Source organism: Lactuca virosa, chromosome 6 (assembly GCF_052849685.1).
Source record: "Lactuca virosa cultivar CGN04683 chromosome 6, Lactuca_virosa_CGN04683_v6, whole genome shotgun sequence".
NCBI lineage: Eukaryota > Viridiplantae > Streptophyta > Magnoliopsida > Asterales > Asteraceae > Lactuca > Lactuca virosa.
The window spans coordinates 88,481,811-88,553,899 of record NC_136431.1 but is presented as its reverse complement, the minus strand read 5'-3'; positions in this window follow the sequence as shown (position 1 = coordinate 88,553,899).

Below are 72,089 nucleotides of genomic sequence, written 5' to 3'. Positions count from 1 at the left end.
GATGGCCGTTCCACCACGACAAGGCCGAGTCCGCAAATGTACATGCTGCACATTTGACTTTGAATTCGCCCGGGCATGCACAGATCTCGAATATGGACTCGGTTTTCTCAAACCATCTTGTCAAAGTAACGACCCCACCATCGCCATGATAGGTCATGGGCTTGCAGTTCATGAATTATTTGTAGGAGCACACTCTTCGGTGCCCTTGGCTTTCGCCCATATTGGAGCTGTTAGTCCTGTTCCCGCTTCCATTGCTAGCTGATTTGGGCCATGAAGGCAGCCACAACGACTGTTACAGCATCCTGAAACACGGCTTAGTCCATCTGTGGAGGTGGCGGTGGTGGAGTTGTTGAGGTGTGGACAACACATCTGTTAATTCTTCGAGGTGGCATCTTTCTGCCATAAAGTTTAAAAGTGCAATGACGATAAGTCTTTGATAAGAGTTATGAGTCGGGCATTACCGTAATGGAATGCCTCGATTATATATCTCGTTGTTATTGTAATTTTCAAGCAATTCATAAATGGAATTTACTATCATAAGTAGACAATTGCATAACAAATAGCAACACCCAATGCAATAAAATGCATGTCCATTTCATTAATAATATAGTACTAGTACATAGTTTTGTGAAAATTGACCTTTAAGAAGGTCTACAGGAAAGAGTAGCACCAACACTTACTCGTAAATCTAATCAAAACATGAGTAGTATAAGCCCTACTCGCGGTGGGTGGTCTCCTGTGGGCCATGGGATGAAGTCATGGAGGTCTGCATCTCCGCTATCCGGCGCTCAGCCGCGATCAACCTCTCCTCGAGAGCCGAGTGTCTCTCCTAGTACTCCCTCGTTTCTGATCGAGCAGTGGTGAGGTCCTCCTAGAGGCGGCCAATGATACTACATGTACTGGGGTAGTCTCTCTCCAGTCGTCGAGCTTGTGCGTTAGTGACTTCCGCAACAGCCCCCACCTCCATGATCCGATTCACCGACGTTCTGGTCTGATCCCCGAGATGCGCAATTCGTTGAATCATGACAGAGAAGGCCCTGTCTGCCGGAGCTCCATGACTGAGGTTATGGAAACCTTGTTCCATGCCGTATTGGGAATGCTGGTGTTGCTGCCTGCTCCACCTCTCCAGGTCCTCCGCCCAACGGGGCGTGGGTCCCTGGTAACCCAGACAATGTGCGGGAACCTGGGCGACATAGGGAGGATTTATGACCTCGGACTTTGCGTCCGAGTCCTCCTCTACCTCTTCCTCGTCTTCTTTTTCCTCCTCCTCTGGATCCTCTTTGGGGTCTTTCTCCATTATCTCCTCAAGATCCTTTTCGGGATTCTCCTCGATCCAACCGCCATTTCCCTGGTTAGGGAAATAGAGGTCTCCGTGCATATGAAATCCTGCCATGACGTCTATGCGAGAATAGAGATATGAGAAATACATGAAAGGCTTAAGTGTATGATTCTGTAATATTTTAAAAATACTCGTATAGTATTTTAAATCTTTATGTTTGATTCTAGAGTTTCATGGTATATAGGGTTGGTAAGTTTTAGATTTGTTGCCTACCACGACCATTCCTAAACACATGTTAGTCATATCTCGTATAAATATAGTCGATCAGGCCATATTTATCCCAAATATGATTACATAACTGTCTAGGCTTAATCGTAGTGTTCAACTTATCATAATACTTTTATATCGTTCTTGTTATGACACAACCCTAGTATGTATGCATGTACGTATACTTTTATATAAATACTATTATATTTTAAAAGTATACTCCTTGTCAAAGTGTTTTAGCCCCATTGTATTTATAGTTGTATATCTTACATGGTTTGATATACTTAGTTCACTATAAACAATGCTCTGATACCAATCCGTCCCACCCCCAAACCAGAACGGCAGAAACGTCCTTGGGTGGATGACTTCATGTACAATATCATAACAAATGAATAATATGATCAAAGCCATACAACCATTGTATTGATAACTAAGAAGTTTACATTGTACACAAAACATTGTTTACTTGATGTTAAATACATATATCAAAAGTAAATAACGTGACACGGCGACGTCCCATTCCTCAAAATCCTTTGAGGTTACATGTTTACTGATTCACTGGGAATACAAGCGGTTTTGAAAAAGTGTCAACAATTAAGTTGGTGAGTTCATAAGAGTTTTGTATGCGAAAAATCGGTAATTCTTCCTTGTATGAATGATAGAGTGTGCTTTCAGAAAATCCAATATTTTCTTTAAAATGAGCTGTGAGTCTTGAACCCAAAGATCAAAAATGTAAGTAGTGTTGTACTGCAAAATAGTATATTGAAGTTTTATATTTATATAAAACTACTTGAATGTATTTTAACCCCATAAACCAAATGTATTGTTAACACCCCATGTGAGTTATCATAACCATGCTAGCGACTAGTGGCCTGCTACGACGTTCTTCAGGCGTCGGAATGTTAGACATTTGTCACCCTAGACCTTGCGGTCTAACTGTAGCTAACAACTTGGGTGTGGGGTTATCAGTCCCGAATAGATCTATACACAAGTGTCACGCTCTCTTACCGAGATTCTGGTTATAATTCAGGACTTTAGTGTGTACTCTGGTAGGTACAGTGAAACTAGTGTCTCACAAAATTGTATTAACAGGTTTATGTCTAGTGTAATGAAACCCTTACTGAAAGTATTATCCTTCCATAGGGCCATATAGTGTAAGTATATTGATACCCTTATATAATCATATGATTCGCCCAAAAATGATAGTGTAGTGTTTATGATTCCCAAACTATACCAATTATAGTTTATTATGAATGCTTTGTTAAATTCATTTAAACATTTATATAAATACGTAATATTTATCTTATCTAGATGTTTTTAAAATATTATATCATAAAAAAACTTATATCTAACACAAGTATGAGGAATTGGTATGAAAAAGTCAATTTCTAGTTTTTGCCCATTTTTAACGATATTTTCCGGTAAATAGGAAAATATAAACTTGATAAAACTTGTTTCTAACCAATTTTGGGATGTTAACTCAAAATAGTTTAATATGTTTTAAAGCCATATAATTTTAGTTAAAACTCACAAAATGGTGTCATAAACTTGTTATGTCCATCTTTGTTTTTTTTAAAAAAAGTCCAAATCTACATAAAAAGATAGATTCTTGAGTTTTCTTTTTTTGTAAAACTAATTCTTTGATATTTTGTCTAGTCTCAAAATGTATGATCAAAACAATATATTTTGGGTTCTATCCCACAAAAATGGTATAATAACTAGGTTATAAGCATTTTTTGCTAGAAAAGCCATATTTTGTCCAAATAAAATCTTATCTTTTCTTGTTTATTTTTTTAAAGTAATATATTAGTTTTTAAAAATAATTTATTTGTACAAAGATACAACAAGAGATGAAGTTGGAGCCATTTTTGAAGACAAAACGGCAATTTTCGAGTTCATACATGTGTTGGGAAGAAAGATGACACTTTCTGAAAAGGTGTCATGAATGCTACACATATGTTGAAAATGTGCTGAACAGAAAGATGACATATTCTAAAAAGTGTCATGAAAGCTGCAGTCTTTCCTTTAAAGAAGCCTCAAATCTTTTGCAAGCAATGAGTGTTTACTCAAGTGGGAGCTTCTTCAACAACATTACAAGAATATTTTTGGTCCCCTTTAAATGTGCCTTTAGGAATGGACTTGGCATTTTTGTGTTAGCTCACAAAAATGTCATTAGTTGGTTATGTTTATGCACATATCTTTTATGCATGTTTGTGTTGTTTATTTTATGCTTTATTTTGTGTGGTTGATAAAATTATTTTTTCACATGCTAAAATAATTTTGGAAAAAATAAACATCATATGGAGTTTGGGTTTTCAAAATTAGACATAAGATGTAAGAAGTAATTCTTTTAAAATAAAACCCGGTTTTATAAAATCGTTAATAACGACAAATTTTGAAATACTCCATTATAAGTTTTAAAATTGTGATTTTGTTACTTATACAAACTCCATATATATATATATATATATATATATATATATATATATATATATATATATATATATATATATATATGTAATAAAATGAAGTTTTATTAAAGATATATAAGGTTCAAATGCATTCAATCTTAATACTGGTTATAAAAATTGAATTGCGTCAAATTATATAAAACTAGATTTTATATAGAACTTTTAAAAGTGATTTTCTTTTGAAAATTGATACCATTGTTTATTATATGCATGTAATAACCATGATATCATATGTTTTTAAACTAGAATTATAAAACACATAAACACCCTTTTTACAAACCTCAAATCTATGTAATCCTTTTGAAGAACACTCACACGTCTCTTGTGTGCATTAGTGGGATAAAGGATACCTAACCGCTTAGTGTTATCTTTTGATGGTCGGGGTGTATTCGTGGTTTCTATAACCAAGTTATATGCCTGTTAAAGATTTAGTGTTGCGTCTTGAAGATTTAGTGTTGCGTCATTGGGCCTGTTTTGTTAAGTCCATTTTGCATAAGCGAGTTGGGCCCGTCCACTCGTATTTACTGCTAGGGTTATAGTAGATAAGGTGCATGCATGCTACGTATTTTAGATAACTCTCATAATTATCTTTGTAACCCTATTTTACACCTCTACAAAAACAATTCTTCATCGAGTTCTTCTAAGGCGCGACTGTTAATCATTCAGCACCAGTTTGATCATATCGTGTTCTTGTTTACCTGTTTTAATCTATTCGATCTTTAAGGATTTATTCCTATCAATTGGTATCAGAGCAGGAGACTGTGTATTTAATACGCATCTCTTCTGTTTGAAGAAATTATTAGGGTTTCCGCAAATATTGGATCTGTTAAGAGCCGTCACTGATCTATTGACGTAACTCTGTGATCTCGATATTAACCTAATAAGTGTTTACAGTCTGATTAATTGAAGGTATTAAAAGATTAATCAACATGCAGAACAACGATTCAAACATCAACTCCTTGAATATTTCAAGCAGCATCGGATCAACAACCAGAATCCGGATTCTTTTTCCTCAAGAATATGAAGTCTGGGCAATGCACTTTGAAGATTATGTTTTAGGTTCAGAAGATAATGGTTATCTGATTTGGGAAGCAATCACTCTAGGTCCGTTTGTTCACACAGAAACCAAAAGAACAATCAAAACCCAGAAAGAATACAACCAACTGCATCTTGACATGAAGGACGTGCCTCAAGACGAAAAAGAAAAACTCTTAAGCAACATTAAAGCAACAAGGATCATCATATTCGCTTTGCAAGCATATACTTTTCGTCTTGTAAGTTCATGTGACACAGTGAAGGCTATATGGGATAGGCTGAGAGAGCTCTATGTCACAGACGCAGATCTAGAAGAATCGACTCAAACGCTCTTGTTATCCGAGTTTGGCGAGTTCGTTCAAAAGCTTGAAGAAACTCTGGGTGCCACTTTCAATCGATATAATCATATTCTCAGTAAGATGACGAAGCACGAGATTGGACGTGAGGTGATTGAGCAAAAGGTCACGTTCATGAACGGATTACAATCAGAGTGGAAGGAAGTGGTGTCAACTGTTAAAGCACACGAACAATTCAAGAACTATACTCTTGCGAGGCTTGTAGGAATTCTGAAGGCGCGAGAGAGTGAAGTAATGAAAGAAGCAAAGGTGGTGTCTGGGATGGGGTCTTTAGCCTTAGTTGCGAAAGGCAAGACCATTGCTGATGACGGATCTGATTCAGATGATTCTTAGTACAAGCTCTCAAATGAATATTTTGCTTTAATGGTGTCTAACCCTAAGCGATTTGCTAGGAAGAAGTTTCCCTCAAGCAAAAATAGGAACTGGCAGGGAAGCTATAGCTCACAGAAAGTGAAAGAGGAGACCAAAAGTGGTTCTCAGAAAGAGGAAGAGAAGAAGGAGAAAAGGGACTCCAAAACCCTTCTTCACAAAGCAACCAATGGAGAGACCAAAGCCTTGTCACTCTCAATCCACGAAGTCTACGACTAATAACATCAAAGGCAAGGGAACGCTTTTTTCGGAGCCAAAAGCTCCAACTAAGAAAACAAATGTTAACCCTAAGGAAGCTGAAAAGAAGCCCGTCAAGAATCAAGCTAATAACAAGAATAAAACGTTTGATTCTAAAGAAACTAACTCAAAAGATAACAAAATCAAAGTTTTCACCATCAAACGAAATGATGAAACCACTCTTATAAAACGAACATATATGGTTGATCTTGATATTACTTTTCCTAGTTCTGTGAAAGGCTCACAAGGACCCAAGAAACTTTGGGTTCCTAAATCTGCTTAAATTTTGTAGGTTATTCGTGACGAACAGTTCGACATTGAATGGTACATCGACAGTGGCTGTTCACGTCACATGACAGGAAGAAAGGAGGAACTACGAGAGTTCAGGGCTCTCAAGGATGGCGGCAACGTAAAATACGGGAATAATTCTTTTGGCAGAATAAAAGGCTACGGCATGATAACGAATGGGTAATTTTCTATTCATAAAGTGGCTTATGTTGAAGGCTTGCAGAACAACCTAATCAGTGTCTCGCAGTTGGTTGTAGGAACCGGATTGAAAGTGTCATTTGACGACGAAGGATCAGAATCATTGAAAAGAAATCCAAGACTGTTCTTCTGAAATCACAACGAAAGGGTGAAATGTATCCACTGAATCTAAATCCGATACGAGGAAAGCCTGCCATTTGCCTGCTTACAAAAGCTCACTTAGACGAAACCTGGTTATGGCATAGGCGTCTTTCGCACTTAAACTTCAAAGACATCAACAAGCTCGTTCTTGGTGATCATGTGCGAGGACTTCCTCTATTGAAATTCGACAAGGATCATTTGTGTGTAGCCTATGAGATGGGAAATAAAATTAGAAAAAGTCATCCAACTATTGTGAACACGAAAGTCATCGAACCTTTGGAACTTCTACACATCGACCTTTGCGGGCCTTCTGCTATTGAAAGCGTTGGTGGTAGTAAGTATATTCTAGTAATTGTAGATGATTTTTCACGTTTCACTTGGGTGTTCTTCTTAAGCAGAAATCTGAAGTAACGCCAAATCTCAAGGACTTTATCAAGCAAATCGAACTTCAACTGCGAAAGCTGGTTCGCAACGTTCGCAGCGACAACGGGCTAGAATTCAAAAACCAAGCGTTTGAAGAATTTATTGCTGAAAAGGGAGTCACACACAACTGCTCTGGTCCCTACACTCCACAACAGAATGGCGTAGTTGAAAGACGAAACCGTTCCTTATGTGAAGTTGCACGAACCATGCTAACGTTCGCATATCTGCCACTCTACTTCTGGGCTGATGCGATTGCTACCGCTTGCTTTACCCGAAATCGATCCATCCTAAATAAGCGATTCTCAACAACTCCTTATGAAATCATAAATAATCACAAACCTAATGTTAAGTTTTTCCATGTTTTTAGTTCCAGGTGTTTCATCTTCAACTCCAAAGAAAAACGGAACAAGTTCGATGTGAAAGCTGATGAAGGTATATTCTTGGGATATTCACTAACATCCAAGGCATATAGGGTTCTCAAAAAACGCTCAACGAAGATAGAAGAAACCTACTATGTTACGTTTGACGACAATTATCTAAAGTGAATTAAGTCGAACGAAAGCCAGATCATGGAAATCTTTCCTAAACCTTGTCCAGCCGTTATTCCTATGTCCAACCTTTATGAAGAATTCATGTTACTCTTTGATGAACCTGAGAAAGCTATCACATCTGAAGCTAAGGCAATGGATAATAAAGTCGACGAACTTAAGAAGATTATCGACGCTGTTGCGAAAGACATGCCACAACAGCCATCCACTGCGAATGACCCTCGAGACACGCGCACATATTTCCAGGGGGAGAATTCTGGGTCTAACCCACAATTCTAGGGGGAGGATGCTTCACCTCTAACCACGAATGCTTCTCTACAGGGGGAGGGTTTTGCATCACCCATTTCTACTGATTCTCCTTCTGATGGAAATTGTTCCCCACCAACTATGACCCACGAACCTCCATTCGCAGGTGATGATTCAATTCCTGAGGTCAATGAGTTCGCATCATTCGAGGGGGAGAATAAAGACGCGAATGATGACTCGGACGCTAAATCTGTTCAATATGAATTTGATGAAGTAAATGCTGAGCTAAATCCATCCTTAGATCCAAATTATCCTCCTATGATCAAATTGACAAGAGATCACCCAAAAGCTCAAGTTATTGGTGAATCCTCTGCAGGTGTCCTTACCCGTTCTCAACTGAAATCGAAGCAAACTGCATTATTCTCCAAGGTAGAATTTTGTATGTTTAACTCATTCATATCCAAGATTGAACCCAAACCATCAACGCTGCTCTTGATCACTCTGATTGGGTGCAAGCGATGCAGGATGAACTCAATGAGTTTGAACGAAACAAAGTTTGGAGACTGATTCCAACTCCCCCAGATGCATCGGTTGTTGGTTTAAAATGTGTGTTTCGGAATAAAATGGATAAAGAAGGGAATGTGATCAGGAACAAAGCTAGACTTGTGGTCAAAGGTTATTGCCAGCAAGAAGTAATTCACTACGAAGAGACCTTGGCACCCGTTGCAAGGTTGGAATCCGTTTGCATCTTCTTGGCATATGCAGCACACCAAAATTTTGAAGTTTTTCAAGTGGATGTGAAGTGTGCATTCTTAAATGGCGAACTGGAAGAGACCGTTTATGCAGAACAACCACCTGGATTTGTAAATGAAAAATATCCCAACCACTGTTATATTCTTGATAAAGTAGTTTACGGTCTAAAGCAAGCTCCAAGAGCCTGGTATGAAACACTAACTCTTTTTCTTTAAATGTCCAAATTCAAGCAAGGTTTGGTTGACCCAACCTTCTTTCGCAAGAAAGAGGGTGACCACTTGATGATCGTACAAATTTATGTTGATGAAATCATCTTCGGATCTACTAATCCTAGCCTAACAGCTGAGTTCCGAAAGCTGATGGAACCTAAATTTGAGATGAGCTCAATGGGTCCAATTAACTTTTTTCTTGGCTTAAACATTCGACAGGGACTGGAAGGAATTTTCATAAATCAGGAAGCTTACACGAAGAACCTACTTGCTAAGTTTGGAATGTTGGGAGACTCAAAGGAGAAAGTTCCAATGGCATTCGGAACAAAACTGACTCCTTCGTTGGATAAACCAGCTGCTGATATGACCCTTTATCGTCAGATGATAGGTTCACTCATGTATCTAACAACTAGTAGACCAGATATTGTGTTTTCAGTTTGTTTTTTGTTCTAGGTTCCAAGCCAACTCACGCGAACCTCATATGGTGGCGGTCAAGAATATATTCTGGTATCTAAAACGAACGTCATCTCTTGGAATATGGTATCCTGCGAACTCAGGTTTTTTCGTACAAACATTTTCAGATGCTGACTTAGATGGTTGCGTTTTGGATAGAAAAATCACAACTGGTGGATGCCAATTTCTTGATGGCAAGCTAGTGAGTTGGCAATCAAAGAAACAAACATGCGTTTCGTTGTCAACAGTTGAGGCTGAATACATAGTTGCAGCTTCGTGCACATCTCAAGTCATTTGGATTCAAAACCAACTTCGTGATTATGGCTTAAGTATGAAAAGAATTCCTCTCTATTGTGACTCCGAAAGCGCCATTTATATTTGTCACAACCCAGTGTAACACTCGAAGACGAAACACATAGCACTGAGGTATCACTTTATCAAGGATCATGTGGAAGATGGCAATGTCGAGATTCATTTCGTAAGATCCGCTGATCAATTGGCTGACATATTTACCAAGGCCCTACCTGAAGCATCATTTAATAGAATCCTTCAAGGGCTAGGAATGATGGAAGCTGATTCAGTACCAAATCCACTTTCGCACTCTTAAAATCTTCACTGCGAATCGGTGCGAATGTTCGCAGGCTTTCGCAGTCAACTGTTCATTCACAATCTATTTTATGGATGCGAATCAATGCGAACGTTCGTAGTAGTTCGCAGAGCACTGTTCATTCGTGGTTTGGTATTTCATATATCCTTTTGTACATTTTGTATATCTTTGCTTATCTTTATTTTCAATTTGTATATTTTATTTTTTTAATTTTATTTCATTTTCAGAAAATCTCCAAAAACCAAAAATAATTTATTTGTTTTATTTTATTGTTTTTCAGAAAAATCAAAATCTCAAAAATATTTTTAATTTGTGTCTATTTTTATTTCTTTTCTTATTACAAAATATTAAAAATTCCAAAAACTATAGATTCACACCAAGATCATAGACGAAGATGTTCGCTACATTCATCAACTCGTGTGATGGGGCAGGTATAAATCTCCTTACTTATATATTAGCTCGTTTCTGCAATCTGTTAGGGTTTCCTCAGTCTAAAAACATGGTCAACCCGGAAACCATCTCCAACGCTGCTATCCTGGAAATGTTTTATCAAATGGGGTACAAGGAAACTCTCACTGCTGTTTCCAAGTTCAAGAAACCCAATGTTCCACCTACATGGAGCGCCCTATTCACTATCTTGTTCAAAGCATTTTCAGAAAGGGTCACTGGCAATGACTGTGCGAGCAAGCTCTTCATGGGTATGATGTATGGCCTGTATACTGGTCAAAATGTTGACTATGGTTCTATCCTCTGGGCTCAACGTATCTAGAGCACTCACTCTGTTACTCGTCACAGTGAGATCTCCTATGCGAGATCTGGACCATCGTCGTCAACAGGGCAATTAAGCATCTCAAAATTGTAGTGATGTCTGATGCACTGATGGCTTCCATTGCAACACTCCATACAACTGGTATCATTATGGCTGATAGGTCAAAGTTTTCTTTCATCGGCTTGATTCCGGAGGTTATGTTTCGTGATGTTCCTCCCTCCAGTAAAATTCTAGAGGGTTATCACGATCTTACTCCTTGAGGACATCGTCCATTGGCTGATGAATTTCAAGCAATTTTGGCCGAGGCAGATAAAGCCAAGAAAGGGGTCAGAGGATCAAAGAAAGCTACCAAGAAAGACACTGCGAAGGAAGGACCTTCTGAGGCTGCGAAACCTCCCTCTAAGAAGTGAAAGGCTCCTGCTGCTTCTACTACTGCACCAAAGCGAAGGAAGCAAGCCGATAGAAGGCAAAAGTCTCCCACTCCTACTCCATCTCAGAGTGAAGGAGAAAATTCTGTTTCGGAAACTGATTCGGAGATTCGCATTGAGGAGGATCCCCCTGTTCATAATGCAGAAGATGAGCCCATTCGCACTGAAGAACAAGAATCTGTTCGCAACGAGGAGGTAGAACAAGTTCACAAAGAACCACCTGTTCGCACTGAGGCTTCATCTCCGAATCATGAGGTAACTCCACCACTTAATGATTATGTTCCTTCTCCACCTCCCTCACCAAAAACAACTACTTCTATCCCAATCACCATCGCACCTCTACCACCACCAGTATCATCTCAACCATCCACAACTATTCCAGTCTCAATTCCTATTTTCACAGAATCCACCATTTCGCCCCACACCTCTGTTGCACCTGCAGGTTCAGTCAACGTATCTGATACGGGGGCTAACCCTTCAGTTTTTTCAAGCCATGTTACACCACCCATCTCTCCCATTCGCACCGATGACTCGGCAATGCTTTTCGGAGATGATGAAGATGATGATTTGGACGGATTCGCTTATAGTCCTTTTCAAATAAGGATTAACAGTGAATATGAAGTCTCTACTACGAAAGGGGAACTCAAATCTCTTCATGAGAAGATTGACCAGCTGCTTCTCGCATCCAAAGTCTCCACTTCTGAGGCTTACTCCAAAGCCGTTGTTGAGTCAATCCTTGAGCGTGTTACGAAGGAACATACTGCTAATGTCTCTACTTTGTCCAAGGTTGTTTCTGAATCTACGGATGTCTGCAAGACAACGACCGAAAAAGTCGATAAACTAATTGCTGATACAATAGAATTCATGGAGGATTACAAGAACACCTACAATGCCAACACAGTGATTGCGAACAAGGCTATTCAGAATGTTGGTGCCCTATTCCAAACGGAAAAGGCGAACTTTGTTGAAATTCGCAAGGGGCTTCTGTCTGATCATGAAGCATTCCAGTCTTCTATCGCTGCGAAAATCACAAAGCTTCAGGAGGATCTGGCGACAGAAAATAAGATCATGGATGCTCTCGCCATCAAGGATGAAAAGTGTAAAGTGTTGGAAACTAAGCTTCACTACGCTGAAAAGCAGGTCGATGATTTGCAAGCAGAGAAGGCAGTCACGTTCAGTTGTATCTCCGACGTTACTGGACTGCTCTCTGATATCATTGAGACTCGTGATCCCATGATATCCATAACAGTAAAGAAGCATTTGTCTGAAATTCTAAGACCAGTGTTTTCTATGTTACACCGTTTGGAGGGTGTTTCGAAACCGATGTCTTTTCCGAAACAAGGGGGAGAAGGCAGCTCCAAAGTTCAAACGAATGAACCCCCCATGGCTCCAATCAAACCTCCTGTCATCAAGCAAGAACCAAAGAGAAAAGAAAAGCTATTCAGTGAAGAACCCATTATTGATGATAGTGATGACGAAGAGCCTGATGAAGCTGAGCTCAAAAGGCAAAAGGCTCACGAGACAGAGATAGACGAACATGCTCGCATCGTCAAAGAGGCAGAAGAGAAAGAAAGAGCAGAAAAGGAAGCTCATGCCACTCTTAAAAGCAAAATGTTATTATTTCCTAAGTGGACCCTGAAGCGAATTCAAAACCATGCCATGGATATGCCAAGCCAGTATTGGTTGGATCCAACTGCTTCCTTTGAGATCCAAAATACACAGGATTCGCAATTGGACCTACCAATCACACCAAATATACCTTTCACAGACAGCACTGCGGATCAAATGTTATTTGCCTTCTACTTGAAGCACATGAAGCCCCAGTACGAGACTTGGAGTACGAGCAAGATTATTGCTGTGAAGGTCACTGGGACGATCGAGACCGAAAGCTTCCCTAATGCAAAGTTTAAGGTTGCGAGAGGATCAACATCTCAAGCCTACGAATTCGCTCTCCCAGACCTGCCTTGCTTGAAACCCCATGACTGGATGGTGATATATAATATTCTTTTGAGAAACAAGGAGAAGTACGAACCCGTGGTGTCCCATCTTCAACTTTTGATCAAGTCATATATTCAAGAAGTTGGAATGATGGATGTGGAGATTGCCACTGTTTTGAGGCAAAAACCAAGTGTTGTTCCAATGGAAGCTCCAAAAGACTTCGAGAAGCTCAAGCCAGGAAAAATTTACAAGGAAGGATGGTTTGTGGTGTACACGTCTAGAGATCGTCTAGGAGCAAATCGACGCAAGTTATACTTTCATCTTGAAGACAAACACCTGTTTACTACTTGTCAGGAGTTTATTTTGGAGCTGGTTGCGGAGTTTAGGGGCAACAACAAGGATGACGTGAATTGTTTCACGGATGTGATCATGTGGTATATTCATGTTCGCAAGATGCTGTTGAGCTTCATTCCCAAGGTGTACGAAGTGCAGAAGCGAATCAAGAACTAAATGTCTATGGTCTCAATTGACGATTACATAAGTTTTTTCAAATTGGACGATTTGATCGGAAATCTTTTATGATAAAGGATACCTAAGCAAGAGAGTTTTGAGGCATAGATGGGATCAAACATGTCTAATTAAATTTGTTATTAGCGATCCCATAAATCTAGGAATTATATAGTGAGATAGAATTGATAATCGATATCTACCGGGTTGAATTCAAATGGATGGGATAAAGGATACCTAACCATTTATTTGTTTTGCAACTTGGATCCTAGACTTTGATAATTTATGTTTTTGGAAACTAAAAGGGTATTAATTATTTAAGATTAAATATTCAAAATACTAAATGAAGTTTGCTAAAATTTTGTAGTTAAATAATCTATTCTCATTATCATGAATTGCCATTTTATTTAATGACTTAATGAAACAATAACATTCAATAGATACAACTTCAATGAATGGGTTCATGTCTTAAGAGACAATCTCGTAAGAGATATGAAATTGTATACACTTAAAGGTCTTAGTCCTAAACTATTTGCTTTGAGCAATGAACATGGAGATGATACCTAGTAAAGGCATTACTGTGATGCTTAAGATGCTTCTAACATCAAGCTAGGAATAGTTATTCATGACTTGTAGGAAGTCTTGGATAATTTAAACATATACCTGATGATATAACAGGTCAATCAATATTCCAATAAATACAGTGATATTTTATTTAAAGCTAGTTTAAACATTGGAATAATGCAAGGCTAAAAGAATCACCTTGTGTGATCCAGGAGGGCCATGTTTTATGGACTGAACACCTTTAAGCCCAAGAAATCTACTAAAGCCCACATAGATGGATCATGTTTCTTTTGTGAAGAAACTAGACACTGGAAGAGGATTTACTCCTCTTATCTGGAAAGAAATTATGGAAGAGACTAGTACTTCTTGTATCTACTAGATAGAACTCATACTTTTCATATAATACTTAGGTACTTGGTACTTAAATGTTAATCTAATATTTGTAAATGGCTTGCATATATTTACTGAAGAGTAACCAAGCAGAGAATAATCAAGTTGGAACTACACTCTCGGAGTTTAGTTTATTATTTATGCTTAGAACATAAATTACTTGTAATGTAAAACAATATTTGTTTTGGAACAAAGTATGTTTTAATTTAGCATGTCTAAGTTTATATCTCAGTTATTTTATTTAAATGTTTGATAATGTACTTAATCGTTTTTCATAATGATATTATTCATATTTTGAAATGATTAACTTCTATTTATGAGACCAAATCTCTTAATAGAGTTGTGAAGTAAATATCAACATTTCATAAACAAAATTAAGTTCTATATGAAAACACTTTTGACTTAAATTTGTTTTAAATCAAACTCATATTTGACATTGTTATCTTTATCATATAAATGGCATTCATATATTCCAACATAAACAAAGGGATCTTTGAAGGCAAATAATGTTGTTTATTTGACATATGTGAACGTTATTTATATGTAAATGATTCCTAATGATATTTTCACTAAAGTATAGAGAAAATAATTAAGGAACTATACACTTTGGTGTATGACTTCCTTTCTAATAAATGTATGAGATTAAGCACAAGATACCAAATAAACTTTATTAACAACTATAGTAGTTTCAATTATATTTTACAAGGTAAAGCATAATTGTGAAATCTTTGTTGAAGATTTCAAAAGTTGAGATGCAAACCGATAAGAACCATCTAAGGCCTTAATGATAATAAAAGATGAATTAAATCTTACTTGGTATGATTTAATTTATAATCGGTAGAAATTTCCTCCTTTAATATTTTTGGGATAATACTTCAATCACTATTAATTGTATCTTGAATACAAATACCAACTAATAAGTAGATTAAACACCTTATAAGATTTAGTATGGAAAGGCTCCATCCTCATCTTACTTAATGTTTTCCGGATTTGAAGCCGATGTTGGACTAAAGCTTCTAAACCCAAAATCTATTAAACACATATTTGTATAATACTCTAAATGTGGGTTAGATTATTATATGCAAACCCGCCAAGAATAAGTCCTCTTATTTTTGTGAAAACTCGCTTCTAATGACAAAACGAGTGGGAAGTACATGGAACTTGAAACAACTCAAGAACCATAACCTTATATACTAATAGTTGGCACCAGTTTTAACAAGGATTGTTAAGATTGAATAATAGCTATTCACAAACACAAATTGTCCGCATTAGTGGTAGAAATCATCTATGACTTGAGAAATGTGGAATCTCTCATTAATGAGCTTTTATTGATGGTTTCTGGAAAATCCATCAAATACCAAGATGCTATGTCAGATCTCGAATCTGATAAATGGTCTAGAGTCATGAACATGAGATGTAATCCATGTATGAGAATCAAGTATGAGCTTGATTAAAATTTATCCCTATATGAAGGCTAGAAGGAGTAAATGATTCTTCTAGAAAGAATAAATTACATGGATCACCATACACATTTAAAGCAAGACTTGTTATCAAAGTTTTTTTTTCATATTCATTTCATTGACTATGATTCTCATCATACTCATGACATTGACTGTGATCAAACCTTTTTCACAAGTAGCTTTGATTAGATCAACAAGGATACTATTTGCTATAAATTCATATTCTTAATATGAGATATAGTAAATAGATTTCAAGAAAGACCGCTTTTCCTTAATAGACATCTATTAGAAGATATCTATATAGATTAGCCTGAAGGTTTTCTTAATCCGTGTTACCCTAACAAAATGTGTAGAGCTTGAGATCCACTTGTGGATATAAAGCAAACATCTCAATGTTGCAATCATCATTTTATGTAAAACCATAAGGTATGTTTTTATATCAAAATGAATAGAACATGTGTGTTTACTAAGAACTAGTGGTAACATAGTGAAATTCCTAATCATGTATGAGTGAGACATACTTAATGATTTGAAATCACATTCTGACTAAGAAAGGTAATTTACACCTTGACTTGAAAAGTGTTTCTAAAAGGAAAGATTTAGGAAGGAGAATATACATTATTGGAATGTAAAATCTGTAACGGATAGATAAAATGAATGTTAAAGGTTTCATGTCCTTATACATATATTGGCAATATCTTGAAAGGGATCAAGACAAAGGATTATATTGGAGAATTTTTGGCGTTGTCATATGGCACCATTTTTAGCTAGCCTCAAAAGTACATAGCTCATAGGACTTTATTATTTCCTAAGTATGATTGGTCACACTTCAACTATAAGACTTTATTATTCTAGAAATGGGTTTTTGATTTGGATTTAGTATTTGGATATTGGAATATTATAACAACAACTATTCGATAATGTTATGTTATATTGGGATATAGTCATCACATTAATACTTGTTGTGTTCTATATTAACATGTTTAATCCATGAGTAATATTATTATTCTAAAAGTTCATAGTAGGTTATAATTGTGGAAGCAATTATGAAGTAAGACTAATATGAATTGGATTGGTTGAATATCACTAGATGAAAGTAGGCAAGTGGTTATAACCAATTTTCATAGATACTTGTCAGAGAACTAGTATTGCACTGACCCACATCAAGATCATCTCATGGATCGCTATCCTGAATGATACTTGATTAAAAGTGTAACAACCCGTTATTTCAAGTCTATGTAAATCAAACTTGTTCAAATAAAAGTCTAAACTACAACCGTGTACAAGTAGATTAACATCAAAACAATAATACAATAAGAACTCTAAATACCAAGAATACATACTTTGTAAATCATACTTATTTATAAGTTATGAACACTTATATTGAAAACTATACAAATATAACTCAATATACAACTCAACATAATTCAAGGGATTAAAGTTTAAATCACAAAATGACACACCACAATCGTTTACGGTCTAAAAACATCTAGAAAACAAGGTTAACGGTCCAAAGACATCTAGAACATGAGGTTCACGGTCCAAAGTATTAAACAAAAGGGTGTTCACGGTTGGGACCAAACCGTGAACCCTCTTAAGAAATCAAACCGTGAACCCTTTTAAGAAATAAGATCAAACTGTAAACACCAATTAGGAGTAAATCACAAACCATGAACACCATTTTGGAATGAAAGCAAATCGTAAACACTTCATATTTGGGAGTATAGGACCGCAAACTCTTCAAATATCTTCATAATCTTACCCAAAGTTAGCTTCCCAATGTGATTATAACCATAAACATCACATTCACCGCCTCATGAGTTTACTTCATATTTAAGATACAATGAATTCATTTGACACAAACAGTAAACTCATTTCACTCATATGCTCTCAAAACACATATCAAAGTTCTTCGTATCTGCGAGCAGTTACCCAGTTAACCTTCAAACTCTCAAACTTTCATATGAACCTTCAAATCAATACCCAGGAATTTCTACACTATTAGTAAGTAATCTATACGAACTAATATTATTTATCTTGTTAAATTCTTAGTTATCTAATTTATACATGAAATTATGTGTATAAATATTATTAGGATACGTTTATAATCGCGTGTTCTAAGCAAAGGATCGTCACAACCACATCGTAACCAACTAGGAACTCACACACGAGGTGAGTTCAAACCCCTACGTTTTCATGATTTTTAATTGTTTTAGGGGGGGGGGGGAATACAAGTAAAACATAAGAAATCTTATGTTTAGAAATATAAATTGTTTATTTATTTTCTTACTGTAATATACCGTTAAACGTTAAATTTACTAAATTTGCAAAATATTGTTACTATTGAATTTACAAACAATTGATCAAAAACATGTTGAGACACAACGATTTTCACACCAACACGGAAAAACAAACTTATAAACTATAATAGGTATAGTTTATGGAACAAAGGAACTATTTTACAAAGTACATGGTTATAACACGGAACAAACTTATAAACTATAATAGTTATAGTTTATGGAACAAAGGATCTATATTACAAAGTACATGTTAACATATAAACAAAAAGGGTTTTCAGCTATTACTCGTAAAAACGTTGAAGCAATTTGTGAAACGTCTTCATGTACTTATCTAAGTACGGGTAAAACTCCTGATTTATAACCAGAGTCTCTTGTAAGGAGAGCGAGATATTTGTGTATATATCTATTTGGGACTGACAATCCCACATCCCGACTGTTAGCTACAGTCAGGTCGGCAGGCCTGGGATGACAAATGTTTTTAACGTTCCGACGCCTGAAAAACGTCGTAATCAGGCCGAATGGGTCAGTATGGTTATAAGAACTCACAAAGAGAAAACAACGACATACTTACGAATAATATATTATCAATTAATCTTAATTGATTATTAACCTTACATTCGGATTTCAGAGCAAATATACTTTCAAGGGTTTTATTTAAATATAATACTATATTACATTATTTTGCTAGTACATAAGTTCTAGATTTACATGCAGTTACATGAAAAGCAAAACTTTATACTATTTACCGATATGGTATAAACAGAAGTTCAGAATAACATATATCAAGTATTCTTATTACTAAAGTCTATGATCACTTAATGTATAAGTTAGGATTCTATATAATGAAGATCCGATTGGCAGTGGAATGTGTGATTTCCGCCTTACTTCCCGTTCCTTGTTTGGTTGTGGGCTTAGGGCGGAATCACCCTATCGACTGCCCGTTCGATTTTGTTTATGTATAACTTGTATACATTAAGTAATCATAGGAGGTAACAGTACGGGTCATACTAATTACAAGAATCAGAACCTCGAATCACAAGTTATAAACATAAGAAACTTATACTTTTTCATCTCAAGGTACTAAGATTATGATTTATTTACTAAGAAAATATTGGATTTTCTGGCAGAGTACTTCAACGTTTTCAATAACAAAGAACATATATTTTCCAACAAAATACTTATGAACTCACTAACTTTAATGTTGACACTTTTTCAGACCACTTGTATTCTCAGGAAAGCTAGTAGACAGGTACCCTCTCAGGCGTTGCAAAGACGGCACATAGTAGTACTACGTCTTATCTTTGACTTTAGTATTAATGTAAATCAGACAAGGTTTTGAACACAATGTAAATTATATATTATCAATACAATGGTTGTTGTTGCTTTGATTACTATTATACAATTTTTGTGATACTATAGATGACGTCCTCCGCCCCCGAACGTTTCCGTCGTTCCGGATTGGGGGTGCAACAGATTGGTTTTAAAGCATTGTTTATAGTGAACTAAGTATACCAACCTATAAAAGATATACAACTATAAATACAATGGGGCCGAAGTGCTCTGACTAAAAGTATACTTTTAAAATATAACAATATTTTTATAAAAGTTTACATACTTACATGCTTACATACTAGAACAAGTATCACAAGAAGAACAAAACAGAAATATTTAGATGCTGAACACTACAGTCAAACCTAAACAGTTATGTAATCATATATGGGATAAATATAGCTTGATCAACAATATTTATTTGACATACGACCAACATGTGTTTGGGAGTGATAGTGGTGTTGCAACCAGTCTAAAACTTACCAAATCTACATATAAAGGAATACAATAACCAAACACAAAGTTTAAAATACAATAGGACTATTTTATGATACTATACAATAACTACAAGTCCAGAAACTTATCAACATTATATACCAAGAAGCTCTAGAATAAAACATATAATTAAAATACTATAGGAGTATTTTAAGTACAATAACTAACTCATGTGAAAAATAAAAGACCTTTACTGGTAGGTCTATAATTACTGAGTGTATACGTTAAGGTTATATATAATTGAGATTTTATAGACTTAGAATTTGTGATTTTCACTCTACTTCCCGTTACTTGTTTGGTTGTGGTCTTAGAGTAGGATCACTTATTCGAAGGTCTATTTGATCTTGGTTATATAAAATCTGTATACACTATGTGATTATAGAAGGACCCGGTAAGGATCATCCTCGTAAAAAAAGTTTATTTATTTTTAATAAGAATGTTTTATTAATCTCGTAGATTCTTTAGACACTCCCATTCTCGCACGAACAACATAGGTAGATGTAACCACTCCACTACAATAGTCAACATAGGAGTTGAGAAAAAACCAAAAGAGTGTTCATGAGGAGAATCCCGAGAAAGGACCGAACGAAGTGAAAAGCACTAGAGAGATCATTAGCGAACCTTACCATATCAGGAACAAACTAGAAAGCACTTTATACGTCACACTAGTAATTTATAAACTAATATAACTTACTGAGTTAGTGATTACACTTCTCGCACTATGTGTTAAGTTTACTGTACCTATCATCACATCTAGTAACAGTAAAATCAAGAGAGATACTCCCTTCCAAAACCTATGAAACCCAATTAACTTAAGATTTCAATATATATACTTTATTTTTTCAAACGTAACATTTGTACAAACCATGAATGCATCATAGGGATGTTGGTCGAAACATTAAGAATCATACAACAAAACGAGAAATTATATATATATATATATATATATATATATATATATATATATATATATATATATATATATATATATATATATATATATAGATAAAGTACAACTAGCAACGACCATAAGTACTTACGATTTCATTTCACATCATATAACAGAATCATGTCTTCACATGGAATTAACCGGCCAACCGACGAAACCCCGATTCTACATATAGATTCTGCTACATTCCAAGCAGCCGTAACAGCTGCCGTGATAGCTGTCATGGCGCAATCCAACGCTAAAAACACAAACGAAAATGGAAACAATGTCGACAACTCAAACCGTAGTAACAACCAAGGAAACCAACGAGTGTCGATCATTAATAGCACCCTAGACCACAAATCTAATAGCAAGAAACGAAAGTTCTGGAACAAAAAGGAGTGCAAATTATCTCAAAGACTTGCCAAGAGACAACAACTTGTGGCAGCCCCTGCAGCCACAATATCTGCCGCTCCGATACAAGCTAGACGATATGATGGAACACTACAGAAGTGTAACAAGTGTGACTTCCATCACAAAGGAGTCTTCCGGGAGTTGCATTGCAAGAACTGCAACAAGAATGGGCACTCTACTCGTTTTTGTATAACTCTAGCCCAACACATCACTTCAACCACCGATGCTACAAGTCAAGTATGCCATGCATGTGGTGAAACGGTACATTTCAAGAGAGATTGTCCAACAGAGAGGAATGATGGAGGAGAGGGAGGAGTTTAACGACAAAACATAAGGAGCAACGAGGAACCTACTAGTATTTTTGGTACATTTTCAATTAACAATATTTAAATATCTAATTTTCACAAAAGTTTTTGACAATTAAAAATCAAAATCAAAAGTTAACACATCATGCATATAAAAACTAAGAATCCTTACAGGTGAACTATGATGGCTTAGTGTAACATTAGAGTCATATATAATCAAGATTCTGCAGGCTTAGAGTGAGTGATTCCGCCTCATTTCCTGTTTCTTGTTTGATTGTGGATTTAGGGCAGAGTTACTCACTCGAATGTCTTCACTATTTAATTGTATACAATTTGTATACACTAAATTATTATAGAGGAACTTTGTAGGGATCATATTACGAGATTTCATCATTTAGTATCGAAGCATTCTTACTGTCTATATTCACTGAATGCGGTGCAAATTTTCGCAGTAGTAATAACAAGAATAAAACAGAGAACAATAAAGACATAAACCTAGAATGTACTATCGCTCTAAACAAACACTTCTTCCTAATCGACTTAACACCCGTTACGATAAGAAGTTCCGACGTGGCCATTAGGAATGGATTGTCTTGGTCCTCACCATACCAACTCCATGTGATACGGAAAGACTCTTCGTTCTAACCTACCGTATAACTAAATCTTTTTCAACATATAACGATAAATCCGACACAAACCTCTGTATCGTCTCTCACTTCAAAACTCAGAAGTACCCATACGAGGAGTACCACGCTGTGACATCCCCTAATTTCTCGGCCAGAAAAGACCGATTTAATTTATGCTTTTTAAAATAAAATCAGAGAAATCTTTTTAAAAGATGTTGCGGAATTGGTCCCCAAAACAAAACATGATAAAAGTTTGTCAAAACCTTTCTTTAAGAAATATATAAATTCCTTTTATATCAAAACCTCGGGATGTCATGTTCCGATACAAATCAAAAGCATAAACAAGACATTATAAGCCTTACAACAGTTATTTATAACTACTGGCCTATAATCCAAAATCACTCATCATCATCATCCGACTATGCTCGGGGTCCACTACCTGTAATATAAAAAGCTGAGGTGGTCAGGCTTGGGAGCCTGGTGAGCATATAGGGTTTTCAACCCACAATAATAATAAACTTATTAAGTTCATCAATCAACAATAACCCTGATTACCCGTTCCTGTTATCCTCACTTTACGTCCCTAAACACTTATCACAAGGTACCTAGCCTAAAGAATATCATCGGTATGGACACTACTGCTAAGGGGTTTCCTCAACCATACATGTCCTAAAGGCAACCATGAGGGGGGTGGAGTACAGCGAATGAACGCTCAAGTTCATTAACACCTACACGTTGCGGGCCTGCTAGCGTTTCCACTGGACTGTCTAGAAAAGTCTGTGGTCGTCATCCAAACTCCGCTAGACGACTGAATCACAATCACATCGAGGCCTCTCATCACTTTATTTCATCACTCACCAACTATCTACCCATGTTTTACCCAACATATTTGTAGATAAAAATACATATACAGTTTAAAACTTGTATAAAACATAAACTCAACAGTCACCTCAAATAAACAATTAATATATTTACACATAGCACGTATTTTAAGGTAAATACTTCATATCTATGTGTAAGGTGAAAGTAACTACACACTCACCTGATTTAATGAAAATCAGACATCAATTCGTTTCCTAAAACGATCGTTTCAAATAAAACTGGGAGTTTTATTCAGAAACCGGGCTCTACGAAGGGTCGGCCTTCGAAACCGAAAAGATAAATTTTTCGGGTCTTTGGTGTCACACCCCCGAACCTGGACGGCGGAAACGTCCGGGGGCGGATGACTTCGTGTACAGTATCATAACAATTGAATATGAATGAAACATAGCAACCAAACATCATACATTGGAAATACACACTTACGTAGTTGACATATTGAATCTTGTTCATCAGTTACACAAAAGTAAGAAAGTGAAATTTCTTGAAGTCGCACCACTTGATCTTATAGTCGAACTTATTACCTGCTACTGGAATTCCTGAGAATACAAGTCGTTTTGAAAAGCGTCAACTAAAAAGTTGGTGAGTTCATCAGCAGTTTTGAATAAAAATGGTTTTTGTACTTGTTTAGAATCGTTTTCATAGTGCTTTCAAAAATCCAATTTTTTCTAAAAAGAAATGGTTTGAAATATTTGTGTCCGATCTTATATTAATGCATGTGTGTTAATGTTTGCGAAAATAGAAAGAGAATGATTTCCAGACAACCCGATGTTGTCTGCAATAGATAATGCTGAAATCTCAACCCCGGTGGTTGAGTACCGATGCTTATAGGTTGTCGTTTTATCAAAAAGAAGGTTCCCCGTTTCATCCCAAAAGAAAATAGAATGGTTTCCTGTTTTATCCCAAAAAGAAAATAGAATGGTTTCCTGTTTTATCCCAAAAAGAAAATAGAATGGTTTCCCGTAAATCTTATAACGTTAATTCCTCTAAGTGAGTCGTTATAACTATACATAATAATGACAATTTCGTCTGTCTTTGCGTCTTTGGGACGCCGCCGGAATAGAATAAGGTTTTTGTCACCCTAGACTGGCCTAGTCTAACTGTAGCGAACAGCTCAGGTGTGGGGTGTCACCCCCGTATAGATCTATACACAAACTCCCGCTTTCCCTTCAAGAAACTCTGGTTATAACTGCAGGCTATGATTGTACACTCAAAGGTGCCAACCGACAGGTCTCACTAGATCCTTAATCGAAAATTTACACGGAAAAGAAAGAATAACGCATATAAAACTCATTCCCAGGCCCAATAAACATGTAAGTGGACCACTAAGGCCCACTATACGTATTTATTATTTGCAGGCACAAAGGAATGTGAATGTTTACCCTGAGCCCAATATACAAGTAAAAGGACACTAAGGCCCATTAAACATGTATACTATTTCCAGGCCCAGTAAGGATAAGAAAATCGTTTTTAACCCGTTTGTTATTGTTCTGTTTATTTTAGCTTGATTATTTACAAAACTGATATAAAAAGCCCACTTTTTTTTTGTAAAAATGACGTTCTTGGCCCAATAAGCCACAAAGTTTTCAATTAAGGCCCAATTATAGTAAAAATAACACTTTAGTCCCCATTTTGTTCAAAACTTGTGTTTATGACTAGTTTGTGGTAAAAATAACATTTTATACCCATTTTTGTCACAAATATCATTTTTGGCTTGATTTTTGTGAAATACACATTTTTATGGTTTTTGGCTTTTCTGACTTAGTTGTTGGAAAATTTGTAGAAAAATCATCGTAAGTCGAAATTTGGATCCGTAAATTCTGGAAGTTTGGAAATTTTGTCTACTTTGTTTGCAATTTCTGTCATAATTTTTATTGGCCTCTAACAAGTGTGAAATTACTCACCTTCACAGGTTGGTCCGAAATTATTTCAAATCTGATAGGCAGTTTTGTAAAATTCGCCAAAAATAGTAGAAAAATCGTATGAAAACGTGAGAGTAGTCATTTTAAAGGTAATAACCTGAATGTTTTCATGTAAAACAGTTTTGAAAAATATTACCATTAAGGAGGTCAAAACAGTTCAATATTGGACTAAAACTTTTCTGTCAAGGGCTGATTTTTGAGTTTAAGTTATCTAAGTTTGTTCACAACACTTGTTTTTGCTATTTTAAGTGGATAAATCCCAGATCTACAAGTTTACAAGTATTATATGTGAGGACACATACTTTTCTCAAGGTTTATATGAAGATCCAAGTCATAAACTTCATTTTCAAGTAAAGATCTAAAAGTTAAACACATAAACATGCATATATACATAGATCTAACACAAAAGCACTTGTATTCTCCCCCAAAAACATTATAAAACCGAAAACAAGGGGGTATGAACTCACCTTGGGGGTTTTTGAGATGTAGAAGAAGAAGATGATGAAACTTTGAACCTAGCTTGGGTTTTTGGTGAGATCTTGAGATGGATGTGGTTCTAAGGTCTAAAATCACGAAAATGAAGTTGTAAGAGGAAGGATCTTAGCATAGACTTGAAATATAACTTCTAGAGATGAATATGGACTTACCAAGTTATGATACTTGAGGAAAATCTTGAGGATGGCACCACCACCCACGAATTTTTGAGAGAAATGAAGGAGGAGAGTTTTCTTGAAGCTAAGTGATGGAATAAATGAAGTTGTGAGGTGTATGGAGAGGGGTAGGCCGAGAGTATAAGAGAGATGAGGGGAGAGGCTTGACCTTGCTAGATTTTGATGGGATATATGCCTTGATACATGGAGGTTAAAGGCTTAGAGGTATGCTAGACAAAAATGAGGTGGCTTTGCTTATTATCCAATCCTTTTCCCCTTTTTTTTTGAGAATGGGCTAACCTAGTTTGGAGAGGCATTTGGCCCAAGGTTGGCCTAAAAGATCAAATCCGATTTTTGGTATGGCCCACAAGATCAAAAGGGAGAATTATCGGCCCAATAAGCCCAATATAGATGTTTTGGGTCAACAAGGGATTTGGATTAACAATTTTTGGGCTTGGGCCCAAAAATGATTGGATTAGGCTTATTTGATCGAGTTTTGGGCTTATACAAGGAGATTATATTGTTTAGGAATTTACATCTTAACCTAATTTTGCCAGTTGTGACATCATCCCCCCGTTAGAGGGAATTTCGTCCCGAAATTCATTCTAAAGCAGCATTTTAAGCATCAAGGAAAAGGTGTAGGTATCTTGGTTTTGGTTAGTTGGGTGTTGGTCATCTCAGCCCAACACACAGGTATTCTGCCTTTGCATCCTATATGGGGAAGTGAATGGATGGTCATGGTTAATGAGGATCACGTATTTGACGCCCCAAAAGTAGTGTCTCTAAACCTTAGGGCGAATACGTTTGTTACCAGAGTTAAAGTTTTGTGCGGTATGGTTGGCCTCATACTTCTTAAGTTGCCATGGGAGTTTCTTACTAAGAGATTTTGAACTAGTGGGAGGTTGATCTTTGCTTGTTTCTATGAGTAGGTCGAGTAAATCTTCGATTCGGGATAAGGGATATCGATCCTTGAGGATGGTATCATTAGATTCTTAGTAGTCAGTGGTCCTATGGACACTTAGCCTTTCCTATTTATGAGTTGGATAGGCGTTCTCTAAGGTTCAAGTCTTGGTTTGGTAATTCTTATACTTACTGGGTCGTTCCATCGACCGATTACCTTCGGTGTTTATGTTGGTGCTAAGTAGTCTGGTGGTCTGGCTACGAGAATGGCTCCATGAGTTGAGTCGATTTTCGAACTCAACTTGGCATGTAGGTGATGTTTCCAAAAGGGCTTTGGAAACATCTTAGGGGGTTTATAAATCTCTAGGTTACCCTTGGTGTTCTTTTCTCCTTGTTTCCTTATCCCTATTAAGGGCTAGGAAAGAGTGTGGTATTACTTTCACGGGTACCTAAGGGTCTAGATCCCTGAGATAATTCGAGTATTGTCATTACAAGTTGTAGGGGTCTCGTTAATCGATTGGTTAAGGTGAAGAGTCTCATTGGTACATGAATTTCGTATGGTGAGGATCAAGTCAGCCCATGTCAATTGACATCGTTGGGCTCCTTATTGTAATAGGTGTTGGATTGATCTGAAAGGGATAATTGTTTGAAATGATAGTGTGTTCTATGTACGCATTTGTAATGTCACCCATTTCGTTCTTAGTATTACTATTGTGGTTGTTTCGTTCTGAATTTTTGGGTGTCCGAGCAATACGAGTGCCTTGATATAAACGATGTGATTTCGTAGTCTGATTTCTATTAGACCTCTCTATGATGGTTTGATGTAGCCTAGTCGTACGTAATTCAAGATTGAAAAGTTTGTAAACTGAGTGGTTATGCCCTAAATCCACAGTCAACCAAGGAATAAGAATTAAGGCGGTTCCACCCACTCTAAGTTTGTAGAATCTTAATTACACACGGTCTTACGTTTACACTAAGTTATCATAACTTTCGCAAGGATCTCTAGTTTTCCTACGAAGGATATGATAAGTTCGGATGAGGGAGTACTTTATGATTGTGATTTTTAATTGGCAAAAATTTTGTGAAAATGCGATGCTTAATTTTTGTTGTTTTGAAACGTACCGGTAATCCCAGTAGGGTCCTTGTTGCTTCATCATGTCCTGTTGTTAAACTCCTCCTGGTCCTTCGTCATTCTTCTCTGTTGGACAATTCCTCTTGAAGTGTCCCGTATCACCGCATGCATGGCATACTAGACTTACTTCTGGGTTGAGGGTTGGAGTGACGCATAGGGTCGGGGCCCTACAGATGCGGGAGATGTGCCCTTTCCTGTTGCACCTATTGCAATGCAATTCCCGGCAGACTCCACGATGATGGTAGCGACACTTGCTGCAGAGTGGGAGGTATCCATGATACGGTTTTCTCGGTGCTGGGGTAGGGGGATAGTGGGATTAGGGGCTGCTACAACTTGTTGCCTTTTGGTAGGCCCTTGAGTCGATCCGCTTCCTTTCTTGTTCCCCCGCTTTCGCTTCATGACCTTAGGTTTGGAGTTTGGGGTGTTTGGGTAAGTTGTCCCTCGTTGGTTTCCTTGGTTGATACTATGGTTAGAGTTATCGACACCATTTCCATTTCCATTTGGATTGTTGGCGTTGAGTTGCGCCATGACGGCTGTCACGACAACTGTTACAACGGCTTGGAAGGTTGCAGGGTCCATCTGCAAAACTGGTGTTTCGCCGGCTAGCTGGTTGTTTCCGTGGGAAGACATGATTCTGTTGCATGATGAGGAACAGGTTCCTGAGTAACTATCGTTATTTCTAGTCGTATCTCATCTATGATTATAGATATGAACTTATGCGTGTACGCATATAAATCACATGTTTTGTTGTACGATTCTCGTTGTTTCGACCTACATCCCTATGATGTAGTAATGGTAGTATGTAGAAATAGGTATTGTACAAATGTTAAGTTACCCTAATAGATTATAGATATCAGATCCTTAAGCTGGCTCAGGTTACATGAGTTCTCGTAGGGCGTACCTCTCTCGATTTACTACTACTAGTTATGACGAATTACATGGTGGACCTAGGACTTAGTGTGATGACTCTCATGTGTCTAAATAGCATAAAGGTGTCCAACCATTTCGCTCATCTCACGAGTGGCCTCTTCCGCTCTCTGATCTGCTAAGGCTGCCCTAGCCTCAACTTCCATGAGCTATTGCCTTAGGGTGGTCACCTCCTCTTCAAAAGGGGCGGAGATGATTGGTAAGGTCTTCCTGTTCTGCGTGTTGGTTCGGTATTGCTTCCAAGGGGGTAAGGCTCGCTAAGGATCTCTCTGGCGCCTTCATCCGTGTCTGACTCCTCATCAGAATCCTTTCCCTCGGGGTTCCGCTCTTGGTATTCTTCAGGACCCAATTTTGGGTTCTCCCTTTGCACTTCCTCTGGTTCTCCCTCGATCCATTCGTTGGCTATTACCATAGGGTAACATGGGTCTTCGGGGTGAAGCTCGGTCGTGTTGTCTTCATGAGAGTGGAGGTATGAGGTACGTGTAGAAGATTTAAGTGTGGAGGTCATATGGTATTCTAAAATGCTACTATAGTATTACATGTTTGATCCTAGGGCTTCCTGATGTACGAAATCGATATGTTTTTAGACTCGTTGTTATTGTTTAGTATCATAAAATAATCCTATAGTATTTTAAACCTTAGGTTTGGTTCTAATGCTCCTTTACATGTAAGGTCGGTAAGTTTTAGACTCGTTGCAACGCTACCCTCACTCCCAAGTACATGTTGGTCGTATCTCGAATAAATACAGTTGATCAGGCTCTATTTATTCCAGATATGATTACATAACTGCTCAGGTTTGACTGTAGTGTTCAACATCTAAATACTTTTGTTTTGTTCTTATTATGATACGGTTCTAGCAAGTATGTATACTTTTAGAAGATACTTATATTCTTAAGGTATACTTTTAGTCAGAGTGTTTTTAGTCCCATTGTATTTATAGTTGTATATCTTGTATGGTTAGATATACTAGTTCACTATAAACAATGCTCTGATACCAACCTGTCACACCCCCGAACCTGGACGGCGGAAACGTCCGGGGGCGGATGACTTCGTGTACAGTATCATAACAATTGAATATGAATGAAACATAGCAACCAAACATCATACATTGGAAATACACACTTACATAGTTTACATATTGAATCTTGTTCATCAGTTACACAAAAGTAAGAAAGTGAAATTTCTTGAAGTCGCACCACTTGATCTTATAGTCGAACTTATTACCTGCTACTGGAATTCCTGAGAATACAAGTCGTTTTGAAAAGCGTCAACTAAAAAGTTGGTGAGTTCATAAGTAGTTTTGAATAAAAATGGTTTTTGTACTTGTTTAGAATCGTTTTCATAGTGCTTTCAAAAATCCAATTTTTTCTAAAAAGAAATGGTTTGAAATATTTGTGTCTGATCTTATATTAATGCATGTGTGTTAATGTTTGCGAAAATAGAAAGAGAATGATTTCCAGACAACCCGATGTTGTCTGCAATAGATAATGCTGAAATCTCAACCCCGGTGGTTGAGTACCGATGCTTATAGGTTGTCGTTTTATCAAAAAGAAGGTTCTCCGTTTCATCCCAAAAGAAAATAGAATGGTTTCCTGTTTTATCCCAAAAAGAAAATAGAATGGTTTCCTGTTTTATCCCAAAAAGAAAATGGAATGGTTTCCCGTAAATCTTATAACGTTAATTCCTCTAAGTGAGTCGCTATAACCATACATAATAATGACAATTTCGTCTGTCTTTGCGTCTTTGGGACGCCGCCAGAATAGAATAAGGTTTTTGTCACCCTAGACTGGCCTAGTCTAACTGTAGCGAACAACTCAGGTGTGGGGTGTCACCCCCGTATAGATCTATACACAAACTCCCACTTTCCCTTCAGGAAACTCTGGTTATAACTACAGGCTACGATTGTACACTCAAAGGTGCCAACCGACATGTCTCACTAGATCCTTAATCGAAAATTTACACGGAAAAAAAAGAATAACACATATAAAACTCATTCCCAGGCCCAATAAACATGTAAGTGGACCACTAAGGCCCACTATACGTATCTATTATTTCCAGGCACAAAGGAATGTGAATGTCTACCCTGAGCCCAATATACATGTAAAAGGACACTAAGGCCCACTAAACATGTATACTATTTCCAGGCCCAGTAAGGATAAGAAAATCGTTTTTAACCCGTTTGTTATTGTTCTGTTTATTTTAGCTTGATTATTTACAAAATTGATATAAAAAGCCCACTTTTTTTGTAAAAATGACGTTCTTGGCCCAATAAGCCACAAAGTTTTCAATTAAGGCCCAATTATAGTAAAAATAACACTTTAGTCCCCATTTTGTTCAAAACTTGTGTTTATGACTAGTTTGTGGTAAAAATAACATTTTATACCCATTTTTGTCAAAAATATCATTTTTGGCTTGATTTTTGTGAAATACACATTTTTATGGTTTTTGGCTTTTCTGACTTAGTTGTTGGAAAATTTGTAGAAAAATCATCGTAAGTCGAAATTTGGATCCGTAAATTCTGGAAGTTTGGAAATTTTGTCTACTTTGTTCGCAATTTTTCTCATATTTTTTATTGGCCTCTAACAAGTGTGAAATTGCTCACCTTCACAGGTAGGTCCGAAATTATTTCAAATCTGATAGGCAGTTTTGTAAAATTCGCCAACAATAGTAGAAAAATCGTATGAAAACGTGAGAGTAGTCATTTTAAAGGTAATAACCTGAATTTTTTCATGTAAAACAGTTTTGAAAAATATTACCATTAAGGAGGTCAAAACAGTTCAATATTGGACTAAAACTTTTCTGTCAAGGGCTGATTTTTGAGTTTAAGTTATCTAAGTTTGTTCACAACACTTGTTTTTGCTATTTTAAGTGGATAAATCCCAGATCTACAAGTTTACAAGTATTATATGTGAGGACACATACTTTTCTCAAGGTTTATATGAAGATCCAAGTCATAAACTTCATTTTCAAGTAAAGATCTAAAAGTTAAACACATAAACATGCATATATACATAGATCTAACACAACAGCACTTGTATTCTCCCCCAAAAACATTATAAAACCGAAAACAAGGGGGTATGAACTCACCTTGGGGGTTTTTGAGATGTAGAAGAAGAAGATGATGAAACTTTGAACCTAGCTTGGGTTTTTGGTGAGATCTTGAGATGGATGTGGTTCTAAGGTCCAAAATCACGAAAATGAAGTTGTAAGAGGAAGGATCTTAGCATAGACTTGAAATATAACTTCTAGAGATGAATATGGACTTACCAAGTTATGATACTTGAGGAAAATCTTGAGGATGGCACCACCACCCACGAATTTTTGAGAGAAATGAAGGAGGAGAGTTTTCTTGAAGCTAAGTGATGGAATAAATGAAGTTGTGAGGTGTATGGAGAGGGGTAGGCCGAGAGTATAAGAGAGATGAGGGGAGAGGCTTGACCTTGCTAGATTTTGATGGGATATATGCCTTGATACATGGAGGTTAAAGGCTTAGAGGTATGCTAGACAAAAATGAGGTGGCTTTGCTTATTATCCAATCCTTTTCCTTTTTTTTTTTTGTTTTTTGATAATGGGCTAACCTAGTTTGGAGAGGCATTTGGCCCAAGGTTGGCCCAAAAGATCAAATCCGATTTTTGGTATGGCCCAAAAGAGTTTTCGGCCCACAAGATCAAAAGGGAGAATTATCGGCCCAATAGGCCCAATATAGATGTTTTGGGTCAACAAGGGATTTGGATTAACAATTTTTGGGCTCGGGCCCAAAAATGATTGGATTAGGCTTATTTGATCGAGTTTTGGGCTTATACAAGGAGATTATATTGTTTAGGATTTTACATCTTAACCTAATTTTTCCAGTTGTGACATTCGGGCACTTCGGGACGTGTTTCGGGTGCTATAATCGATACCGGGGCTGCGGGGGATGTCGAGATAGTAAAAATATTGAAAAAGGGGTGAAAAGGGTAAAATCTCCAAAACTACCCGGGCAATCTCGCATGCCTTCTATTTATAGGGAGGTCCGAAGGTCAGCCGAGAGAAGGGAGTCAGCACCGAGGACACGCGGCAGCAGGAGGCGAAGGCGCGCATGTGGCTCGCACATGGGTTGCGCATGCGAGGGCCTCGCTGGAAGGCTCTGATTAGACCACTTCGGACGGCTCTCCGGTTCGGACATGCTCCTGATGACAGACCGAGATCGGACACGGGGCAGCCTCCTATTGGACCGAACCTCGGACTCAAGAAGAACATGACACGCCTCAACAGGTGCCTTCGGTGACTCAGCAGATTTCGGACACGTGGCGTGCTACGAGCGAAGGTGACGTGGCATTTCCGGGTGAAGCTCATCCATGTGAAATTTCTCGAATTTTGTGCCAAAATCTTCTAAAATTCATAACTTTCGCATACGAGCTCCGTTTTTAACGTTCTTTATATGCACATGTAGGTAAAATTATGCTCTACAACGTTTGTTTAGACTTCGTCGGCTAATTTTGAATTTAATTGTTATATTATTATTTTTAACAGATCGGGACAGGAAATCCGTTAAAAATTCATAAATTCTTCATCCGATGTCCTTTTTCATCAGACTTTTTAACGTTGTGCTACTATTTACGAGAACTTCGATTCTTGTTTAGGTCGTGTCGGCTAAAAATCACTCGATCTAAAATTCGAGTTTTTAGCTGTCTACTGCTAAGCTGAAACTTCGAAAAATCATAACTTCCTCATACGAAGTCAGATTTGGGCATTCTTTTTATACATACTCTCGGTTTAACGAACACTACGAGTTTCGTTTAGATCACTAAGGCTAAAAAGTAGTTTATCAAAAACTCACTTTTTACGACATTCGGCACCGTGCCGGTTTGTCGCGAAACTTCGACAGCTCATAACTTCTTCGTTATAACTCAGATTTCGGCATTCTTTATATATCCGTAATCCTTGTCACGACCACTACAACTTTCTTAATAAATATCGGCTTTATCTAATATTTATTTTCGACGCTCATTTTTATTCTTAATTAATTAAATCCTAATAATTAAGCATAAAACACATAAAACACATAATATTCACATAATTCCTTTTCATTTCTCCAAAATGAGTCACAGAGGTTAACCTAGACTATCATGTCAATATTAATGCCTAGCCTAGAAACATGGGCATTAGAATTCTCTCCCCCTTAGAATGATTCCGTCCCCGGAATCACACATCAGCAAACAAATACGGGTAGCGACTCATCATGTCACTCTCCGTTTCCCAGGTGAGATTTGGCCGATTTGTATGTTTCCAACGTACAAGCACTAAATCGACCATCTTGCGTCACAACTTTTTAGTCTTACGGTCAACGATTGCCTCAGGTTCTTCCATTAACCTCTTGTTCTCATTCAACCTTAATTTAGAAATGGGAATTATGTCGGGCACACCTCCCGTGAACTTTCTCAAATAACACATATGAAAGGTATTATGAATACCCTCCAGTTCTTCCGGTAATTCTAGCTTGTAAGCTTGATTCCCGATCCTCTAAAGAACTTTAAATGGTCCAATAAACCTTGGACTCAACTTTCCCCTTTTATCAAATCTTATAAGTCTCTTCCACGGCGAGACTTTAAGTAAAACCGAATCTCCAACTTCGAATGATATCGGTTGTCTTTTCTTGTCAGCATAGCTCTTTTGACGATCTTGAGCAGCTAACATCCTTTCCTAATCACTTTTAACTTTTAAGCAGTCGGATGGACTATTTCAAGTCCCATAAACTGCTTTTCCCCAGCTTCCAGCCAACGTGACGACATTCGACACTTTTCCCCATACAAAGCGTGATAAGGTGCCATCTTGATGCTTGAGTGGAAACTATTATTATTAGGAAAATCCTAGTAAAGGTAAACGTTCATCCCAGTTACCTTGGAATTCCAGGGTACATGCTCTCAGAATATACTCCAATGTTTGAATTATTCTTTCACTCTGGCCATCGGTTTGAGGATGGTAAGTTGTATTCAAACACAACTTGGTACCCAATTCCTCTTATAGACTCCTCCAAAACCTTAAGGTAAAACGGCTATCACGATCATATACAATCGCTAACAGAACACCGTGAAGCCTCACAATTTCCTTCACATAAGAATTCGCAAGTTTATCCATAGACCATTTCTCGTTGGCTGCTATGAAAGGCGCACTCTTAGTGAAGCAATCAACAACCATCCAAATCATGTCGTGACCGTTCCTTGTTCTGGGTAGTTTAGTCACAAAATCCATGGTAATGTCCTCCCATTTACCCATGGGTACAGGTAAAGGTTCTAAACTCCCATACGGTTTCTGATGTTGTGCCTTACCCCTAGCACAAGTTACACACTCGGCCACATACTTAACAACATCGAGCTTCATCGTCGGCCACCAGTAATAGGGTTTTAGATCCCTATACATTTTTGTACTGCCGGGATGAATTGAGTACATGGTTTTGTGAGCTTCTTCCATCAGAAGACCTCTTTACTCCTCTCGTCTTAGGTACCCAAATCCTATCTTTGAATACCTTCAATCCTTGACCGTTTGTATCAAACACCAACATTTTTTCCAAACATTCCTCCTCTCGGTAATTTTTCTCTAAAGCTTCCTCCTGAGCTTTCTTTATACTTTCCACAACTATCGAGATGACTTTAATTCTCATCGCTCTTGGCCTTTTCTTTTTAAGATTTACCTTCCGACTGAGAGCATCAACAACAACATTTACTTTACCAGGGTGGTAAAGTATCTCACAGTCGTAATCCTTAAGTAATTTTAGCCAGCGCCGTTGCCTCATATTCAATTCCTTCTGATTAAAGAGATATTGAAGACTCTTATAATCAGTGAAAAGTTTGCACTTAGTACCGTAAAGATAGTGCCTCCATATCTTTAAGGCAAATACTACCGCTGCCAACTCCAGATCATGAGTGGGGTAGTTCTTTTCATGCTCCTTCAATTGCCTCGATACATTCGCTATCACTTTATCCCTTTGGGTCAGAACACAAACTAACCCAACTCCAGAGGCATCACTATAAACTGTGAAGTCATCAACTCCTTCAGTTAACGAAAGAATCGGTGCTTCACACGACGTTTTCTTTAACTTCTCAAAACTTCCTTATGCTTCTTATTCCAAGTATAAACAGCTCCTTTGTGGGTCAAAGCTGTCAATGGAGTCGCGATCGAAGAAAAGTCTTGGATAAATCGGCGATAATATCCGGCTAATCCTAAAAAGCTTCGAATCTCCGTAGGACTTTCAATCGTAACCTTCAAGTTACAAAATAAATCCTTATTGAGGACTCATTCTTCTTCTTAGAATAAGTACTTTCCTTCATTTATTGTAACAGACCGATGGGTCATGTTCTAATGATCTCTCATTGTATAATGCACTACTTAGACTCAGATCTCCTAGGGACAAATTTCGAAACAAACTATACCTACCTTCATGTTCTAATGTGATACAATCACAGCTTAACATGTATCAATTCTAACTACCAACTTCTTTAACAATGAGTGCGATACTTCTATTGATCGCTTTGATCATCTTTCACTTCAATTTTCTGGCTTAAGTCAAATGCTACATCGAATTTGGTTCTCTGAACCACGTGACATACTCATCTTAGTCGGACTCGATTCGATGTGACCTCTAAGGTCGGAATAACAATCATCTTCTTAGTCATTACCGAAACAATGGTAACGACAGACTAGAATAAGACGGAATCAATTACTAGCTCCTTGGTAACCTTGTGACTTTCCTTGATCCAAGTACGAGTCCTGTGCTTCCGGTAGTATAGGCCTCTACTACCATTCACACCTACTCATACTCGTCCCAAGTATTTGTCACAGTTCTCCAAATCACCATACAAGAATTTCACATAGTCATTCAATTCATCAGATGATAAAACCAGGGTTTATATTATTTCCTTGAAACGATTACACAAAGGTTCAAGATTACCCTATACTATGCCTCTAATAGGCTAAACCACTTGTTACTATACACATTACTACTTCATAACTTGATCTTCGGGTATCAAGTCTTTACTTCTACTTCCTAGCGTTATTATTTGCTTCGTCAAGGATATTCTGAAATTCCCTTGGTGTTGGCGGTGCACTTGGCCCTGTTACTTCATTTTTCTTCGGACAGTCCTTAGAAATATGGCCTTCTTCCTTACATACGTAACACACCGTCTTGGGAATTGTACACTCATTGACGTAGTGCCCAATTTCTCTACACCTAAAGCACTTCACCTTCCTGTCACAATTCCCAGAGTGTTTATTTTTGCACTCCCCGCACCATTTTCCTTTACCTCCTCTTTTTCCAGACTTTGAGAATATGTTGCTCTTGTTGGGCCTTGAAGACCCCTCAAATTTCCTCTTCTTGCCAACTTCAACCTTGTTGGCGGTCCTGTCATTGATCATTTCTTCAATAGACTTAGCAACCCTGATAGTTGCCTCAAGAACAGATGCCTCACGTACTGGAACAGTAAGTTCATCATTACTTTGTTGAAGTAAACGTTTTGTTTCTTCCATCTGTTCATCCAACATCGTACGCACCATTGCCTGCACCCCAGACATCGTGATTGGCTCAGGCTGCGGAGTGTCGTTTCCGAATTCACTTTGCGTACTCACCATTTCGATCTATACACCAATCGTAGGTGAATTTAGATCTTTATTTTCGATAGACGTTACATCTTCGTTATTACTCCGAAACGTTTATATGTTAGTTCTAATATCGTAATCATACGTTTAGAATCCTACACACATAAGGTTTCCAGATCCGGTCGGCAACAGACCATAGATCCGAACAAATAATGGCATATATGGTAAACATATAGCATTTAGCACATAAAAGCATTTTAGGCATCTTTCCTAAAATAAACTAGTGCTCGTGTCTAAATTATGGTAGACACTCATCTCACAATCATCACTTAGCATTCTAAGTTTAAGTCTAGAAATCCTACAATTTCTTAGTTCGCTTAAACTAATGCTCTGATAGCAACTGTGACATCCCCCAATTTCTCGGCCAGAAAAGACCGATTTAATTTATGTTTTTTAAAATAAAATCAGAGAAATCTTTTTAACAGATGTTGCGGAATTGGTCCCCAAAACAAAACATGATAAAAGTTTGTCAAAACCTTTCTTTAAGAAATATATAAATTCCTTTTATATCAAAACCTCGGGATGTCATGTTCCGATATAGATCAAAAGCATAAACAAGACATTATAAGCCTTACAACACTTATTTATAACTACTGGCCTATAATCCAAAATCACTCATCATCATCATCCGACTATGCTCGGGGTCCACTACCTGTAATATAAAAAGCTGAGTGGGTCAGGCTTGGGAACCTGGTGAGCATATAGGGTTTTCAACCCACAATAATAATAAACTTATTAAGTTCATCAATCAACAATAACCCTGATTACCCGTTCCCGTTATCCTCACTTTACGTCCCTAAACACTTATCACAAGGGACCTAGCCTAAAGAATATCATCGGGATGGACATTACTGCTAAGGGATTTCCTCAGGGATACATGTCCTAAAGGCAACCATGAGGAGGGTGGAGTACAGCGAATGAACGCTCAAGTTCATTAACACCTACAGGTTGCGGGCCTGCTAGCGTTTCCACTGGACTGTCTAGAAAAGTCCGTGGTCGTCATCCAAACTCCGCTAGACGACTGAATCACAATCACATCGAGGCCTCTCATCACTTTATTTCATCACTCACCAACTATCTACCCATGTTTTACCCAACATATTTGTAGGTAAAAATACATATACAGTTTAAAACTTGTATAAAACATCAACTCAACAGTCACCCCAAATAAACAATTAATATATTTACACATAGCACGTATTTTAAGGTAAATACTTCATATCTATGTGTAAGGTGAAAGTAACTACACACTCACCTTATTTAATGAAAATCGAACATCAATTCGTTTCCTAAAACGATCGTTTCAAATAAAACTGGGAGTTTTATTCAGAAATCGGGCTCTGCGAAGGGTCGGCCTTCGAAACCGAAAAGATAAATTTCCCGGGTCTTCGGGCACTTCGGGACGTGTTTCGGGTGCTATAATAGATACCGGGGCTTCGGGGGATGTCAAGATAGTAAAAATATTGAAAAAGGGGTGAAAAGGGTAAAATCTCCAAAACTACCCGGACAATCTCACATGCCTTCTATTTATAGGGAGGTCCGAAGGTCGGCCGAGAGAAGGGAGTCAGCACCGAGGACACGCGGCAGTAGGAGGCAAAGGCGCGTAGGTGGCTCGCACGTGGGCTGCACATGCGAGGGCCTCGCTGGAAGGCTCTGATTGGACCACTTCGGACGGCTCTCCGGTTCGGACACGCTCCTGATGACACACCGAGATCGGACATGGGGCAGCCTCCTATTGGACCGAACCTCGGACTCGAGAAGAACATGACACGCCTTGCCAGGTGGCTTCGGTGACTCAGCAGATTTCGGACACGTGGCGCGCTACGAGCGAAGGTGACGTGGCCTTTCCAGGTGAAGCTCATCCATGCGAAATTTCTTGAATTTTGTGCCAAAATCTTCTAAAATTCATAACTTTTGCATACGAGCTCCGTTTTTAACGTTCTTTATATGCACGCGTAGGTTAAATTATGCTCTACAACTTTCGTTTAGACTTCGTCAGCTAATTTTGATTTAATTTTTATATTATTATTTTTAACAGACCGGGACAGGAAATCCGTTAAAAATTCATAACTTCTTCATCCGACGTCCGTTTTCGTCAGACTTTTTACCGTTGTGCTACTATTTACGAGAACTTAGATTCTTGTTTAGGTCGCGTCGGCTAAAAATCACTCGATCTAAAATTCAAGTTTTTAGTTGTCTACTGCTAAGCTGAAACTTCGAAAAATCATAACTTCCTCATACGAAGTCAGATTTGGGTGTTCTTTTTATACATACTCTCGGTTTAACGAACACTACGAGTTTCGTTTAGATCGGTAAGGCTAAAAAGTAGTTTATCAAAAACTCACTTTTTACGACATTCGGCACCGTGCCGGTTTGTCGCGAAACTTCGACAGCTCATAACTTCTTCGTTATAACTCGGATTTCGGCATTCTTTATATATCCGTAATCCTTGTCACGACCAGTACAACTTTCTTAATAAATATCGGCTTTATCTAATATTTATTTTCGACGCTTAATTTTATTCTTAATTAATTAAATCCTAATAATTAAGCATAAAACACATAAAACACATAATATTCACATAATTCCTTTTCATTTCTCCAAAATGAGTCACAAAGGTTAACCTAGACTATCATGTCAATATTAATGCCTAGCCTAGAAACACGGGCATTACACACGCCTTCCTAACTCACTCCGTAGACAAAAAACTTGAAGCGAACAATATCGAGAATGTTCCAAAAGTCCGCAACCATCCTGAATTATCCTCAATAGATCTCCCAGGAATATCACTCATACATCAAGTCAAGTTTGAGAATAGAGACTAAGGACCCATGCGGCTAACCTATCATTGCTAAGTGTATATGCGAGGGTGGTATATAATAAAGATTCAATAGACTTAGGATGTGTGATTCCGCCCTACCTCATGTTCCTTGTCTGGTTGTGGACTTGGGGCAGAGTCACTCATCCGACCGTCTTTTCAATCTTAATTATATACGACCTGTATACACGAAGTGATGATAGATAAGCCAAGTAGGAATCTTACCATGAACTTTTGGGCAAAGTTGTCCAAGGCTACGAGTGGGCATGCTATTATTCAAGTAAACGTAGACGAGTAAACCAAACCCACACTTTCTCCCATCTTAAGTAGAGCTTACCATTCCAACACAGACAGTCAGATTAAACAAAACAAAATCGCATACTATTAGTAAGGTCCGTTGGAACGCCAAGCGAAGACCAGAATTCACTTAGGAACGGGAAGATCAAATGAAACAAAAGTATCCACATCTTTTCCCTAGTTCATGAGTACCACTTTAAAAACAATTTTGGGACGAAATTCCCTCTACCGGGGGGATAATGTAACAACCCGTTATTTTAAGTCTATGTAAATCAAACTTGTTCAAATAAAAGTCTAAACTACAACCGTGTACAATTAAATTAACATCATAACAATAATACAATAAGAACTCTAAATACCAAGAATACATACTTTGTAAATCATACTTATTTATAAGTTATGAACACTTATATTGAAGACTATACAAATATAACTGAATATACAAGTCAACATAATTCAAGGGATTATAGTTTAAATCACAAAATGACACACCACAATGGTTTACGGTCCAAAAACATCTAGAAAACAAGGTTCACGGTCCAAAGACATCTAGAACATGAGGTTCATAGTCCACAATAATAAACAAAATGGTGTTCACGGTTGGGACCAAACCGTGAACCCTTTTAAGGAATAAAATCAAACCGTAAACACCAATTAGGAGTAAAGAACAAACCGTGAACACCATTTTGGAATGAAAGCAAACCGTAAACACTTCATATTTGGGAGTATATGACCGTAAACTCTTCAAATATCTTCATAATCTTATCCAAAGTTAGCTTCCCAATGTGATTATAACCGTAAACATCACATTCACCGCCTCATGAGTTTACTTCATATTTAAGATACAAATGAATTCATTTGACACAAAACAGTAAACTCATTTCACTCATATGCTCTCAAAACACATATCAAAGTTCTTCGTCTCTGCAAGCAGTTACCCAGTTAACCTTCAAACTCTCAAACTTTCATATGAACCTTCAAATCAATACCCATGAATTTCTACACTATTAGTAAGTAATCTATACGAACTAATATTATTTATCTTGTTAAATTCTTAGTTATCTAATTTATACATGAAATTATGTGTATAAATATTATTAGGATACGTTTATAATCGCGTGTTCTAAGCAAAGGATCGTCACAACCACATCGTAACCAACCAGGAACTCACACACGAGGTGAGTTCATACCCCTACGTTTTCATGAATTTTAATTGTTTTAAGGGGGGGGGGATTCAAGTAAAACACAAGAAATCTTATGTTTAAAATATAAATTGTTTATTTATTTTCTTAACGTAATATACCGTTAAACTTGAAATTTACTAAATTTTCAAAATATTGTTACTATTGAATTTACAAACGATTTATCAAAAACCTGTTGAGACACAACGATTTTCACACCAACACGGAAAAACAAACTTATAAACTATAATAGGTATAGTTTATGGGACAAAGGAACTATTTTACAAAGTACATGGTGATAACGGAAAACAAACTTATAAACTATAATAGGTATAGTTTATGGAACAAAGGATCTATATTACAAAGTACATGTTAACATATAAACAAAAAGGGTTTTCAGCTATTACTCGTAAAAACGTTGCAGCAATTTGTGAAAGGTCTCATGTACTTATCTAAGTACGGGTAAAAGTCATGATTTATAACCAGAGTCACTTGTAGGGAGAGCGAGATATTTGTGTATAGATCTATTTGGGATTGACAATCCCACATCCCGATTGTTCGCTACAGTCAGGTCGGTAGGCCTGGGATGACAAATGTATTTAAACTTTTTCAAAAACAAAACACATATCAAAGTTCTAAGATTATGATTTATTTACTAAGAAAATATTGGATTTTCTGGCAGAATACTTAAACGTTTTCAATAACAAAGAACATATCTTTTCCAACAAAATACTTATGAACTCACCAACTTTTATTGTAACACCCTTAATTCAGAAGATCTATAAAGGAAAGGAAAACCTCAAAATAAGGAAGTGACTCGTCGATTAGGTGGAGTGACTCGACGAGTAGGAGCGCGACTTGGATCGCGGGATAAGTGACCTACCCGACAAGTCAGAGGACTGACTCGGCGAGTTGGTCAGGTTTTGGGAAAACCCTAAAATCGGGCCTTGTACCCTATTTAAGGAACATTATAACCCTTCATCAGCCCCCTTGATGCTCTCTCAAAGACCAGAACGAAACCCTAGTGCATCTTGTGAGTGTTGAGCCACTTTTGTGTGAATTGTGTACACTTGAAGAGGAAGAGAGAGAAGAAGGAAGTTGGAGGTTCAAAAAGGAGGAAGTAGATCCAGAAGATACACTTCATTGGCTGCATTTCTTGGTAATCAAGTATTCATCTTGACTTTTGGTTTGTTTGATCTCTTTATAGCCCCTTTTATGAAGTTTTTGGACCAAGATCGATCACTTGTGGGATTTAGACGTCCCCAAGCAAGATCCCTTCAGATCTGAGAGTATTTAAAGTAGTTAGGGCATAAAGGTGGAAGCTTTATGCCATTAGAACTCCCCATGCAAAGTTTAAGAGGTTGTGATGGCCTTTTGAGCAAAAAGGGCCATGCATAGATGTAAAGGTAGTGACTATGTGGGTTATTCTGACCCTAAGAGGTTAGATCTGGCTCCTCGATGCCTTGTGCTTGTCTGAAATCATCTGAATAGATTGGGACATGGAGGGACTCGGCGAGTCACTTGTGTGATTCGGCATGTCAGGCCATTTTCTTGCCCTAAAACCCTTCTGTTAAAGGGTATGAGTTGAGTTGGTAAGGGACTCAGCTAGTATGGGTCCATAGTGGACATGAAAATCATCGTACTCGACGAGTTCAAGGAGGAACTCGGCGAGTCTAAGGAAATCTCCTTAATTTATGAAGGTGGACTCGGCGGGTTCAAAGAGGAACTCGGCGAGTTAGATGAAGGAGGGTCCCGATATGTTAAAGGTGCATTCGGCGAGTTCACGGAGAACTCGACGAGTAGGGTCGAAGTCCAGAGTTTTGTGTGGATTGTGGGAGTCGACAAGTTGGTGGGTCAACTCGGCGAGTTGGGTCACCTCGGAGCGTTGACTTTGACCATTGACTTTGACCAGGGTTGACTTTTGAGGGTATTATGGGGTGTTGTTATCCGCACCCGATTTATATAGTCAAAAACCATTTTGTAAAGTCAAAACCACCTATAAATTAATTAAAATTTTAAAACCCAAATTGAAAGGACATCTCCCCTTCCAACCTTGTCCCTATTGGTCACGTGCTTTTCTTTGTAATGCTCCCATTTTCCCTAATTAATTTAAAATTTTAGAATGCCCGGTAAATTGAAAGGACATCTCCCCCACCATCCCGTTATTACATGTTATGTTATATCTCGCTATTGTGGTAACGTATCGTAACGAGGATGAATTCGAACGTTGCAAAATTAAACCGTTTAAAAACGATATAATTTCAAAATTCAACCGTTTAAAAACGGTAACTTTAATAAAAAAAAACTTAGTAATTACATTTTCGTTACATATATTATATATACTTCATTCTTTTTACTACACATATATTTCTCTATATCTATTTACTAAATCACTCAAAACACAAACACAAAAATCAACCAACTATAGATCAAAACCCGAATACTCCTCCTCCAAACACAAACACATCCACTCCAATAGGTTTTGCGGCACCCACTACAATTCCTTACATCGCCTTTTATACGACAAACAACCACACAACCCCCACTCACGCAAGAAACGGTTATTGAGACGCAAGCCGGGTAGTCGGAAAGCATAGGGAAAAAAGGGAGATCAAAAAAGAAAGGGAAAGAGGTCGTGGTCGGGGCGGAAGAAACGGAAGCAAATACTTGGACGAAGAATAGTTTGTCGGTGTTTTTTTTTAATTATTAGGACTATCGTGTGTTTTTTGTTCAATGTTTTTTTATTTATTATTTATTTATTTTTTTTTTGCTTTGTAATGTTTTTTTTTAGTTTGTATGGTATTTTTAATTTACTAGTTAATGAAATTATGTTTTATTAATTTATATGTTTTTGACATAAATAAAAAAAATAAAACAAATTAGAAATATATGAAGTAAATAAAAAAACATAAAACAAATTAGAATAATATAGATTAAAAACATAAAAAAAAACAACAATAAAAATAGAAAATAGTATGTGTTATCCCATGTTATTTGGTGTTGCTAAAGACAAAGAAATTTTGGTTCTTATCTAAGTTAGTAAACGAATATGAAATTTTTCTATCAAAAATTTAAAATACTTAAAAGTGTTTTTTAGAAGTTTCGAATCATAATAATAATATAAACAGTTCAAATCGTGTAATTTTAAAAGTCTTGAAAATATCATGCAAATAATAAGACCATGACATAAATACATAGCAAAATACTCTTTCAAAAAAAATACATAGCAAAATATTAATAATAAAAAATATTACCACCATGATAAAAAAAATCATACAAATAGTATCACCATGACAGAAAATACCATACAATTTTTTTTAAGATTATGACATAAAAAATAGAGAGGAAAATACATGTAATAATTATTAAAACTAAAATTGCAATTATAAACATTGATATAAAAGTTATTTAATCTAAATCAAAAATAAAATAAAAAAATATTTAATTGTGTCAAAATGAATAGAAAAGTTAACGTTAGGATGGATGACTATTGCATTTTTTATATTTTTTTATTTGATTTGATTGCTGGTGGTTTTGACCATTGTAAATGGTTTTCAACCATGGTGTCTTTAGAATTCCCCGGTATTGTGGTCTAAATGTTATTTTGGGTATTGATTGTTCGGGAGTCCGAAGGATCAGCAGTTCAGAAGTTGTCAGTTAGCAGTCAGAAGTGTTCATCTACTCTTCAGCAGTGCGAGGTGAGTCTCCTCACTGTGTGCATGGGTCTACGGCCACAATGCCAGCCCATTATGTTTACGTTTATGTTTATTTATAGAAGGAAGACCTGGGGGTTAGCCCTAGGCAATTATTGTTATATGTTCCAGGTTACGACCTGATGCCGGGCGAGGCCCGAGGAATGTTAGGATGCTAGAGGTCTTTGTGATTCATGCATGTGTCAGTACGATAGGTTCCAGACCGAGGGTACGATGTCGGGGTAAGCCCGAAGTATGATAGATAATAGTATGTCTCCGGACCGGGGGTCCGATGCCGGGGTAATCCCGAGGAAGATTCTTATGTTGTATGTTAGATTATACTTGTTGTCTACATGATACTTGTATGTGCCTGGTAGGGAGGTGAGTGTAGGTGAGGTCCTGTATCTCATCACTAGCTGACTATGGATGGGGTTCCATATCTCGATGGTAGCAGAGTAGGGGCGAGGCCCCTGATAGGAAGGATGTGAGTGTGGGCGGGGGCCCGTATCTCACCACTAGTAGAAGTATGGACGGGGTTCCACTACTTCAGTAGCAGACCAGGGGCGGGACCCAAGTTAGGCGAGGCCTTAGATCAGGGTACAATTAGAGTATGTTTATGTATGTTCTAGCATGTTATTTGATTGTATGTATGTGTGTAGCGGGTGAGGCCCGGACTTAGGCGGGGCCTAAGGGAGACAGATCTGCATACCGAGCGGGGCTCGATGCCAGGTGGGACCTGATGCCAGGTCGGGCCTGATGCCGGGCGGGGCCTGATGTCGGGTGAGGCCGGATGCAGTAGGTGGGGGCCCAGTATGTGGTTATGTGTTCCTGGTTATGTGTATATGGTATGTGGTAGGTTGGGGAACCCACTAAGCTTCGTGCTTACGGTTTTCAGTTTTGGTTTCAGGTACTTCCGGTAGCAGAGGGAAGAGCTCGGGATGATCGCATGGCACACACTAAGGAGTTTAGCCTGGGATGTTTACTCTGATAAAATGAACAAGTGTTTTGAAAAGATACTCTGAATTGTTATATAACCCTTTTAGTACGATTGAAATGATTCAACATTTATGGTTTAGTAATGTTTTAAATAGAAATTTTTGGTCATGACTTTTGGGATGTTACTAGTTGGTATCAGAGCCTTGGTTTGAGGGATTCGGATACACTATCGGGTGTGTCTGAACTCAAACTGAGGATTTGGTATGATAATTTTCAAAGAAAATCGTTTTCATAAAAAGGAACCTTGAGAAAAGATAAGAATTTTGGGGAAAAAGAGAAAAGGGTGCGGTGCATGCAATTAGCCGAGCTCAAGTAAGTTCTCCCAAAATACTCATACAAGTTATGTTATGATATGATTATGTGATCAACATGCTAGTTTAGGGATAAGGATCTAGGAAGGATGCCTTGTATGCCTGTTATATAAGTTTATTGAGCTGCATGCTAGTATTGATTAGTCAGTGGTAGGATAGCCTGTTTAGGTTATGCCTGATAAACTTACCTTATACCCCAATTGTAGCTTTGAGATTTTTGGGAATTGGGTGTTGATAGAATGGCACAAACAGTCACATGGTATTAGGGGCAGTGAAATGTTGCTAGACGTTCACCGCTGTCTATATCAGTCTAATATGAGTCTTGCGCAAGTGGGAGATTGAAAGGTCTAGTATGCTCAAGAGCCATATCAAAGTGATATTACTAAGTGACATATGATACTAATGAGTCACACTAACAACAACTTGATACAATTGATTATTTATTAGAAATTGATTTTAATAAATATTCAATAAAACTCTTAGAATTGAATTGGAAATTATTTATTTCTAGGAAATAGTTAATATTCATTAGCAAGTAATATAACATATATTATTTCATAATGTATGAATTAATAAGTTGTATACAACTTTTTGGACTAGTTAAGCTTTTTGTCTTTTAGGAAAAGACAAAGTTTATATCTTATAAACTTTGAGTTTATAAAATATAAACAAGCTCTTCTTTTTATATAGAATTTCCGAAAAATTGAATAAAGATAAAGAGTTATGGCTTTTCCATTATTCAAAAGAATCAAGCATGGGAGACATGTTTATGACATGGAGACATATGTGCTTAAAGTGTTAAGACCTCATGGTTAATACCTTCACTTTATGCATATAAATAAGAGGCTTGCACTCTTGAATGGATTGCACCATTTTTTCTATCTCAAAACCGTAACTTGCATGGTGCAAGTTACTCTTTCCCTTTTGTTTTTCTTTTTTTCAAGAACACTTGCATGTTCAAGCCTTCTTTAAGTTCATATTGGTTATGAACTTAAAGCTTAAGGGTTTAAGAGTTTTAGACTAGTATCTACATGAAGTTGAGTCATTGTTGGTGTCTCAAAGGTTCCACATTCTTCATCAACTTCCAAGCCTCCGAAGAGGACCCAAAGAACTACAAAGGTTGTTATTTCTTCACCTCTTCTTTGGTTGGTGTTTTAATCTTTCTATAACTTGCAAGAAGATCCTTGGTGGTTATAAAATGTTTATGTTATTTCAAAAATTAAAGTCTTCCATTGCCATATTTTTCAAATTTATGAAACTATTTTTGAACTAAAACCCAACAAAAGTAACAGTGGAAACAGACAATGATAGTGAAGAAACTGATGATGCTATAGTTGGTTCTTTTCGAATTTCACTAAGGAAGGTTATCAAAATCTAATCAATTTTTGAGGAGACAAATAAACATGGTGTCACTGCAAATGTATCTAATACAGATACTATGACAACCCAGGAAATACGCCCCCAACCACCGTCGATAGTTGAAAGAAAAAGCACGAGAAAATAGACTTGTAAACACCAAAAAATACAACCATCACTCCTATTAACGTCAGCACCATAGGCTAAAAAACAAATTGTGCAAAAACTCGCATCACTTTGCGAGCATGTTAACTTATTTAGATTCTACACACTACCACAGTTCCAGAAATATTAATTTCGTAAGAGTCCATCACAGTATGAGCGAGATATGACATTTATAGGAAATAAATGATTGTTGTACTTAAAAAGTCACAACGTCGAAAACTTCAAGGAGATTGGTCGACTTTTGGGAAAAGTCGCCAATTAAGCATACATAGTACCACTTAAAGTAGGGATTATGGAAAAAAGAACGTTTAAAATAGAGATCATATGAGGAAGATATGATTTTTAACAATAATAAAAACACGTCGAAAAACGAAAGTCAAAACTAGCCAAAACGACCAAAAGGAAAGTTATAGAGAATGAAGAGATCTATATGAATATATAAGAGTCATCAAAAACGGAGTTCATATATGAGAGTTACAAATTTTCGAAGTTTAATTATCTCGTCACCCACGCTCACGCGAAGTGCGCTACACGCACTGACACCCAATTTCATCAAGATACGGGATGACGAGGCACACTGAGGAGACGACATGTGGCATGATTGTACGGTTCCCAAGCATATGCCCGACGCGTAATGCACGACGCGCACCCTAAAACCTGCTATAAATACCAAGCTTTAGTAGACTATTTTCCTCACCCCTCTCACTCATTCTCTTTATCTCGATTCTCATGCCACTATCACGAATGCCTCTGAATGTCCTAGCTTATGGATTTCTACCCTACATCAGTGGCTTCATAACTATCAGGTGATTTCACGGCCCCGTTTTCAACTCTTTTCGGGGGGGGGGGGGGGATACATGTCTAAACTACAGCTTTACGTAGTTATCACTAACTATAGCTAGATAATTATGCCCATAGCATAAGGATAATATTAGGCCGATAATTATTCTGCCCAAACTCTTTAGCTAATATTATGCCTAGTTGTTATGATAAACCAATATGATAGATAAGATCATACCTAATTGTCACGTTGGCTAGTTGCTAGGAAATGTTGAAAGTCATTATTATAGTCACCTTTGGATATGCTTAGTACCTAGTGTTACTCTTCCCAAATTCTCGGATACGTTGAAGACTATATATATATATATATATATATATATATATATATATATATATATATATATATATAAAATAGGTATACCATATAAAATACAATGCAAATAAAGAGACAACCGACCAGGGGAGGCCCCCACGACAAGAGTTAGATGAGACACGATTCATCAACACACTGATTGATATCCTGCTTGCGCCCGACCTATAATATTTAATTCTTAAATTAGCGAGTGAGATATGTATAAATATATACGGGATTGACACTCCCACATGTGGTTGCTAGCTACAACCCGACGGCAAGTAGAAGCAGGCATAACTTTCTTACCATAGTGATGTCCGATGAAGTGTCGATTTATTTCTTTCAGGATCAACAGTCATAGCTCGATTATAGGAACTCATCATAACTTTGTCAAAATAAAACTAACTATCATAAACTACTAAGAAGAATTTATCTAATTATTGCTTGTACGCGCAAACTCAGGGAAGCGAGTTTAGGTCAACCAACAGTTAATCGTCTTAGAATACCACTAGGAACCTACTTATGGAAGTGGTGATAGTACACACAAACTAGGGGAAGCGAGTTTAGGTTAAACAAAAACTAAAACTACCATAAACTATGCGTAGTGATAGTTCACACAACATCAACTATTCTTGAGGAATGCCTTGAGAAGTAGTGCCTACAACACAACAAAAGAAATATTAGGAGATTGTTATCCAACCCTAACCTTGAGATAAAGTAAAAAGTAAAATATACAACTTCTATCGAAATCAGGATTCAAATTTAGTCACTAAACTATCTAAATCCTACTACCAAAAACACTAGAAAATACGCTAACACACTAACCTACGTCAAGGTTACAACAAGTGTTGACTAGAGAACCTCAGCAAAGTATTTTCGCACATACTAAACCTGTGAACTCACCAACATTATGTTGACCCTCTAAAAAATCACATGTATTCCTAGGTCAACCCGTAACAACCCATTATTTTTCAAGTCAATAAAAGTCAAACCCCCTTTAAATAAAAACTCAAATTTATTGGTTTTATTGAGTTGGTTAGGAACATAAGGGTTAAATATGATATAAACTATATAAATTAAGTTTTTATATAATTATTTGGAATAAAATACACTTAAAAATCAACATTTTTCCCTTTGGAACCGAGAACCCTCAGACCAAAAACTTTTTTTCGGCAGAGAACCCTTGGACCGCAAACCCTTCGGACCGAAATCCCCTTTCCGGCCGAAAACCCAACCGCTATATATATTTTTCCCCGAAAAATAAGTCATTTTCTCACTTTTTCACTCGAAAACACTCCCATTTTGCTCTCAAGTATCATACAAGAACCTTCCAATCTTCAAGAAAAATCCTTCAAATCTTCACAATTTTCACCAAGAATACCAACAACAATCTTCAAATCTTCAAGCTGACCGAAAACACCTGGACCGAGAACTCGTTTCCGACCGAAAACACCATAAGACCAGGTTCTCGGTTAAGATTTTAAGACCGAAATCACAAATTTCGGTGAAGGCTAGACCGAAAACCCTAACCAACACTCCAAATAATTCTCGGTAATTATTCCGTACATAAATTAAGAGTTGTCTAACACTTTAATTAATTATTTCACTAGTTTAAATACGATTACGTGTATAAATATTATTAGGATACCGTTATTTCCACGTACGCTAGCCCGAGGATCATCTATACCGTTGCACTATCCAGACTCGAACACACACTAGAGGTGAGTTCATACCCCTACGTTTTCACTATTTTCAATGTTTTTAGGGGGGGATACAAGTTAAACACAAGGACTCTTGTGTTAACATTTAAACGATTTCAAACTATTTCAAACCATTTTCAATTGTACCAACCCGATTTATCACTGCATTTACCAAAATATATCTTTATATATTTTCAACCCTTCTGTAGCATGTCGAGCAAAAGGGTATTTTTCCATAAATCTCTTACTACATCTTTATACATACTATTAAATTGCAAATGTTTCTGTTCATTACAGGGTACACATTTAAACTATAGTTGATATAGTTTATGAAACACTACACTTTTTTGCTAAGTTCATTAAACAATACAAGAACATACATTTAAACTATAATTGGTATAGTTTGGGAGACACTACACTATTTTACAAGTTCAAAGAATACTACACAGGAACAAGAACATACATGTAAACTATAATAGATATAGTTTATGGAACACTACTCTATTTCACTAAGTTCAAGGATATATTACTAAATAATCATTTAAGTATAATTATTTTTACACTACAAAGTACACTACTACAAGGTTATACATACAGTTTCAAGTACAAGAAAACACTACTACACTACACGTAAACTAGTTAATACAGGTTGTGAGGCACTACTTCGAGGTACCCATCACGATACCGGTTCAAGTCCTATAAATTATAACCAGAGTCTCCTGGAGGGAGAGCGTAAATTTATGTATAGATCTATACGGGACTGACAATCCTGCACCAGATCTGCTTGCAACAGCTAGGCTGGCAGGCCTGGGGTGACAAATGTCATAACATTCTGATGCCTGAAGAACGTCGTAGAGGCAACTAGGTTATATCAAGCATGGTTATATGAAACTCTCAATAGTATCAACTAAAACAAATGTTTACGGGATTAACACTACTTCAAATGGTTTTATTTTAAATAATGAAACTACAGTACACTATTTTACACTACAGCTGGTGGATTCCAGGCTCTCATACAAATGGTTTTATTTTAAATATTGAAACTACAGTACACTATTTTACACTACAACTGGTGGATTCCAGGCATGCATACAATAAGGTTTTCATACAAACACTACTACAGACATTACTACAGTACACTACTTTTCTAGTACAGAGTACACTAGTACAACATACAATTTCAATAAACATTCATGACATAGTTTTTAATAAGACTACAGTTCACTATTTCAAAATACAGTTCACTATTCAGAATACAGTAACCACATACATTTTGGTTTTAAGGTCTAAGACTACATTTCATTCACTAAATAAAATATTGGATTTTCTGGAAGTACACTATAACAATTTCAAAGAACAAAAACAAGCTTTCCAACTCAGTTACATACTTATGAACTCACCAACTTAAATGTTGATACACTTTCAAAACCACTTGTATTCTCAGGGAACCGGTAGACAGGTACACCCGCAGGTTTTGAGAAGACGGAGCTTTTAAAGTCGCGTCTTTTATACTTTTGTTATACACTTTTGATGTCATACAAACTATGTATTGAATAGATGTAAATATTATATTTTATCAATGTAATGGTTGTCTTTACTTTGATTACTATTATGCAATTGTTGTGATACTGCACATAACGTCCTCCACCCCCGAACGTTTCCACCGTTCTGGTTTGGGGGTGTAACACAACCTATAGAAAATAAAAGACTAAACCCCAGAGTACAAATGAATTTTAGACTATCAAAAGAAATGGAAACTCAACACGACGACCTCTTCCAGAAAGCCAAGAACTCCGAAATTCGTGTCGCTCGGTGTTTCCACCACGAGGGCAAGGGTGTGACAGACCGGTATCAAAGCTTAGGGTTATAGCGAATTAGTAATTCTTTAGGAAGTACGACTATAATCTAGGGACATACTCCAGAAAGATCTGTCCTTTGATATACAACTAAAAAGTATTATTAAAATATTCTACCGATAGACTACTTACAGGAGAGGCGTCTAGTTTGAACTATCGCATGGGTTGCTGAATTTCAGAACGACTATATGCTAAAATAACCATGCCCACCGATACTTCTCTTCTGGCTGAGCCTTATTTGATTGTCTTGAAGTGAAAAACCAAAATTTAATCCACGAGAAATCAATATTTTAGGTTAAGTACCCTAAATAAGTTTAATAGTACATTGGCCAAGCCAAGACTAGATGTAGAACTGATCAGTTATGTTTTATTTATGATAGGTCTAATGAACTACAAAACCTAAATATGGTAATTAGCAAGGTAAAAGATTGAGGAATCCAAAAGAGCACAAAGCTAAATAGAACAATGAACTAACAAATATAAAATGTGAAATAAACATACAATACCAAAAGGCTACATAGATACATCGTAGAAATGTCTACCAAAAATCGAGCGTATATGCCCATACATCATCACTAAAAACATAAAAAAAAATATGCAACAAAGAAACATAACTAGCCAAGATATTCCTCATAATCATCACCACCATCACCATCACCACCATTATCGTCATCGTTATCATCATCATTGTCATCATCGTCGTCATAATGCCTCCCGGATGTACCCGCCCCACCACTCGGTCGCTGATAAGGGGGATAGACAAATCCCTGAAAAGAAAACCAATCGCTCATGTCTCCCGCTATCCAGTACTATCATTGGCGGACATCATGCACCTCCATGGTCAGCTCGTCCATACACCTAGAGAGAAAGGCTATATCCATCTAAGGTTGTGGACCCCACTGAGCACCAGGGGGAGCGTGTTAGGCACGCTACTAACGACAACCTGTCTGAAACTCTTTCTACTCTTCGTGCTTCGGGTCTACCTGACAGATGGGCGCAACAACATTGTTAGGGGGAATCCTCAAAATCCGATTAGGCCCACAAACAACTACCCGTAACCGGATCAGAGCCGCCAAGTCCAACTCTCGAAAGGGATAATGAGTCATCCTATGAGTATCAAACCCATAGGATCTAGCCAAACGGTAGATAAAATGGACACAACATATCTTGCTCCTTGGTTGAGTGCCTAGAGTAAGGTTGGAGGAAAGAAAGGAAGCAATGGTATAAGGGATGTGAAGGTGAGCATCAGTATGGAGAAGGAACCACACCGGAAAAATGTTGCCTAAAGGAACCTTATCATGCTCCTCACAACGATGAATAATGGAGATGATAAGATGGTGCAAGAACTGGTGCAAAGGAGACCTGAAGTTGCTCTCCTTTGCCGACTTCAACACATACTCGCCGACGGAAAGGGCCCAGACACTTAGATAATTGTATTCTATCAGCTCCGAGAGAATACAAATATCTAAGTAGGCCTCCAAGAAAGGATGATCGGTACCCTTGGCAAGGTATATCCCCAAATGCCGCCCCACCTTTAACAAACTGCAAGATCGGGCAACCCCACCCAACCTGAAAGACAAGGCTGATCCTTCCGACCAAAATCTGACATCCCGGTTGAACCGGACAGCTGAATGGAACTCTAAAACGAGCTCCCTAAAGATAATCTCCCGAAAACCCAGAATTCGACATCATGCGTGACTGACGAAGGTCACGAGACATGTCTCGTCGCAAAGAGATTGGGTGAGAAACGGCTCCAGTAGAATCGTCAAACCTAACTCGTCCACAACACGTCAGTCGAGGGACTATGGATTGCTGATCTGCTTAGTCAACAGCTCCAACCCCTCCTATGTAAAAATCTCAATCAGGAAGCATGGCATGGAAAGAGAAGAACGAGTGTGTCAGCCAGTCTTGAGGAAATGGCGTAACTCGTTGCGTCCTGATCATCGTTATGGAATAAAAATAAAAACTTAAAAATAGAAAAATATGGAAAAAGTGCTCCTCGCGCACATTTATTCACGCACGGTGTGCATATGAAGATTCTCCCCAGGCATCTTCATATGTGTCGCGCGCCTTAAGAACACGGTGAAGAACAGATTCGATTTGAGTCTGATTTCGTCCAAATTTCAACCTAGAAAGCATGCGAGTTCAATAATCGGTACTCCTACAGGCTTAGTACAAGATCAATTTGACTTAAAACACGATAAACATTCAGATTTAACCGAAACCCTAAGTTTTTTCCAAAAACCGGAAGAACCTCAAATTGGAGCAATATAATGAATTTTTAACAACATTCAACTATAGCACCACTAAAATCGGTCCATATAGTAGGTGTTTAACCTATCAATTTCGCATAATCATACAAAAATCGGAAAAATCCCAAATTTCTCCAAAACCTAATGCAGGAAATTGGAACCCATTATAAATGGAAAGATGTTAAGAGTTAGGACACATGTACCTAGAAGAAAAGGGAATTAAATGGGAGAAAACGACAAAACCTGGATGGCACGGCATGAAAAACTCGTGAGCCCAGAAATCGCAAAAAGTGGAAGTTCACGTCGACAATGGGGGGGGGGGCAGCGCACATATTTATACCTGTCCCCCTTTGCGCGTGGCGCACCTGCATGCCCGACGCACAAATCAAGAAACTCAATTTTTTTCTATTCTAAGATATTTAGTCTGACCCTTTACAATCTGAAAACCGTAGAAATTTACCTAGAATATTTATCCCTCAAATTTAAAACGAGCTCTAGATGCACCAAAAAGGGCCATAAAACCAACAACGAAACAAATGAACAATCCTACATGGGAAGCAATAAGAAGACGGGTTGCTAAGAAATTTAAATTAACACAAATACAAACACAAAAATTTAAACCCAAAGTTTTAGGAAAATATCCTTAGCAAAGCAGCAAGCAAGAAATGTCTACCAGAAATTCATTAGCAGCCAGTCAGAATCCGTCCACAAAGACAAAGGAGCAACTAGCTTAAAACCCTTGGGGAAAGGAAATAGAAGCCATCTAACGAACCCACAACAATGTTAAGAGAGAGTTAGGTTAAGATTATCACCTATAGTATATCACTCAACTAGTAGAATATTAAGATTTGAATCTTAGGAATAAATATTGTACCCTCCAAGAAAGTATGGAATGACTTAATGAGAGTAGGATTCTACCCACAGAAGTAACCTAGGAATAGAAATACATGACGAGCCTAGTATAAGTATAAATGATATTCACTTAAATATAATAGAAAGTTAAGGAACAAAAAGACACATAAAAGGATACGAAACCCAAAGGAACGAACACCTATTAGGATGAAGATGGATCACAACATTTAGCACAAAACAATATAGACAGGAGTTCACAACTCAAGGTAGAAACATAGGCACTCCTAAAAAGGAAACAACGAGATCGCGAAACGAAAAAGTAGAGGTTCAAGGCAACCTTTGCATAATTGAGCAATAGAAACTTTAGGTTTCCTCTTAATGTAAAACAAAGTAGGAATGAATTTCCTCTTAGTGTAAAACAAAGTAGGAATGGATTTCCTCTTAGTGTAAAACAAAGTAGTAATGGCTTTCCTCTTAGTGTAAAACAAAGTAGGAATGGATTTCCTATTAGTATGAAAGTAGGAATGGATTTCCTCTTAGTGTAAAACAAAGTAGGAATGGATTTCCACTTGGTGTAAAACAAAATAAACGTAGGAATATACTTCCAACTACTCACAACCGTTCATTAATCAACAAACACCCAAAAAAACTCAAAACGGATCCTAAACTCATTGCTAAAAACAAACCTAAAAGAAGAGAATACCTCTCTAAGGCTACGCTCTAGGAATAATTTCCAAAAGCTAAAACGACGATATAGTTTTTTGAACACTAGATTTAAAGACTTGTAAAATAACAAACTAATAAAAGCTAAGGAACACATGTTCTTAATTACTAGGAGGATACATACATTACATGATTATAGAATTAGATAGTTTTAGAAAATGTAATCTAGCTCCATTGCGCAGCTCTCATCTGAGTCCAACCATAATAGAGAGAAATCACACGATCGAAAAACTGATTAATTTTAGCAGCATGTAACAGTATTCCCTCAAAGAATTAGATAACATCAAAACATAACTCATAGTAACACTAGGAATCCCTCAGGAATTCACGAATGAATTGCTTCGAAAACCTTTCGAGATATCACAAGGATTCAATATTTTTTGATTCTATGTTCCAGTAAGTACTTGACTGATGTCACTACCAATCTATGATCCAATAAGTACTTAACTAATGTCACTACCACTCTATGTTCCAGTAAGTACATAACTAATGTCACTACCACTCTATGTTCTAGTAAGTGCGTGAATGATGTCAGTACCTCTCTATACTCCAGAAAGTATTTATTTGAGGGTGATATCACTACCACTATGTATCGGAAAGTACTTATCTGATGACACTATCTCTAACTCTCACAAGAAAAAATCAAATCGGTCCTAAACCTCACTTCGAAGGTGAACCCTAGGGAGTCAATTATTCTTTATAAAAATAAAGCATAAGTACCTAGTTACTACTCTAAAATAAACACTATATAATAATACATATAGTGCATCCACGCCAAACACTACAAATTAAATTTTAGGGACAAAATTTCCTTCAATACGGGGAGGATGTGAGATCCCAGAAAATACGCCCCCAACCGCCATCAGTAGTCGAATGACAAAACACAATAAAACAGACTTGTAAACACCAAAATATTCAACCATCACTCTCATTAACGTTAGAACCATCGGCTCAAACACAAGTACACAAAAAGTCACGTCACTTTGCGAGCAGGTTAACATATGTAGATTCTACACACTACCGCAGTTCCAGAAATATAAATTTAGCAAGAATCCAACACAGTATAAGCGAGATATGACATTTATAGGAAATAAATGTTTTCCGTACTTAAAAAGTTACAACGTCGAAAACTACAAGGATATTGGTCGACTTTTGGGAAATGTCACCAACTAAGCATACGTAGTACCACTTAAAGTAGAGGTTATGGAACAAAGAACTCTTAAAACAAAGATCATATGAGGAAGCTATGATTTTTGACAATAATAAAAAGACGTCGAAAAATGGAAGTCAAAACTTGCCAAAACGGCCGAAAGGAAAGTTGTAGAGAATGAAGAGATCTACACGAATATATAAGAGTCATCAAACACGGAGTTCGTATAAAAGAGTTACAACTTTTTGAAGTTTAATTATCTCGGCACATGCATTCATGTGTAGTGAATAACTTTCTTACCACAGGGACGTCCAATGAAGCAGGCAAGTCGAAGTAGACATAACTTTCTTACCATAGTGATGTCCGATGAAGCGTCACGTTATTTCTTTCGGGATCAACAGTCATTGCTCGATTATAGGAACTTTTTGTAACTTTGTCAAACTAAAGCTAGCTATCATAAACTACTAAGAAGAATTTATCCATGTAGTGATAGTACGTGCAAACTCAGGGAAGTGAGATTAGGTCAACCAACAGTTAGCCGTCTTAGACTACCACTAGGTAGCTACTTATGGAAGTACTGATAGTACACACAAACTCGGGGAAGTGAGTTTAGGTTAAACAAAAACTAAAACTACCATAAACTATGTGTAGTGATAATGCACACAAACTCGAGGAAACGAGTTCGATTATAGCATCCACTATTCTTGAGGAACGCCTTCAGAAGTAGTGCCTACAACACAAAAAAATATATTAGGAGAATATTATCCAACACTAAACTTGAGATAAACTAACAAGTAAAATATACAGCTTCTATCCAAATCAGGATTCAGATTTAGTCACTACACTATCTGAATCCTACTACCAAAACACTAGAAAATATGCTAACACGCTACCCTAGGTTGAGGTTACAACAAGTGCTGAATAGAGAACATCAACGAAGTATTTTTCACACTTACTAAACATGTGAACTCGCCAACATTATGTTGACCTTATCAAAAATCACATGTATACCTAGGTCAACCTACAAAGAAAAAAAGACGAAACCTCAGAGTACAAACAACTATTAGACTATAAAAAGAAATGGAAACTCAACACGAAGGCCTCTTCCAGAAAGCCAACAACTCTGAAAGTCGTGCCGCTCAGTGTTTCTGCCACCAGGCTAAGGGTGTGACAGATGAAAACACCGATTCTGTTAAACAAATCATTCAATCATTCCCTAAGTAGACGACAGTCATACCACTCGAGGTTTCGCATTCCAAGTCCAATATATAGGAGGACGAAACTTCAAACATCAATGTGAAATTATTTGATAAGGACATAAATGTTACCATGGGTGATGGGGGTTCGACAACTACCATTGATACTTTTACTCTTCCACCACCACACACATCTATCATTGCACCTACATCCACTACAACTATTTCTCCTGCTTTTGAGAAAGTGATGCAAGAGTCAATAACAACTTTATTCTCATCTCAATCCACTGAGGCTGAGTAGTTTGTTAATGAAGAAGAAGCAGATGACGATGATGTGATGGTTTCTTTTGCAGATTTGGAATTCAATACTAATGAAGATGATGTTCCAAATGAAGCTATTATGTTTGGTAAACAATTTAAGATTCTTAACTCCAAGATGAATAGTATTCTACAGTTTTTGAATGATACTAGTGGAACGTCAAGTGTTAGTGGCCGAGAAGTCAAATTTTTTCTAAAGTCTCAAGAGTTAAAAACAAATGCATTGATAGAAGATCTTGATACAAAACTTGAAGCGAAACATGAGATTATTGAGAAAATTGTGAATTCTTCAAAACAATTCATTGAGTTCATGCTCACTAAGCTAAGAAGTAAGTTGGATAAAGAAGTTTCACGATTGGATAAATATTGTGTACAGGTGAAAGGAAGTGTCGAAACATTTATTGGGGCCATTCATACAATGATTCAAGATCTCCGTGACTTTAATAAAGGCTATGCCCAGGGTTTATAAGAGAAGAAGGAAGCAGACAACTAAGTGTTTGTGAAAATTGAGAATTCACTCACTTGACTTCATGAGCGACTATCGAAATTTGATGTGCCTACATCGAAATTGATTTCTCAAGAATCTATTTCTGCCATGGTTCAGTGCGTTGATTCAAGTTTCAAGACTGATTTCACTCCTATACTTGATTTGGTTCTTTACCTACCAACAAATGTTCCACGTCCTGCACATGTCTCGAAAGCGGGATAAAGGGGTGTTGGTTCATCCAAAGGATCAAGCGAAGATAAAGGGGTAGTTTTGGGAAGTGTTTTGTCCATGCAAATTCCTACATCAATTCCAATGAAGCCAATTGTGTCAACAACAACAACAATACCTGGTAGATCTTCAGTGAATACGTTAGGGTAATCGCACACCTGAGGTACTTCCTCAATACTTTTCTTCTTATTGTCTTTCCTATCGACAATATGAGTTAAGAATGCTTAATACTTTTATGCAAGTATTTTCTGGCCTTCATGCAGGAGATGATCCTAGGATTTCTATTGGGTTTATCACCGTAAGTGGTTAAGGGTTATCTGTTTTGTAGGGGTAGACGTAAAGCTTTCTTAAAGCATAAAACTTCGACACGGTTAGGGGATAACCAATCAATACCGATGATCCTAAGATGGCTTTTCTTTCCGTAGTTGGTGCAAATCTGACATGCTCAGTGTGACGATACCTACACTCATTGCATCTTGGACTACTTCAAGTGGTAGTCCCTTTCGAGGTTGTCGTAACCACAAATGCTTGAACTACTTCCCACTTCTTTTCTCTTAGTTTCCTAGCCCTTCCTTAGGATTCATTTCCAAACTTTGTCTTCATACTCTCCAGCTTTGGAAGATCAGACGTATAGACCATCATACCGCGACAAATCTCTTGATTTGTTAGGCTGATGGCTAGTCTCATAGCACTGTCGTAGGTGGTTGGCTTTTAGGAAGTGACTAAACCTTTGAAGGTTTGGGGCAAACCCTAATTGTACCTTTCTATCTTCTTATATTTTGGGGTGACCATCCCGGTACATAAGGTGGCAAGGTCATTGAAACGGTTTGTATAAGCAGTAATGTTGGCCTCTTTCATCACCAGATTCCACAACTCCTACTCTGGCTTCTACATCTGTTCATGTGGGTAGTACTCCACAATCATGAGTTGCATTAGCTCACTCCATGCCTTGGAATTTGCTACATTAATGCCCATGGTTGTCATATATCTGGTCCACCAGCTTAGGGTTGCATCTGACAGGGTGTAGGAGGTAAATTTAACATTGCTCTCCTCTGAACAAAAGCTTATCTCAAAAATACACTCTATCTTTTCTATCCACCTAGTCAAACCAATTACACCTTCCTTTCCATGGAAGGATTTTGGCTTGCAGTTCATAAATCTTTATATAAACAGAACCTGGTTGGACCTTGGTTATCTCCTTGCGAACTCTCACCTCCATTGCCTCATAAACCTGTGTTCCTATTGGTTTCCAGGTTTTCTATTGCATCGGCAATGCATTGGGATATGAATGCCTCAATTGAGGCTGAGTTCATAGGTTCGGGATTGGGTTCGGTTTGTCTAGGGTTTCTCCTTACGGGAGGCAAGATTCTAAATTTATTTCATGTGCTAGTTGTTATGACAAATTTTGATTTTTGCTTTAACAATTTAGCAAAGAGAGTTAGCTAGATCAAGAAAACAAATCAAACAAGTAACACAATATACAATAAGATCACATATATTTTTCATTAACTTCCATAAAAAATTACATCAGATTTCCCTAAAGTATACAACGATGTGGTTTAAACAAGAAAAACATCTATTTTACATGCAAAAGACGTAGCAGTGTCCTATGATCTGCTATACTACTTTTCCCTCTTTAAAACCCAAAAAGTATAGTTCCTAGCTTTCCTTGGCTAGAAATATCTACCACAAGCCAAAACAAACCACTATCCAAGCAACTAACTTTGCCAACTGGTGTTGTAGGTAACTGATCATAACTTCCATAGTAACTGCACCTATCTCTGATACCATCAATCTCAACTCAGCTCCCTCACACTTTGTTTTAAACCCTCAATCACAATCTACTGACACTACACCAAACAATTGCTTCCTCCAGATGATCGTATGTGTGGAGGATCCTTATATCGTCTATATTCCTTCCTTACTCAAAATCTCTATCTCTACCAGCCAGTAATCTGATCTCCCTCCTCAATGAATCATGATCCTCTTGTACCTCATGTACACGATCCACGTGTCGTGATACTCGCAAAACTAACACTGAGATTTCTCTATCCGTGGGATCCTCTGGAATGGGATCACATCTAGGTGCCTTTAAGGATTCACCGACCTCATAAAACTCAATACTCTCCTCCTTGATCCACTCATCTACTTATGGAGTCCATTTGTGGGTGGGGTAAGGCTTCTTTTATGATCTAGGTTATGATGGCGATGAGGCTGCTCTCTTACGGAATGGAATGGACGGACTTTCTGGGGGGTGGTTATATTCCTGGGTCCCGAAAGATGACTATTGAAGGATCGGATCGAGGATGGAGGTAGTGGAGCAACAATCTCTAGGGATGACTCCAAATCAGTAGGGTCCTCATCCTGAGTCTCCGCACGGTCCTCATAGGAAGACGAATCTGGGTAAGGTGTAATATATGCGAGTACTCCACCGAACTCCTCATCATGCTGCTCCACCCCCTCGATTGGCTTCTCTTTGTTTTCAAATGACTCATTATCATCTGATTTGGGTATGGGGAAGGGCATCACAGATCGTAATCACTTTCTTACTTTGCATGTGGGGTACTACATGGTTCTCTTCCAGGTAAGGATGCGACACCCAATCCTATTTATCCTGCAATAGGTCTTGATCTAAGGGTATAGTCTTCAGGAAGTCTACCTATTATTCCGATCTAAAGATCCTCTAGCTACATGCCTCGACCTAATTTCTTAACTAATCTTACTAAAATATCGATCCATAAATCCTCGAGCGTTTAGGTTGTCAACTAGGACATCTAGGTTTAGGTGTGCATCGGTCAGACCATAATAAAACTTAGTTGTGCATTCAAGATCTAGTTATGCTACGACCGCACTACTGGACTAACCCTAGGATTCATTTTTGACCTAAAATCTTAAGTTGTGATTTAAATGGATGATTTTTTATAATATATAGGTATATTTATAAACATTTATATAAGTCTTTATCTTATTTGTGTTTGATTAGGGATAATTTATTAATTCTATGTTCTGTACTTCAAGACTATCAAGTAAGGATCGGCCATACGAGAAATGTCGGAGGGCGGGACTATTTTAGCATATAGTCGTTCTGAAATCTAGCAACCCAAGCGATAGTTCAAACGAGTCACCTCGCCCTAGGTCATAGTCATAGTTCCTAAGGAATTAATAGTTCTCTATAACCTGTATCTCTCATACCAATCTGTCACACCCTCGGGCGGCGGCGGATACGTCGGGTCGTGCGACGTAGGGATATTGAATCAAGGCACACATATATATTGAACATTACACAAAAATAAAATACAAACAATAATTTTATTTATTATAAATTATTTAGGGTTACATTGTTTGACTTATCAAGCACACATTTTGAACATAACTAGATATGAAAAACAGACAAAACTAAACTCCATCAAGCTTCCTTGACAACATCCTCCTCTGCACAACTCTCTTGCACACTCATCTCCCTAAGAATACATGTATTTTGAAAACGTCGACATATTGTTGGTGAGTTCACAAATTTTTTTAGTTTTCTTCTTTATTTGATTTTATTAAAATAAGAACCCTTTTTCTTTTAGAAAAAAACCTATCTTTCCTTGTTAAGATATTTTACCAACCATAGCTTACTATCTTTATAGGGTATTTTACCAATCATATATTACTATCTTTATAGAATACTTTAACGATCCTATCTTACTATCATATATTTTAGGATACTTTACAAATCCTAACTTATTTTATTAAATAGTTGAAGGCGTCCCTCTAGGTAGTTGGATCTCTAAGGTTGTCAGAATGTATTGCCATGAGCCCCCATAATCGATGTTGTAGACTAATATTTCCGCCACACGAAGCTTCACCGGACGTTAAATAAAACTTATATAAAGAAAGTTATACTGTCGGGATTGTAGGTAGCAATCGTAGGTGGGGGTGTCAAATCCCGTATAGATCCATATATAATTCCTTTACTTTATATTTGACATTTACAATTTATAGATCTCAAAATTATCTTTGTGTGTGTGTGTGTGTGTCTATATATATATATATATATATATATATATATATATATATATATATATATATATATATTGTAGAGTCTAAAGTTGTAGTGATTAGTCGAAAGCTATATCTTTAGGTTTCGTGTGTGTAAATAACGAGAGTTACGTACTTTCTTTATCTTATCTATTTAGAAGGAACTTTCCAGTTTCGTTACTTATAGTCGAGTCCTTTTTTTTGTATGTCTGATGTACCCTATAAATAGGGTAACTACTTAGGTCTAGAGTAACGAACATTCTCTGATAACTTTTTGTACTCAAAACCCATGTACTCTTTCCAGATATAATCAGAACCAAACAGATATTATTTAGATCTTTGTGTTCTTTATTGCTTTCATATATTCAATTAGTTCAAAGATTAATTCTAATACTCTTCAATTGGTATTAGAGTGGGATTCACTTATTGATTGAAGAATCTACATCACTTTTTCATATTTTTCAATCGCTCATTGCAATTCATTGTCTTGCAATTTGAAAACGCAATTCTTCACTTAATCAATAAGTGATTAATTGATTATGCTATTGTTTATACCAATCGATCTGATAATCATCTCAATTCTCTTTTAGAAATTTCCCTTTTCATCAAATCAAATGAAATGGCTAACCTCAATGTGAACAAGATGATGAACTATACGAATCATCTTGGATCTGCAACGAAGATTCCGATGTTAATTCCTGAGTATTATGATCAGTGGGTTGATCGAATGGAGTATTACCTCAATGGCATCGATGAAAATATGTGGAAATCTATTAAGGAAGGAAGCTTTTGTGAAGATTTGGTTTAGAATGTTGGTAATGTAGGAGATGTTGCAAACATGGATGCTCAAGCAAACACAAGGAAGGTGTGTGATAAGAAAGCTCTTCGTGAACTGAGAGGTGCTCTTACTCCTGTCGTCTATAACTATGTTCGTGGATGCACAACTGCTAAGAAAATTTGGGATACTTTGAAAGAGAAGTATCAGGGAAATGAAAGAACAAGGAAAAGTTATGTGACAAATTTTTTATCCGAACTTGGTGATTTCAAGCAGAAAGAGAATGAAAACATTAAAGCTTATTACGATAGGATGAATGATATGATCTTCAGGTGCACTCGATATGGGGTAAATCGTACTTCTCTTAATACAATCTTACTTTCATGTATGGACTCATAAAGGAATGGAAAAACATATACTTAATGATTAAGACACGAGACGATTTTGATACTCTTTTGTTATCAAATTTGTACAATATTCTCAAAATGCATGAGTCAGAAGTAATGGAGATTGCTGAGGAGAACAAGTTGAACTATGGTGGTCCAATGACATTTAGTGTTGAAAGAAACTGTAAAGGAAGATGAGTCTGAGGTGGAAGCGAAAGAAGATGAGGAATGATTTTTGATCAATTTTGATGATGAAGTAGTCGTGTATTCCTCTAATAATAGAGTAAAGAAGTTTTTCAAGAAACCAATCAGTGGAAGTTTTAAGAACAACTTGGAGAAGAAACAAATGTTGAATGTTGGTGGGAATCAGAATACAGAGTCGAAAGCTGAGAAGAAATAAGATGAGAAAAAGTTTGATCTGAAACTAAAAGGAGATTCTAGATACAGCTGTAACTATTACAATGTTCATTACCATTTAACAAAGGATTGTATGCTGACAAAGATGGAAGAGAAGAAAGAGAAGGTGAAATATGAGGCTTATTACGCAAAAAGATTGGAAGAGGTTCGAACCCAAACAAAGAATCTCTTACTAATGGAAAGAGGAAGTGATGAGAATGATGGCACGTATTAAATCTAGTCATCTGGATCAGATGATGAAGAAATGTGTCATCTAACACATGGCGTGTTATTCATAAGTGTTAAAGAAGGAATGTTTGATGTAAAGAGCATGCTTGTGGAGAGTGAGGAAGACAGTGAAGGGGAAATGGAGAATGATGTGAAAGTTGACGAAAAAGATGAAGAGAGTGTGCAGACTTCTAGGAGATGCTTTGTTTCAACTACTCCAAAGTCACCTATGACTACTAGGGTATGTGATCTTTTCATATCTCTTAATATTCCTTTACAGTCTTATCATGCAATTTTATTTGAATTTGACGAAACATGCTCTTACTTAAATGATATGCTTATTTCGATGAGTGGTGATGTAGAGACATCTAAGGCATCCTTATATGAAGCCCATAATAGATTGGAGTAGAAGAAATCTAAGATAGAGAGTTTAGAGCTTTATATTACAAATCTTATGTGTGATAGGGTTTCTCTAAGAATGGATAATAAAATGTTAGCCACACAACGAAATATCTACTGTAATAAGGCTAACGTTTATATGGCAAGTTAACTGATCTTTACCATTCAGCTGTCATTTGTGTTGAACAACATAGGAGGTTGCTTCCCTTCATTACTTTCAAACGAGAGCTAATTGATGAGACTACTTTCGATGGTGAGAGTAGAGTAGTTGACTATGACACCGTGCCTAATGATTCATATGCTTATTGTGTAGTTAACATAAATGAATGTTTAAATGCTGACGAGCTTGTTAAAATTGTGGACAAGACCTTCACAAAAAGTGAACAAAACCCAGAAATTGACACAAAGTACTCAAAAAAAATTTGTTGATACTGAAAATGATTATGATAATATTAGTGAAATTAAGGAAGAGCAATGTGTTGATTGCTCGAAATTTTATGTCACTAATTTCACTTCGTTGGCCAAGGATAAAGATAGTGTTGATGCAAATGTGAAATTAAACGATGAGTTCTCTTCGACAACCAAAACTTGTGATTTTCAAAAAGAACATGTTGACATTGAGGATATTACGAATAATGAAAGTGATAGTGAGGATGATTCATGCGAGAAAGAAATTCCTCGAGTTGTGGAAACTCAAGTGTATGATGAGACAACGGATTTTTCAAAGATTTTGAAAGAAAAAGGAAAACATTATTTGGAAATGAATACTATTCTTTATCCAAAGTGCATCAAGTGTCTTACAAATCAAGTGTTTGTGACGAAAGGCAATGCTGATAAAATCGATCCTAAAATGAAGGAATTGTTGAAAGAAGATAATTAAAATGTGACTAATGAAGGTTTTTACTCAAATACAAATATGGAGGAAAAAAAGTTAAACAAAAGATCAATTTTTTTTTCAATGTCAAAGTTTGGGTTGTCACAAAGTTTGGGTTGTCAAAACAGAAAAACCAAAAGTCGAAAGTAAAACTGAAGAAAACATTGACAAATCTTTTCCTAACGATTCTGGTAATCAAAAGGCACACGTTCAAGATTTCAAAAAGAAAGAAAAAACAGTTACCCAAAAGGTTTCTTTTAAAAATCAAAAATAGAAATTTTCAAAATCAAAATGAAAAGGTTGAAAAATCTGACTTGAAAAATGAAATTTTTGGAAAGAAAACACGAAACAAGGCTTATTGGAAACAACAAAAGGAAATCAGAAAGCAAAATTTTTGAGAATCAAAACTAAACAAAATTATGAAGAGAAGTTTTCACAAACATCAAATCCTCATACTTCAAAACATTTCTCTCAAAGAAATTTGAACAATGAACAAAGGAATGTTGGAAATAAAAATGGGTTTTCATCAAAAGTGAATGTTGTTGAGAAATCAAATGAGAAAATGGATGAGAATGGTTAAAATCAACTCAACAATATGAATAAGAAAGTTTTCATCAAAATTATGTTGAGAAAAGTGTTCAAACGATGTAGGAATTTCCAAGTAATAAAAAGAAAACACAAAATCATTTTTAGAACAATGCACAAAGAAATCATTCTCAAAATCGAAAAGTTTTTCAAAAAGATTCTTGATTTGTTTATCAAAATCTTTTTCAACAACTACCTTAAAAACCATCATCATCACAAATAAATTTCACAAAGTTGACAAATTTTACAAAAAGAAATGTATCATTCAAACCTAATGGTCCAGCATTTCCAAATCCCAGTTTGAAGAAAAAATCAAAAGTATCATTTGTTAAAGGTAGAAATGACACAAAAAATTTCAATAATTGGTTAGAGGGAAAAGGAAGATAATTTCAGTCGACAATATCACACCCCCAAACCAGAACGGCGGAAACGTTCAGGGGCGGAGGACGTCATGTACAGTATCATAACAATGCACAATAGTAAAGCAAGAAACAACATCATTCATTGCATTAATAATATAGTTAATACAAGTGTGTTATGTATAAATTTGTAAGACACCAAAAATTATATCAAAATAAAAAGACGAGTCTTGAACATGCTCTGTCTTCTCAAAAACCTGGCCATCTGTACCTGTCTACTGGTGACCTGAGAATACAAGTTATTTTGAAAGAGAGTATCAACATAAAAGTTGAGTGATTGCATAAGTATTTTTGTGTCAAAAGTTTGCATTTGTTTCATGAAAATGTTTGTATATGTAAAGTAAAAATGTTTGTATCTTTCCAGAAAATCCTATATTTTCTACTTAAATGAAAAGTAGTCTTCTACCAAGACTCAACTGTTTTGTATGTTCTGTCCTCTTGAATAAAGTGTAAAATGTAAGTTTGTACTTGAAACAGTATAAATGAAATGTTTTCCATATGTGTAAAACTATTTTTACTCTAAAAATAGTATGCATTACTCGTGTGAGAATATCACTGTATGAATGTAAATGGAAAAATGTAGACTTACAGTAGTATTGTATGAAATACACTACTGATGCATTAACCTACCTTGTAACCAATTTGGTTAATTTTAAGCTTAAAATTGTGATAAAGCTATAATCATGCTTGCTTGACTAGTGTGAAACACGACGTTCTCCAGACGTCGAAAAGTTATGACATTTGTCACCCGTAGACCTGTCGGTCCTACTGTAGTAGCAGCAAGGTGTAGGATTGTCAATCCAGTATAGATCTATACACAAACTCACGTTGTCCCTACAGGAGACTCTGTTTATAATACTGTGACATAGCAAGTATATTGCTATGTCCTGAAATGGTTTTATCACGTTTTAGAAAAGGAGTGTTATAAGCAAAGATAGGAGTGTTATAAGCAAAGATAGGAGACTGCAAGGAGTTCACGGCCCTAGAAAGGTTCACAGTCCAGGAACACTTGGAGTGTTCACGGCCTAGATGAAGTGTTCACGGCCCAAGAATGGTTCACGGCCCAAGAACACTTGAAGATCCTAGGCAAGTTTGTAAGAAGATTCAAAGGTTTCTGGTCGGGTGTTCTTCGCATGTTCTTCGTGAAACTAGTGAAGTTAACGGGTTTCAGACTAGTATAAGAATATTGAAGGATGTTTTTGAAATGATAACAAGATCAAGAAATGATACCTGTTAGATCCTATGAAGAACTAGTGATTATCCTGTGAATATGATGAGAAAGGATGAGTTTCGCATGTTCTTGAGGAGAGAGGATGTTCTTGGCTGATGATACTTGAGAGAAAATGGTTGGATTTTCGCTTGTAAGTGTAGAAGTGAATTAAAATCAGCCGATATATATATATATATATATATATATATATATATATATATATATATATATATATATATATATATATATATATATATATATATATATATATATGGGAGGGGTTCACGGTCCGAAGTGGGTTCACGGCCGTGAACCTCATGTGCGGCCCAAAGCCTGATCACGGCCCGAAGCCTGGTCACGGCTCGAAGGCAGTTCACGGTCCGAAGCTTCGGTCCAAATGGCTTTCTCACTTATCATTCTACACTTTAGAATACTAGCCATTGAACACACTCATTTCATTAATCAAATCTAATCATAAGATAATGTTAGAAATAAGTTTGACCTTTAATGGATAAATTTGACTTTCATTGACCAAGTTTGACTTTTACAAGATAGAAATTTCAGGTTGTCACAAACAAAGTATTCTCAAGCACAATTCCAAGAGGCTTATGAGAATTACTTGAATGATTCCTTGAAAGAAAGTACTTCTCAAGAATCAGTTTCGAAAGTATCACAATGGAAAGAAGTCAAAGCAACGAAAGTGAATGTATCAGAAGGAAAGATTAAAAAAGAGAAACTTAAATTTGAAACTTCGCCATTGCATGAATACATATCAATGCCTAAAGTTAATGAAGTTGACTAAATTGACAAAATTAAAACCAAACTTCGAAATTTGATTTTTAGTTCTTCGTTGCATAAAGTCATTCAAGCTAATGTACAACGACCCAAAAGGTCCTGGGGACCTAAATCTCTCCAATTAGTTACTGGTATTATGCAACGAGCAATATGATGAAAACCGAAATATCGATAGTGGTTGTTCGCGTCACATGACGGGGAGGAAGCGAATTTGAGAGATTTTTGTTTGTTGGAAAATGTTGGTGTAGTAAATTTTGGAAACAATCAAAAGTCCAAAGTTAAAGGATATGAAAATTAATGAATGGAAAGTTCATGGTGAAACGAGTTGCTTATGTCGAAGGGTTAAAGCACAACTTGATAAGTGTATCTCAACTTGTAGTTGGAATAGGAAATCAAGTTATTTTTGATGAGGAAGGAAACATATTTCAATAAAGAGACGAAAGAAGTTTTGTTGAAGTCAAAGAGAAAGGGTGATATTTTTGCTCTCGACATTAAACCTATAGTAGGCATACCTTCTGTGTGCTTACTATCGAAAGCTTCTTTAAACCTTAGTTGTTATGGCATCGACGTCTTTCTCAGCTTAATATCACAAATCTAAACAAACTTGTTTTAAATGATCTTGTTCGTGGTTTAACTGTTTTGAAATTTGATAATGATTCGTTATGTACAGCTTGTGAACCGGGGAAACAACATCGTCAAGGTCATCCAATCAGAATTGATTCAAAGATCATTGAACCGTTGGAACTTCTTCACATTGACTTGTGTGGTCCTTCGACTGTTGATTCTCTCAATAAAAAGAAGTACATACTTGCTATTGTTGATGATTTTTCATGATTTACTTGGGTTTTCTTTCTTAGACAGAAATCGGGATCTGCTCAAGTGATGATCGATTTTATAAAAAACATTGAACTGAGAATGAAAAAGAAAGTCCGTAAGATAAAAATCGACAATGGAATTGAGTTCAAAAATCAAAAATCAAATTCGTTTTTGATTGAGCTGGGAATATCACACAACTTTTCGTCCCCTTACACACTACAACAAAATGGTGTTGTCGAAAGGAGAAACTTTTCCTTGTGTGAAGCGGTCAGGATGATGCTTACATATGCAATTTTGTCACAATACTTCTGGTCAGAAGCGGTTTCAACAAATTGTTTTTTTCAAAAAACTGTTCTTTTATTCATCTTCATTTAAATATTACACCTTATGAGATAATAAACAAAAGGAAACCTAATGTTACATTTTTCCATGCTTTTGGTTGCATATGCTTTATCATGAATCTCAAGAATAATCTTTCCAAATTTCAAACGAAATCTTATAAGGGAATTTTCTTGGGATATTCTCATAATTATGTTGCTTATAAGGTGTTGAACAAGTGAACAATAAAATTTGAAGAAACATTCAATCTTACTTTTGATGATTATTATGTCAAACGAATTAAACAAGAATTTTTGAAAAAACCGATAATCTCTTAAACTAATGAAGAATCTGAGGAAATGCTTAGTTTTGATATTGCTCTTGATTTAATTTTTGGTGTTCCTTATAGGTAAATCAATGATGAGGTTAATATTGAAGACAATCAAGTTCCGGAGGCATCAAAACACTCAGATGATTCTACACTCACTAACGAAGAAAATGAAGCAATTTCATCATCAACCTCGAGACTCAATGTTGAAAGAATACAAAATTCTACTAATGATCAAGTGGAGGGGAGCACTTGATTTCTTTATCTCACAATGAAAGACAAAGTTTCATACCTCAATCTTATGTTGAGGGGGAGATCTTGACTACTCAAGCTAGTGTCGAGGGGGAGCATCATACATCGAATTCATTGGTTGAGGGGGATCCAAGTGGATCGAATCATGATGATGATAACCAAGGTAATTAATTTCTTAATACTTATGAAAATATCTCAATT